Source organism: Magnolia sinica, chromosome 9, assembly GCF_029962835.1.
Source record: "Magnolia sinica isolate HGM2019 chromosome 9, MsV1, whole genome shotgun sequence".
In the NCBI taxonomy this organism is placed as follows: domain Eukaryota; kingdom Viridiplantae; phylum Streptophyta; class Magnoliopsida; order Magnoliales; family Magnoliaceae; genus Magnolia; species Magnolia sinica.
In genome coordinates, this window is record NC_080581.1 from 17,989,000 (window position 1) to 18,061,088 (window position 72,089).

The window sequence follows — 72,089 nt, forward strand, 5'->3', positions numbered from 1 at the left end:
TGTTAGCTATATAATAAACGAATACTTCACTAATCATACCCTTTTTTTTTCATTTAAAATATTTTTCACGTTTGCATGGTATCCATCACATAAAAATAGAATAACTGAACTTTGTAATTAAAATTGTAAACATTACATACATCAACTACTTGTCCTCTTAGCTGGTGACTTATTACAAATTGAAATAATCAAAGTTCTTTTAAATTACAAATCTAACGACTCTAAGTCAAGTACGAATGCTCCTCCACTTGATTGATCCTTCAGGCGCAATATAGTATTTTTCTAGTCCTGCATCACTTAATTGGTGTTTTAAAATGCTGAAAGTTTTTCACGTGAAAATGGTGGGTGGGAAATTTAGTGAAACTCCCCTCCCCCTCAAGATTACACATCCATCACCAAGGGCAAGTATAGTTTATAAACATAAACCAAAACAAAACACACATTATCAAATATGTGAATTTTATTTAGTACATGGATAAATGAATGTATATCAACGTGAGGATGCACATCCAATCGGTACATGTGAATCAACAGACACTAGGGGTAATCATTGGTATCACGATATAAAATAACAATTATGGCTCTAATTCCTCGCCCTTTACCACCACATCATACACATCTCCAGTTTCCTTAGATTCCTTCACGAAATCTCGAATCGTCAAAAGGGAGCTCCCTTAACTTTAGAAGCTTCGGGGTAGTTCTTTAGTGTTATAGAGGCAATGATCATCTTTCAACCATCCTTGACGAAGACATAAACATTGTCTCATCCTCGGTAGGTCGCATCACTGTTTGATTACCATGGTCAACCGAGTAACATATGACGTGCTTTCATGTGGATCACGTCACAAAGTACTTGATCTTATAATTCCTAGCAATTGAAAATGAGACAGTGCATTGTTCGGTTATCTTGGTCTTGTTCACCTTTTTTATCCAACCAATCGAGTATGGGGATTTTATCGTAGGTAGTTGTTGTGGGTGTCACATGTTGAGGCCTAGATGTACCGCTCCCCATGTCATGGTTTATGGTTGTAAGAGGTTGACGATGTCTTCCTATTGGTTCCTTTTCTTTAGCCAGCAATAAATCTTGCATGGGACCTATCATGGGGGCTGACTCGAAGGATAAGGCCGAGTAGGGAGTCTTGCGAGCTGCATTTTCGCCTTACCTGCCAACTGAACAGCTTCATCCATGGTCTCGACCGGGAACATATGAACTCAGTCTTGAATTGTTAATCATAAACCGCCTATGAACCATGCTACCTTCTGTGATTTCGTCTCTAATAAGTCATTCTGTGTTACCAACCGTTGGAATTCTTCAGTATAATTTATAAAAATTCAATTCCTCTGTCGGCAATTTTGGTATTGTTGGAATAATACTTGTTCGTAATCACTGGAGAGGAATCGTAATCGAAGAAGACGTCTCATCTGTGGCCATTATCTGGTGAGTGCCTTGTTCTGTTGGGCACATATAGTTGTAATTGCTCCCACTATGCAGAAGCACCGGATTTTAATTTGAATGCTACTAATTTCACCTTCTTATGTTCTAACACATCCATGTAATCAAAATATTATTATACTTCAGCTTACCAATGGAGGAAATCTTCTATATGCAATAAACTATTAAAACTAAGAAGTTCGGCCTTACCTTGATAGTTTCTTTTAGCACGATCTAGTCGATCGTCTTCAAGGACCTGTCGTCGGGCAATGCCACCACCGATGTCTTTGTCGCTGGAGCTCGACTCATCTAAGGTAACCCTATGATTCACCCTCGAAAGTGCTATACAAAAATCGAGGTTGTGTCGTACAACAACAACGGGTGACTAAGCATCGCCTTGGGCTAGGGATGGAATTAACATATCCACAATACGATCGAGGGTTTCCTGCAGCCCTTACATGGTCAATTGACTCTCCCAGTGAAAAGCTTCCATTATTCCCAATATATAACGAATCCCTAGATCACTGTCTACATGATTTTGGTTCATTCAATCGTTAGTTAAAATCAGTCTGAGGGGAGTCCTTGCTCTAATACAAATTGACGTAGGGAAGGATGTGATGAGGTCGATCACTGTCTTCCTCAGGGATAACTACGAATCCACAGAGCTCTCTGGACTCCTCGTAGAGATTCCTCGAATTCACGAGGGATGAAAATAGAAAATAATTTCTAATAAATTTGAAATAAATTGATTGATGATTAAACAACAAAATTACAATCCTTTAAATAGTGAACTCAAACCTAGGACGGAGTTTTAGACTCTAACTCTAACTCAAACTCCCAAAAAATGTGAGTTGTTATAACTGCTAAACTTACTATTTATAGACGGTTATGAATCCTACTAGACTTCATGTTTTTCAGCCGAAAATAGTAAGTGTCCAATTTGGCATAATCCCATTATCCTCCTAATTTTTCTAAGCCCTTTTCATGTTGGGCACGACTCCTAAAACTCAAAGGATCAATTGAATTAAAACTTACTATTAATAGTAAAACAAAATTAAATTGGACTTTTGACCATTGATCTGATGGAATCTCGCAAATCTGGTATGGGCAACTATGTGTATCAGGGTTGGTTGGCTAAAGCAGCTTCTCCTACCTCAAAATCATATATGATACGTCGAAAAACTCATTCCGGTTTGTGAGATATGACTGTTTTAATATTCTATTGGTCCTGATCACTTCTGCCTCCGGTTGGGCCTTCTTTAGTCCATCTTGGCCATGAAATTGTCCGTGACCTGCTCTACATCAACATGCTTTCTATTCTTCACAGTCGGTCAAACTGACAAAGTACTAATTTACCGGGAAAATGGGCTTTTAATGTTCTATGGTCCGGGGTATTGATGTAATGGATTCTGTTGGTTAATCCTTTTACTAAAGTATTCGATTTGGAGCGTTTTCACACAAGCTCTACCTAACTACACATTTGGGGTTACATGGAACGGGGATCCGATGATCCGGGTCCCACAAGTATTATCATATGGTTTGATTCATCAATATATAGAGTGATTGAGTTAAGAAATCTCTGGTTTAAGTTTTTTACTTATAATCTTTAAGTGTATGAGTTCAAAATATGTGTGCATGTGCGATCACATAATTTAAGTGAAAAGATTTCTAGGTAATAGCAAGGACAGCCAATACCCAAGTATTGGAGGGCCATGGTATTATAGCACTTCATGTTCATTTTATAAAATCATCATGGTGGGTCATGTAAAATTCAAGGGTGAATGTCTCTCTCCCAAATATTTTCTTTGGTGTAGCCCACATGAATCATGAGTCAACTTGACTTTTTAGATTTAGACATAAATTGAAATTAGCATGTAATTGCTAGAGTGTGTATTTTGCATACACATCATGGTGGGCCCTGCCAAAAATTCACTAGCGCATCCCTCTCCAATTGTACAGAGTTTATTTAGAATATATATATATATATATATATATATATATATATATATATATATATATATATATATATATATATATATATATATATGACATGTGGCTTTTGGTTTTGATAGGGGCCACCATGACAGTTACGTAAAATCCATTGCTTGGCTATTAAGTTCCATATTAGGCATAGAAGAAAAAAAAAAAAAAAGGCTGACCTACTATTCTAGTGGACTACGCCAAAGGAAACATTTGGGAGAGATACTTATATAATTTTTCGGTCCACCATGATACTTATATGAAATCCACTCCAACCACTAGATTATGCAAAAAACGAAAAGGCTCATAGCCCAAAAATCATTATTATATATAAATCACTTGGGCTACACTGATGGAAACTGTTTGGAAGGCAAGCATTATCGTGTACATTGTTTCCAATCATATAGTCAACTGAATTATAGATGGAACTGATTTTTGGCCTCGTTGCCTGACATGAGGTGACACACATAGTGGTCAGGGTTAATTTTATAAAAACTTCTTAGTGGGGCCCACCTGAGCCACTAACCCATTTCCTGGTCAAGGCATCTACGAGTGGCCGGGACTTGAATTGAGTAGGGGGAGCATACACCACCAACTATGGTACTATTTGCTATTGGAAAAGTTCTATCAGCCCACCATAATGTATGTGTTTTATCACACCATCCATCCATTTTTACAGATCATTTTAGCCCATGTGCACAATTTAGGCTATCATCTCAGGTGGACCACACCATAAGAAACAATGGTCATAAACTTCTTAGGGGTGGATCAAGTTGATAGTTGTATTTTTATCTTAATACATGTTTTTGTGAGCTTATCAATATGTTGGATGACAAATACACTTGACAATGGGCCCTAAGAAGTTTTTAATGATGGGTGATCAATCAACATTGTTCCTGCGGTATGTTCCACTTGAGATTTGGATTTGCCTCATTTTTTCACTCATGCTTAGAGCTAAGCAAGATCCGACCCAAACCGATAGATCCGACTCGCTCGAACCGATCGGATCGGATTCGACCCGAACCAAAAGCCAGGATCGGGTCGGATCAAGTAGACCCACTCAGATCTGATCGCACATCGAGTCAAGTTCGGGTCAGTAGCCAATCCGATCCGATCATATCCGGAATCCGATCGGGTAGTATAAATACTTTTTTTAAACTTTAACTTTTACCCCTCTTTTACCCGAACGGTGAACCTTAACCCATCCCTACTCGATCGGCGCCGTACTAGGTCCTTCTTTCTCTCCTCATTTATCTCCTTCTTTCTCTCCCGATTTCTCTCTCATTTTCTTCCTAGCACGAGAGTCTCCGGCTCGGCTTGACTCAGCCCAGTCCGAATTGACCGGATAGACTTAAATCGATCTAACTCGATTTCCCTGACTGAGTCGGACTCGGTTCGGGTTAGGCCAGCAAGGATTCAGATCGAAATGAGTCAGCCTTGTTGAACTCAATCCTGGATCGGATCGAGTTCGAATCAGGTTCTTGAAAAAATCGTATCGAGTCAAGTTGGACCCAATTCTGTCCGACTCGATTCAATACCCACCTCTACTCATGCCTTAATATGAGCTGGCAAAATAAATGGGACAACGTGGATGAAACAAAACTATCATGGTGGGCCACACATATTTTTTAGTAACATAGTATTGATGTTGGTGCTCTGATTGCTGCAACTTTGGATCCTGTGCGTGATGTGGGTAGGATCTAACTGTGGGGCAATCTTGATGTATGCCTTGTATATTTATCAGGTCTAGGAAATGGGCTAAAAAATGAAGCGGATTGAAATCTCAGGTTAACCACACCACAAGCAACGGTAATCATTTACTGTTAAAAACTTTTTGTAGGCTACAGAGATTTTAAATCAAGCTAATATTTATATTTTCCCTTCATCCAGGTCCCCGTGATATTATCAACAACCGGTTGAATAGGAAATAAACACTACCGTTGAAGCTAAGAAGTTTTCAATGGTGGGCGTTCAATGACCACTGTTTCTGTGGTGTGATTCACCTGAGATTTGTATCTGTTTCGTTTTGGTACAATGCAATAAAATAATATGGAAAAACAGATGGACTGTATACATACAACGTATACATTGAGGCAGGCAAAGGTCAAGGTCCCACCGACATCACCGGACTTTTCTTTAGAAAGGTGGGAGCACACCGAAATCGGATTGCCTACTGAGTAAACTCTGTTGGGCCACTGTTAATATATGTAGTCTATCCACTCCGTCCATCCATTTTCCATCTCATTTCAGTGGTCGATTCCAGAATCGAAGCATATCCAAAGATCAATTAAACCACACCAAAGGAAACAGTGGAAATAATGATTTCCACCCTTAAAAACTTTTTTAAGGCCCACATTGATATTTATTTGTCAACGAATCTGTTAATAACATCGCACAGACACTGATGAAATGAATTCACAAATATCAGCTTGATCCTAAACTTCCATAGCCCCCAAGAATTTTTCAATAATAGACATTCAGTTCCCACTGTTTCCTTTGGTGTGGTTCACTTAGCTTTTGATATGCTTCATTTTTTGAATCAAGCCCTAAAATTACATGTTAAAATAGATGGACGGAATGGATAAAATACATAAATCACAGTGAGCCCCACAGAGTTTACTCGGTTAGCAATCAGCTTCCCAGCACAACCACCTGGGACGCGGAGTAGATACTGACAGGACGAGCAGCGAGCCTCGCTACTGAAGTTACGTCATCAAGTTCTGTGGGACCCACCATGATGTAAGTGTTGTATCCACACCGTCCATCCATCTAGAGAGATCATTTTAGGGTATGAGAGAAAAAAGTGAGTCATATTCAAAGCTCGAGTGGACCCCGTCACCAAAAATAGTGGAGAGAATGACACCCACCATTGAAACCTTCCTAAGGTCCACTGGAATGTTTATCTAAGATCAAATGTGTTCATAAGTTAAGACAGACATGAAAGAAGGGAAAACACAAATTTCAGCTTGATCGAAAACTTTTGTGGCCCTTAGAAATTTTTAATGGTGGACGTAACTCTCTCCATTGATTTCTATGGTGGGGTCCACTTGAGCTTTGGATCTAAGTCATTCTTTGTCTCATCCCTAATTCGATATCTCAAAATGGATGGACGGTGTGGATACAACACATATATCATGGTGGGTCCCACAGAACTTAGTGACGTTACTTCGGTAGAGAGTCTTGCTACTCAACCTTTTAGTTTCAGTATCTAATCCGCGTCCCAACCACTTGTAACTATCTTGACTTCAAGTCTTGGTCTCAGCTAAAACGCGTCATTGAATAATGTCGTATAACGTTACATTCCTTGATAATCAAGCGGTATTTTGTAAATAATCTTTTATCCTAATAAATTACTGTAATGATGTCAGCATAGAAGACGTGGCTCAATTAAAATTAAGGACACAGTAAATCCCCGTGTACTGGAAACAGACGATCCGCACTCGAATTTTCTTTTATAAATTAATACAGCTCTTTCAAAACTCCAGTCAGACTGCTACAATCCTACAATCCTCTCTCTCTAATGGCGTTTCAAAACCTTCTCTTCTTCTTCTTCTTCTTCTTCTCTATATTCCTCCTTCAACTACAACCGTCCATCGGCAAACCAACCGTCAAAGCCGCCTACTGGTTTCCAGCCAGCGAATTGCCAATATCCGACATAAACTCCACTCTATTCACGCACCTCTTCTGCGCATTCGCCGCTCTCGATTCTCATTCCAAACAAGTCACGATCCCACCCTCCGATCAGCCTGCATTCGCCGCCTTCACCACAACCGTCCAAAAAAAGAATCCGTTTATCCAGACCCTCCTATCGATCGGAGGAGGAAACTCTAACTCGTCTATTTTTATTGCCATGGTGAGCCAGCCAAAAACACGGAAGAACTTCATCGACTCATCTATCAGGCATGCTCGAGCCAATGGCTTCTTTGGCCTCGACCTGGACTGGGATTGGGAGTACCCGAAAACTACCCAAGAGATGGCGAATTTGGGCATTTTCTTCAACGAGTGGCGAGCCGCGGTGGTGTCTGAGTCTCGGTCATCAGGTCGACCGCAGCTGCTTCTGACAGCTGCCGTCTATTTCTCTGCGACTCGTGACTCACTGAGTTACCCAATCCAGTCGATTCGGAGGAACTTGGACTGGGTTAATGTCATGGCATATGACTTCCTTGCACCCAACTGGTCGCGTGACTCGACGGGTGCACCAGCTGCACTCTACAATCCGTCGAGCCATATCAGTGTCAGTGATGGGATTAATGTCTGGATCGGGGCTGGACTTTCTGCTAGGAAGATTGTGGTAGGTTTGCCATTTTATGGATATGCATGGAAGCTGGTTGACCCAAACCAACATGGTGTGGGTGCACCTGCGAGCGGGCAGTCTACCGAACAAGGCGTTGCGAGTGGTGGATCGATAAGTTATAGGCAAATCAAGGAGTTCATTGGAAAGACTGGTGCTGCTTGGGAGTATGATCCGACGTTCGTAACGGAGTATTGTTATTCTGGGTCTACTTGGATGGGGTTTGATGGTGCAAGGACGGTTGCAGCTAAGGTTTCCTTTGCTAAGGATAAAGGGCTCTTGGGGTATTTTGGGTGGTCTGTGAGTGCGGACAATGACTGGGAGCTTTCACAAACAGGTAATTAAACTTATATTAAGGATAAGGGAAACATGTGTGTGAATGGGGTAAACCGGATGCGGATTGCATGGTGACCCCAATACCATGTAGCTCGGTGGTGTTGATAGTGGAGAGATTTGATCGGCTGTATTGGCTCTATTAGCCACTAGAGATGGAGGCTACTCAAAGCATGTTTGAAAGTTGTTTGGATGAATTACGATCTTCTGAATGCATCTTCATTAGGCTAGTCCAGTACCGATCAAATATCACCACATTGTGACTCAACCCACATCACTACAAAAGCGGATTGAATCGCGTACCACACGCCACCAACATGGCTGGTGTGTTGACATCAGTAAGTTTTGTGAGTCCCATAATGTGGTATGTGTTATATCCAAACCATCTATCTATTTGGCGAGCTAGTATTAAGGCTTGAGGTGAAAATTTGGATAGATCCAAAGATCAAGTGGACTACACTGCAAAAAGTAATGGGAAATTGAATGTCTATCATTGAAACCCTTTTGGTGGTCACAAAAGTTTTGGATCAATATGACATTTGTCTTTCCTTTTCATCTAGGTTTTTGTGACCTTATGAATAGATTGGATGGAAAATAAATGTTATAATGGGCCCTATGAAGGTTTTAACGGTGAGAATCATTGTCCCAACTGCTATTTGTGGTGTAGTCCACTTAAGCTTTGGCTATGACTCGATTTTGGGCTAATTTTATAAAATGATCTCGCCAAATGGATGAACGGTGTGGACATAATGAATACATCATTGTTGGGCCCATGTAACTTTGATCTCTTTTGAACTTACCGTACAACTCAAAAGGCCAAGAAACGTCATTGCTCGTCTTCGCACAACACTTACACCATGGAGGTCGGAAGTGTGTGGTCACCTACCATTAGTACATACAATGGCAATATACATTCAACAAAACAACTTTCAAACATGCTCCGTGTGAACTCTATTTGAAACCTACGTAACTTAATTAAATCCCACCACGTCCAAATACCCATGGGAAACCATTGAATAACGGTGCAATGAATCTTATCATTTAGTCAACAGGGCCCTTAAAACTTTCATTTTCTAACCCAATTCCCCTTCTCACCTAACTTTGGACATGGGATCACATGGCTCAGTGTTATGCAGAGTGGGTTCAGGCCATAATTCAAATTAAATAGTCTAACTTATGCATACAAGTTTATATGCACCATAAACAAAGACCCTTTTTTCCCTTCTTTTTTTTTTTCTTTTTTTTTTTTTCTTAATTATGTGATTTGCCATGAATTATATGATTTGTAAAGAACATAGTTCAAAAACTCTCGTAGACTTGACTTTGAACTTCCCCGCTTGCGTGGGTTTCGGGCCGAGTTGTCCTGTAAACTCGAGTATACCAGACTCGGACAAAACTTGGTTGACTACCCGTGACTCGTTAGGCACGACGATCGGACACTCATTGCCGAGTCCGGTAAATTTTGGGAAGATGGGAAGTCTTTCCGTACAGAAAGTTTGAAGACCTTATGATACTCAGATAGCGTGTGATGATTAATAAGCCTGTACTAAAAATTTGCACAGGTAGTGTTGATGTAAAAATCCGGTCGTGCAGATAAACTTCAAGATACATGTATAACCAACACAACACTGGAGACCTGGCTAGGACAAGGAATCCTCCGATGCCAAAGTCATGTAAACCAGATCTTAGTCGGGGGTATTTGGACGTTTGATTGCGTAGCTTTCATGGTAGATGGAGGCCCTATTTTACGTGGGAAAAGACATTTGCTTAATCACATGCTGGATTATAGGCACACGTGCAGCGGACGTTTCTCATTAGTTTCGCGAGATTATCGGTAAGGATAAGATCAAGTGGGCGAGGTCGGGAGATGTGGCAAGAGATCGAGGTTGACCTCCTGAGCTGCCCTCTAGAGCTGCTCTGAGGGAGAGCATTCCAAGTTGGGCTTGGTGTCCCGAGTCGGGCTCTTTAGTGGCTTATGGTCTGGTCTTCATTCAACCTTCGTAGTTCACGCCGTGGAATGCCATTAGCATTGGATCCTTACGTTCCGATCATATCACTGACCTACCAGCACCAGTCGTGCCTGATCAGTGAGATCGAGCTCCCTGGATGGAGCTTAGATGGCTTCAGGGATTACCATTCTCTCCATCTTATCGCATGGTGCAGGGCTTATCTGAGTGTAATAGCTCGGTGTTTGACAGGAGCGAAGATACTTCATCTTCTAATAGTCAAGCTCGAGGAATAGGTGGGTTTCCCAACAGTGGATTACTGTTTTTATGGCCGTTAAGGAACTCCTTGGTCATGCTCGGCACTAGCTGATCACACAACGATCATAGATGTCCGAGCTGGCCTCTTCTCCTTGGTCAATCGATTTTTACTTATAACATTAGCCTCCTTACTTCCGAGCTTGCGCAATAAGCTTAGAAAGTAAGTCAGTTTAACGAGGTCAGACTATCTTGCGTGTGGGGTGTCGAACCTGCTTGTCATTAATGCGAAATAAGGCGGTAAGCGCAGGCATCGAAGTGGATCCACGATGATGGTACGACGCGCTTGAGGTAAAGTGCACAGGCAGGGCACCCGCTCGACTCCCAACTTATGGGACCCGGACGCGTGGCATCTCCTGGGAAGTCGGGTCATCTGTCAGGTGGTGGAGCTCCATGTGGCCACGCGCAGCCACCAAGGAGCCTTTTTTGCTGCCGCATTAAATGCGGACCATTAGTACTTATAGTCGAATTCCCAATAAAAGGGGGAAGCCCTATCAGTATATGGCCATTTGCTCCCGTTGCCTCTCTGCTTCTTCCCGGACTTAGCGATTTTCGGTATGTCGGAAAGCCACTCTTCCGGCGAGCTCTTCCTTCTTTGATTTTCTTCCTCCCTCCCTTCTCTTTTATTTCTCTTGCCGTTTTCATTTTCTAGCCAAAAATGTCTGATTTGTTGGACAATTGGGATGAACCAGTGGCTTTCTGGGGTGATTCTGAGCCGGAGGACTGGGACTGGCCAAAAGAAGCTTTCATGCGATCCACCATCTCCAATCGTGATGATGAGCAATAGGGAGATTGCACCTGCTCTAAGGGTGAGAGCTGCAATTCAATCCTCTGCCAAGCAACCCATGGGTGTTGAAGCGGAGTTAGCTCCAGCAAGGGAAGAGGCAACTTAATCTTCCTTGGAGTTTGAGTAGATCGACCCATTTTGGTCGAGTCTGAGGGAAACCGACATAGTGTGGATCAGGGCGGAGTACCACAGGCTCGTCTGCACCAGAGGGTGGGTGTCCCACCATGGGATCTATGTTACATAATAATTTGGCGGCAATCGGACGGTTCGATAAACCGTGAAGACCCCACTTGCAATAGACGATCGTCGGTGGCCGATCAGGGTCGCGGCTATACGGATATGAGCAAGGAAATATCATTAACTCATACATCAAGTTTGATTGTGATCTAACGGTCGGAAAGCCACAACTTCGTGAAAAAGAAGAAGGTATATTTCACTCAAGTTTCAGGCTTCAGCCTAAGGTATTTACGCATTTCAAGCCCCAAGTTGTGCAATTCTGGGCACTTTCTTAGTTCGCTACTCGCGATCGACGTCTAGCCCAATAAGACGAACGTCTTTCTATAAACTCGGATTTAGTAGCCCACTAATGAGCGGTCTAGAGCTTGTTCGGATAATCGAAGCATTTTCGGAATGAATTGGGTAGAGAGATTTCTTGTGCGTAACGATTAGGGTCTGGATTAGCTAAGTCCATAGTGTGTCCTATTCAAAATTAGTGAAAATGGCAATTCGGTCATAATCACTCTAAACTATTGGTTCTTAGGCTAAAAGGATAATTGCGTCACTTTAGTTCGTTAATTAAGATCCGACCCCTAGTTATCTTGACTTTGGGTAGAACTTTATTTAGTTGCGTTGTATTGATTACTCAGTGATAAGTCGGCTAGATTTGGGCCTTATGTGAACAAATCACAGGATAAACTCGATGTTTAAGTAATTGGTTAGATTCGTTGGCTTTCTACAGTTGATTAATCAAATTTGTGTGGTTCTTTACTTCTATCACCCGCGTATAGGCTCACTTCAAGTATCAAATGTTAATAACTGACAACGTAGGCTAGTCATATAAAAAAAAAAAATCAAGAATTTTTTTTTTGGAAATCCAAATAACGAAAATTCAGGACGTTACAGCCAGAGTATCAAATTAATTTCTTTTGAAATAATTTTAGTTAGCATGTTAGTTTTACAATACTAAGTGGTGATAACTCATCCTCGTCAAACTCCCCTCCCTTGAGCACATGTAAATCTACATTCCTCTTCTCCTCCCAAATTCCCCTCCCTTGAGCACAACTATACAAGCCGGTCTTTTTCTTATTCTCCTTCTCTCTCTTCTTTTGTATGTCAATTCATGGGCCCATTGCATCATCCATGTGGCATCCACTCTGTTCATAAATTAAAGACGTGAACATGAAACTCAAGTGGTCCATGGTGAGCTTGATTTCTCGATCGCTGGGCCATATTTAATTTTCCTGGCCCCTCTTAGGAGAATATATTATTGAGGCATATTTTTCTGCTGACAGGATTCGAACACAAGACCTTCTGTTCTGATACCATGTCAAATAACTACTTTTTCTAAAATCTCGAGCTATCAGATGATGCGTAGCAATGCATATCAAGGGACTGTTTAGATAGTCATCCTTTTTTAAGTAATGGATGGGATGGTTAAGATTACTTGATTGTTTGGCTCTAAATTTGGCCGTTGGTACATGTGTATTATCACGGGCGTGCCAGAGCCTTTTATGTTTGATTCGAATCAAATGCCTTTGACCCCAAGCATTAAGATAGACAAAGAGACCATGAGCAATTGTTTATAACTAAGAACTAAAGTAGTTCGATCGTCTATTCAACCACTTATATGCACAATCACACTATTTCCAAAGATGAGGGTTCATTCTTTGAGTTTGTTTTGCTTTCCAGCTGAAAGAACTTTTTCTCACTATGATAGTAGAGATAATACGATTCGCACAATATGAGTGTAGAATAAATTCAATTGCATTAATTGAAATAAAAGTAAAAGCTTATATCCAACATCTATGGAGTAGATGGCAAGGTCCTAAATTTAAATCTTCCTTAGTCCAATAACTCAAGCATAGACGAAGAGAATTACACTACTGTAAAAGAAAGGAAAAGGTCTTCCTTGCAGTCCAGAGCTCGGCTTAGATGGAAAGGAATTACACTTCTCATAGTTTAAGTTGGTCCAGTATAGTAGTGTAGACAAATGAGATTACACTGCTCCTATGCTAAAGCAGGTCCAGCATAACAGCATAGATGGGTTGTCCTATATTAAGATAAGTTAAGAAAAAAGATATGCAACATTGCACTATAAATTTAATTTGATGTGTTGGGTTGGCAAGAGCCCATAGCTCTTCGATCTTTTTTCTAATTATAGAATTTTGGGACGATTTTATGGAGAGATCTTCATAGGTGCTTCCCTTGTTTGCTGATGTGGAGATAATCGTTTGGATCCAAAGATAGTCGTCGCCTATCGACAAGACCACTTGTGCTAGTTATTCGTCATGGGTTAGCCACTGGTTGCAACTTGCACGCACATTCTACCACTATTACATGGATAAAAATATCTCTTCTATTGCCACGTATTGGTAATAGTCATAATTTTCCCTGCACGAATGTGAATGATATGCCATGAAACTAGGCCAACTTATCATAGTCATTACTCTACTCCTCAAATATTTTCGATCATAGAGACTATGTGAGACACCATGGTGCGTCGATTGAACTCATCACTTGACATACGAGTGTGTTTCGGTCAATACCCAACTTTGATCATAAGGCCATCATGGTTGTTAGCTGGCTTTGTGACGTGAATAGGATGCGACACATGTGTCCTTGCTGTAGTGAAGAAATCTTCTATCTCTTGTTGAGATTTTGCTGCCACATGGCATCATCTAAATAATTGAATTTGACATAGTTAGATCAAGTTTAAACATTGAGAAAAGTGATCTTTAGAATCATAAACAATTCATAGTGGTCCTTAAAAATAGACCAATCAAATTGTTTCTTAGACCCATTTTTGTGTAAATGATATTGGCCTTCCATATCTAAGGCCATTGATCACATGGTTAATATATGTGATATTAGTCTGATGTCTTCAAAGTAGCACCTAGAATATGCATTAGCCCTAATGAACAGTCTAGATCAATGGACATGCTAAGTGGGAGCACTATAAATTATGGTGCTCTAATAGCACTAGAGCATTTCTCCTCACTCAAAATCATGCTATTTTGAAACATGAGGTGGACCACACAAGCATGAATAAACTTGCTCAACCTCAAAATGTCCAATGACCATTTTAAAGAGTTGGCAACTAGCTTGATTGTCACATTGGGTTTTGGGTGGGATTCGATATAGGATGGACCTAGCTTGGGCCTGTATAGATCAACCTGAGCCTATAAGCAAGCCCATTTGTTAGGTGAGTTAGGTCAAGGCCTAGGTTTTGAAGAATTTCTATTAAGGTCTGCCCAAGCTTCAAAACTTGCCGATTAATGATTAACAAGCAGATTTGGACCTGAAAATTAAGACCCAATTAACGTCCATTAACATGTGATCTGTGAATTCTTAGCCAATGGTGGTTGTGTGTCTGGCTTCACTTTCCGGGGGTCCGCTGTTCTTTAGGGTCAATCCTAACCTTTGTTTAATAGTGACATTTGATTCAATTATGTTAACATACTAATCATGTTGTCTTCATTGTTGCAGCTTCACAGACATGGAATTCATAAGATATCATCAATCAACGGTAGGAAATGTTTGACAGAATAAAGGAAGGGCCTGATGAAGGCTTCAGTGAAGAGGACAAAAAAGAATATGTATGACTAACTGTATTAAGTTCTAATAAATTGATTTGTATATGCTCTATATCCTGTGACCATGCCAATACACTTATTCTATTACAAATCTTATTGTACGAGTCAGGAGTACTAAGGCTCTTATTAAGTTTATACGTAGTTTGATTAAATAAATCCTGTGGAGCAATAATCACATGGGTATGAACATATTGCATTTGCTATGTGTTTTAGGGCTTGCCTATGATGTTTATGTGTAATCCAGACATGTGCATTTTATATACCTCCTCACGGTCACTGTATAGCCCTAGAATTATCTCCATCGAAAACTTAAGTTGGACACACCAAAGAGATCAAGGTAAAATGGTGCTTGTAAACGGTGTAAGTCACTGGACTATGGGTGTGAACTCCCGTGGTGGCGAGTTATTTGCGAATGGTAATTGACATCAATTCTATCGGCTACCTACTAATGATCTTGGAATCTATGGTCAGCTAGATACCGTTTGACCACATTAGGCTAGGTCTTCAACCTTGCATGTATGACCCCATTAATTTTTGGGTTTGACTTTGTTGGCACTTGGTTTGTTTTCTACCATGTGTAGCCAATCCAATTGATATAGCAACTCGATTCAAACTGAACAACATTGACCCCAAGTACCGAAATAAACAAATACATCTAATATGAACGTGTATGACTAGAATACGTACGAGAAGATTAGTCACCTACCTAAACACTCGAAGAATATTTGTAATGATCAGGTAGGGCTAGCTGTACAACAAGTCGAGTTGAGTCGAGGTGGGTCAAGCTCGGTTCGACTCATCCATGCTATACTCGAGCATGAGCTCGCCCTCGACCTCAACATTGAAGCTTGGCTTGTTTGCCAAAACTTTCGAGTCAAGTTCGAGTCGAGCTAGTGGTTCAAGTTAATTGAGTCGAGTTTACCTCGGTAGGGTAAGGGAAAGAAAAAGAGGGAATGGGGACGGGTAGGGTCAGGTAAGTTTTTTTAGTAAAAACTTTTAAGTTTTAACTTTTTTAAACTTATATATATATATATATATATATATAATATTATTAAAATATATTGCTCGAACTGAGTCGAGTCGAGTTGAAATGCACCATGTTTGAACTCGACTCGAACTTAACTCGAGCTTTAAAAAACAAGCTTGACTACACCCAGATCCATAGCTCAAGTGTTAGACTGAGTGAAAGATACCTCGTTTCAACACTGAGGTCTTGGTATCGATTCCCTAGTGGGGGTGGCTAACAGTGAAGTGTGAACTGACAATGGGTGTACTAACAAGCTAACAAAAAAAAAAAAAAAGGCTTGACTCGCCTCGAATTGGCGTTGCAAGTCGAGTCAATCCGAGCTAACTCGAGCCGAGTCGAGCAAGCTTTTCAAGCTAGCTCGACTAGAGTATAGCCCTATGATCAGGCGATTTGAAAAAGTAGGGTTCTTCCTTTAAAAATAAGTTGTGCATTGCCTTTCACAAGAAATGACTTTTTAGTATATCAATACAAACAAACAAAAGAAAACACTCAAAATCGGTCACTAGGAGCGATTGCAAGAATGCGTCTCTTAAAAAGAACTGTTGATATTAGATAAAGATCAAATCTAATGTATGAGCGTAGACCTATATTACAATTAAGGATTATTTTTATTAAATTATCACTACTCCTATGATAAAATGAGATAAATTAAATTGATAATTTTAATTTGGTTTGATTAGTGTGAGTCAACTTGTTCTATTAATTTCTTCTGCTATTTATACATATCTTCCGCAACAATTCATCGTACATTTCTCTTCTTTAACTCAATCCTTTATGACAATTGAAGCATCATTGTCTAGATCTTTCCATTAGTGTGTTTCCTTCTCATGGTTCCTCTTCGAATGCAGATTATTTATTTAGTTATTCGAAAATGTTTATTGTTTTTGTGAATGTGTGTCCCACCAGATGAATGGATGGATCAAGGACATTCAAGTGTGAAATAAGGATTTCACCAGTCTTTTACAGGATGGGCCCAGTTGGGCCCTGTTCAACCAATTTCTTCTAGGATTTGGGTTGTACCAGGCCCGGTTTCGAGTCTTTATCATAAACGCACTTTCATTTAATGTACTTATGGATTGTAACTTTTCCTAATACACAAGATTCGGTTTTTTACAAGCATCGAGCATGTTCCGTGAAGGGATATGGGGAGGGTATAAGGTGAGATCCCGGACTCACCCAAGATGGTGCGGCCATTACTGCGGGGCCCACCTTGATATATGTATTATGTATACACACTGTTCATCCGTTTTTTCCAGATAATTATAGATTATTATATAAAAAATGAAGCAGATTCGTTTATCAGGTGGACCATAAAATAGGAAACAATGTCGATTGAACATTAATGAGCCACAAAAGTTTTGGATCAAGCTGATATTTGTGTTTTCCATTCATCCAAGTCTATATGACCTTATCAACAGATTGGATGACAAATAAACACTAACTTACACATTAAGTTGCACCCTAAGGAGTTTTTAATGGTAGAGCCTTCTATCACCACTGTGTTTTATTGTATGGTTTTTCTTTTAATTGGTTCGGCTTCTTTTTTGAGATAATGCCTTAAAATGATATGAAAAAACGGATGGACGGGGTGGATATAGAATACATATATCAAGATGGGCCCACGGTAAGGGTCGCACCGTCTCGGGTGAGGCAGGCACGTGACTGCCTATTACGTATTTAGAGCTTGTAAGTGAGTCAACGTCAACATTCAAAAGTGCTTAATGTCAATAGGCCAGATCTCTAAATGGTGAGATCTTTATCTCGTCGCCCATCCATAGTTGAACTTACTAAATGGATGGTCCAGATTCACCTAACTTGTAATCACGTGTATGAGTTGCACCTAACCAAGACTTATTCAGGAGGCGACGAACCTGAAACCTCTTATTTCAGATTAAACCGAACCCGCTGCACGGTCCTGTCAGGGCTCTATGGGACCCATCATGATGCGTGTGGTTTATCCATGACGTCTATCCATTTTTACGTATCATTTTAGAACATGAATCCAAAAAAGAGGTAGATCCAATCTTTAAGTGGACCACACCACAGGAAGCAGTGGTCATAATGATGCCTACCGTTTAAACCTTCCTAGGACCCTCCGTGAGGTTTATTTGCCATCTAACCTGTTCGTAAGGTCACATACATCCCGATGAAGGGAAAACACAAATATCAGTTCGATCAAAATGTCTACGGCTGTTAAGAAGTTTAATGGTGACCGTTCAATACCTAATGTATGGTCCACTGATACTCGGAGCTGTCTCATTTTTGGGTTAATAACTTAAAATGATCTAGTGAAATGGATGGACGGCACGGATAAAACACATACATCACAGTGATCCCTACAGAGCCTCTGCAAGGACCGAGTCTGTCTCTACAGGGTAGGACGGAATGAGCGTCCAATTAATAAAGATAAGATAGATGTCTACGTAGGCTTGCTGACCAACATGTGCTCGAATACATGACGTATTGCAATAGGGTACGTCAGGACTTTAGCTTTTGAACTGGGCCATCTTCTAATAATCCAAACCGTCAATACTAAAAATATCACTTTCTACAGTGCAACGACAACAAACGAAAGCTTTTAATGAGATTATTTCAATTAGGGAAAAATAGATGAGATAGGTCAATTTATGAAATACACCAACTTTACAAATTAGCACGGCCCAATGGAATTTGAGCTTGGAGCTTCTACTACCAAATACAGGTCAACTTTTGAGAACGTTGATGTAGTTGTAAGGACACTCAAAGAGAATGTAAGGGTAAGTCCAATCAAATGGCCAACTGCCGACCTAACCTATAGGTTGGCGAGATATGAGACGATCATAGCTCAGCCATAACTCCATCATAGAACGAATCTGCGTACCTATGTGGAATGGTCAAGACTCCCTCTACAGAGTAGTCTCCGACATATACTTCTTACGGCATAATTTTCCTTCTCCTATAAATAGAAATTCAACTTATGACCATTTTCCTTAAGATCCTAACCTACAAAAGACCCCTTTCATCTACACATGCCTTGAAGGGTTAGCTAAAGAGGGTCTACTGGAAAATTGCATTAACAATAGCCTGCCTATAATCTATGGCTTGAAATATTCAATTTGAAATTTCTTCTGGGCATACTACATCCAAGATAAGCCCTACCAAATAAACGGTTTGTACCATTGAATAGATCCAAAATCTAATGGCTAGAGTCTGTTCGTATCGTGGTGTTACGCGTCGAGTTGTATTTAAGCAAACGGTGCAAACCTCCCGTTGACGGGACTAGCTTGGCGTGGCGATTGAAGTCATAGATGAGGCCAAGCAAAGCGTTGAAAGGAGGGAGCGGATAAGCTAACACGTAAGTGGGTGCTGCCCCGGAAATATACTCTATACGCTTTTATCGTATTGAGTAAACTCTTTTGGGCCCACTGTGAGCGTATACGGTTTATCCACACCGTCCATCAATTTTTTCTACTAATTTTATGGGTTGATTCCAGAATTTAAGTATATCCAACGTTCAAGTGGACCATACCACAAGAAACAACGTAGAATAATGATTTCCACAGTTGAAACCTTCCTAGGGCCCACAGTGATGTTTATTTGTCATCCAACCTGTTCATAATATCACAAAGACATGGATGAAGATAAAGCACAAACATCAGATCGATCCAAAACTTCTGTGGCCTCCAAGAACTTTTCAATGGTATAGGTTCAATCACACTGTTTCCAGTGGTGTGGTTCACTTAAGATTTGGATATACTTAATTTTTGGATCCAAGCCCTAAAATTAGCTTTTACAATGGATAAATGGAGTGAATAAAATAAATAAATAACGGTGGACCACAGAGCCTGTACTCAGTACGCTAAGGGTAATGAGTTACTCAGTACGCAATCAGCTTCTGCTGCCCTGACCGTGGGGCCCACCTTAATGATTTTTTGTCAAGGATATCTACAATATCAAACCCAACTTATGAACGGCTCGGATATCCTACTCCTATGTATACCATACATCAAAATAATTCACATTCATGCTTCCTTCTACTCCTATAAATACAACTCCAAAAACTCCAACAAACCAACAACTGCTACAATCCTCTCTATATCTCTAATGGCGTTTCGAAACCTTCTCTTCTTCTCCTTCTTCTCTATATTCCTCCTTCAACTACAACCCTCCATCAGCCAAACAACAGTCAAAGCCGCCTACTGGTTTCCGGCCAGCGAATTCCCGGTATCTGACATAAACTCTGCTCTATTCACCCACCTCCTCTGTGCATTCGCCGCTCTCGATCCTCAATCCAACCAACTCATCATCCCAACCTCCAGCCAGGCCACATTCGCTTCTTTCACCACAACCGTCCAACAAAAGAACCCGTCCGTCCAGACGCTATTATCGATAGGAGGCGGAAGGTCCGACCCATCTGCTTTCGCCTCCATGGCGAGCCAGCCAACATCACGTAAGAGCTTCATCGACTCATCCATCAGGCTCGCTCGAGCCAACGGCTTCCGCGGCCTCGACCTCGACTGGGAATACCCACAAACCGCTCAACAGATGTTGAACTTAGGCACCCTCTTCGATGAGTGGCGAGCTGCGGTGGTGTCCGAGTCGCAGTCGTCGGGTCGGCCGCAGCTGCTTCTGACTGCAGCCGTCCATTTCTCTGCGAATCGTGACTCACTGAGTTACCCGGTCCAGTCGATCGGAAGAAACTTGGATTGGGTCAATGTCATGGCGTATGACTTCAAAGGACCTGGCTGGTCGGGAGACTCGACCGGTGCACCAGCTGCACTCTACAACCCGTCGAGTCGATTCAGTGGTAGCGCTGGGATCGATGTCTGGATCGGGGCTGGGCTTTCAGCTAAGAAGATGGTGCTAGGTCTGCCGTTTTATGGATATGCATGGAAGCTAGTGGACCCGAACCAAAATGGTTTGGGTGCGCCTGCGAGCGGGCGAGCTACTGAACAAGGTGTTGCAAGCCATGGATCGATAAGTTACTGGCAGATCAAGGCGTTTGTTGGTAGGAGCGGTGCTACTTGGGTGTATGATCCGACGGTTGTAACGGACTATTGCTATGCGGGGTCCACTTGGATGGGATTCGATGGTGTAAGATCGGTTGCTGCTAAGGTTTCGTATGCTCAGAGTAAGGGGCTGTTGGGCTATTTTGCATGGTCCGTTAGTGGAGACAGCAACTGGGAGCTTTCACAACAAGGTAATTTAACTAAGCATAAAAAAAACCATGGTGGTGTCAGTGCATGTGTAAAATAAAATAATAATAAATAAATAAATATAATAATAATAAACACTAAGCATAAAGATAAGGAAAAAGATGTGCGCATATGGTTTGCACCTCTACGTGGTGAACCTAATGGTAGGTAGCTTAGTGCTGCTAGGATAATAGGACTTGATTGGGTCATATGCTGCTTTTAAAGATAACTCAGATGAGTACAATCAGAAATTGAATACTACTCATGCCTAAATAAGCCATCATGGGATTGGTTTTTATTTAACTGGTGGGCCACTGTCAAAATGGGCTATAGAAGGCATGTTTGAAAGTTTTCTAAACCAACTCCAAAGCTGCACTGGTTGTGAAAGATGGGCTCATAAAAAGCATGTTTAAAAGTTGCTGGGTTCAGTTACTCCATGTGAGCACATGATTGAAAGTACGTTGGTAGAGACATTCTACCAGCACATCGCTCACATAAGCTGGCCTGGCTGCATTGGGAGTCAACGGACAAGGTAATACTCAATTTGAGTTCCTCTGCCTAACAACTTTCAAACATGTTTTTATGGTCTTATCTTTAACAATCCCATATGGCCCATTTAAATTCATGCATGTCCCAGGATCACCAAGCTATGTGATGTTGGGAAGCGAATTCCTTCGGTTTAGGCAGGCCCTATGTGAGGCCCACCATAATATATGGGTTTTATCTACATCGTTCACCTAATTTTCCAGATCATCTCATCACACGAGGCAAAAATAAAAAATTGAGGCAGATAAAAAGCTCAAGTTTACCACAACACTGGTGAAATGATGCCCGGCCGTTGAAACCTTCCTAAGACCACCATGATGTGATTTGCCATCCAACCTGTTGATAAGGTCATATGCAGCTGGATGAAAGTAAAAAAACCAAAAATATCAGCTTGATCTGAAACTTCTATAGCTTCCAAGATGTTTTTAATGGCGGCTGCTTAATCCTCAATGTGGGCCCACTTGATTCTTGTATCTGCCTCATTTTTGGATTCATGCCTCAAAAATGATCCAAAAAATTGGATGGACGGCATGGATAAAACACATAAATCACGGTGGGCCTCATAGAGCCCAGCTCAGACCAATTCCCTCTAGGCCGGGGGACACCGTGCAATCTGCTTCGGTGTGCACCGAGATTCATTGTACATTTTTAAATAAACGTTCAACAATGGTTGGCCGGAATACTGACATTTATTCAAGAGTGCATTTTCAAACGCAATTTCCATTCATACGCAACTTCCGTTTAGACATGGGAAAAACTTTAATACTCTGACCGAGTGATGGATAATACTACGCAGTCACTCATAAATCACTATTTTTATTGGCCAAAACATAATTGATATTAAACCGTCTAATTTATGTACACAAGTCCAACAAATCGATCTGAACTGTCCATTTAAGTTTAGAACTCATTTCATGGGATCTGATGATCCATTCTATTCGTGATTGACCTTTTTGTATAGCCATCATTTTTCCAAGCCATTGAAGGAACGGTTAAGATTACCTGATAAAAGTGATACTTTATAATCATAAATAATTCATAATGGTCCCTAAAAAATAGGTGGGTCAAGTTGTTGCTAAGACCCATTTTTGTGTACATGATATTGACTGTCCATATTTATGGACATTGATAAAATGGTTAATATTTCTGATATTAGTTTGATATCTTCACATTAGCCCCTAAAATATGAATTGGACCTAATGAACGGTCTAGATCAATTGATTAGACTTTCTACATGCATACGAGCAATGGAGCATTTCTCCTAACTAAAAATCATGCTATTTTGAAACTAGAGGTGGACCACACAAATATAAATAAACTTGGGTCAAGCTTAGAATGTCCAACGGCCAACTAGCAACTAGCTTGATTGTCAAGTTGGGTTTTGTTTAGGGTTCGATATGGGTCGGGCCTGGGCCTGTATAGATTAAGCTGAGCCTTTGTTAGGTGGGTCGGGTCAGGTCAGGGTCTGGGGTTTTACAGAATTTCCACACCCAAGCTTCGAACTTGCCTATTAATGATTAACAAGCAGATTTGGGCCTGAAAGTTAAGAGCTAATTAATGATAATTAACATGTGATCCATGAATTTCTAGCCAACGATCGCCGTCCGATTTCATTTTTGGGTGAACATAGGGCTAATCCTAACCTTTGATTCATTTATGTTAATGTACTAAACATGTTGTCTTCGTTGTTGCAGCTTCACAGACGTGGAATTGATTAGACATCGTCAATCTACGGTAGGAGAAATATGACAGAATAAGGGAAAGGGCCTGATGAAGCCTTCAATTAAAAGAGAAAAAAGAAGTTTAAGGAGCATATGTATTATATTAAGTTCTAATAAATTGAAATGTATATGATCAATACAAATACACTCCTTTTATAAAATCTTGTAATAATTCAGTACTTATGCTCTTATTATTAAGGTTATATGAAGTTTGATTAAATAATAGGTCTGAACATATTGCATTTGTGATGTTCGTGTAATGCAGAGACCTTGCATTTTGTGCACTTCCTCATAAGAACTGTACAACCCAAGAATTATATTCATAAAAAACTCAAGTAAGACACCTTAAGATCTTTCTATGGTGGGCCTTATTGATCAACGGTCTGGATTTTCCTAAAGATTAGATAAGCAATCGGGTAAACCAGTGGGCCCCACTGCGTTGTGATATATCATGAGATTTGTGTAAGGGGTGGAATGCTATAACTGTGATTCGCACACAGTATTTTAGAACAACTAGGATGACCAGTGTGTAGCCTTGGGAAGAAGAGTTTTAATGGGTTACAAACTCTTCTTCCCTCTAACCTATATTAATAGGGTTGGGTCCCCAATCCTACACCACACTAGAAAGGTAATCCCATTATATCTTCTCCAAGGAGGTCCTAAGGAAAGGAAGATCAGCATCCAAATTCTATTATCCGGTATTCAATTTCACAGCAATGACGACACAACAAGGTACACCTTACAGTTCTTCAGATCTCCATTTCCGATGCACAACAAGATCCGTTCACTCCCGCATATTAAAAAATCCTTACAGTTTGTATCAGAGCCACTGTCCATCAGGTATGGATGATCAATAAGGCAATTAGGGATTCTTATTCCTAATTTAGAAATCAAGAATTTTAATTCCCAAAATTAGAGATTTTCGAATCCCTAAATCCAGTCATTAGGGATTTGAATCCCAAATCTAGATATTAAGAATTTTGATCCCGAATCCGAGAACTAGGGATTTTGGAATCTATTCAACAAGGCAATGCTCAGTACAGAGCCATCAGCACCATATTCCGATAGATTCCATCATCCAGTTCTTACATAGATGAAAAAAGAGTGGAAAAGGGCGATCCTATCTTGAACTCACTCATCATCAGGAAGGAACTTGCAGCTTCAAACCATATTCGAAATTGTAACCCTATCGCCCGTGGTCATCCGATCACCACAACCATAAATGGGTAGCAGCGGCCTCATGTCATCTTCTTCCCAGTTCCGACAACCCGTGTACATCCACTTAATGTTGCAACTTTCTCCCACTCCATTAAAATCGATGTGGTTAAAGGTCGTTGATTCCCACTCTTACGCGATCCGTTTCCGACACCGGCGGTGCTTCCATATGACTGGAATCATCGGCTGCAGCAACCGATTTCAATGGGTCGTCATCACGTCTTCCTGAAGGTAGGCGGTGGTGACCGGATAACACGTCGGTGGATGGTCTTAGAAGAGATGGGGAAGGGCGGCAGCCTTTTGTTAGGATAGGGTTTCCTCTTTTCTAGGTGACTGTTTGAATAAGGCCTTTGGGGGCTATTTATTTTGGGTCGTGCTTGGCCTGCGCCCCCTCTACTCGGGGGCTATTTGTTTTGGGTCCTGTGAGCCATGTGTTCAAGGACTGTTCCAGCACTATTGGGGCAGCACCCCTCATTCATTCCATAAGGTTGTTGGATGCACTTTCTTATCAGGCAATGGACTCTGTCTACAAATTTTATGTATAGGCCTTTAGCCACAACCGTTTCTCTGTGATTTAAGTGACCCAGTGGGCCATCCTTGCAAGGGCCACAAGTAGTTTTTTGATATTGCTGCGATAATTATGAACGGAACAATGCCCAATCGTATTAGGTATCCAGTGGGCCTATTGGCCATTTCATTCTGCTTGTGGTCAAGATCAGAGTGCCATGTGTACAGGGCTTAAGTTGTGCCTATCCTTTGGGAATAATTTGGTTCACATTCATTTGATAATTTATCGGCTCACTCCAGTTAATTTTAAGCGCAAATAAGGTCTGATGGTTGACTAGATGAAGCTCATATTGTAGGCCCATACCATTTTATTTAAGTTTAATTCAAGGGCATGTTGAATGCTCGTTTAGCGTGTATTCCCTTTGGGACCAATTTTTTGAGATCCATTTCTTCAATCTGAGTTGTCTGTTTAATTTTTTAAAAGAGTGTATAATCTGGCTCATTCACTTGATGGACAATGAAGAATATGGCCCTTTCATCATTTGGAGATTAAGAATAGGATCTGATATGTCCATAGTATGGACTCTAATGTAAGGATCTAACCATCCATCAAAATAGTTCTATTCCAATTGTCTATCCTGTGAATGTTAAGGGCCAACTGTGCGTCGCTCATTGTCACTGATCAGATCATTCAAAGTATTGATTCGGCTTAATTGTGTGCCCATCATCCATCTTTAGAAGTTGATATAGACCGCTGGAGTGAGGATGGTGAAACCTACCCGTTTGTTTCTCTTTAAGACTCCTCATTTTTCCAACGATCAATATCAACCGCCTTGTGGGCCAAATCAGACTTATTTAAATAGTTAATCCATTGAGGACAAGATTAAAATTGCAATCCCAAGTCAAAATTTTGTGAGATTGAATCCGGTTGTGTTAGCCACCACAGTGACCTCAATCAGTAAAAATTTTCACGAATCTGGGCTTGTGATATTGAGAATTAAGTTAAAGGATTGCATTCAGTTACGTTCACATTTTATGCGAATGGAGACGAAAACACAAACGATCACCTTTTGGTAAGAGCATGAACAAGGTAGAATAAAGGGTGCTTATAATGTAAAGCTGAAAGACTCATCATACCCGCAGGTGTTGAGTGTGTCAGATTTACATAATTGGCATCACTTAGCTTCATGTTCAGGAAAGTCACTTGCATATTATCACTACCTCCCACAGGAGGAGTGATGATGATGTAACCGATTCTCGCCAGGATCAAATGTTTGGGCACATCTTCATCCTGGATAGTTTAGTTGAAAGCCCCAATCAATTGAATTGATAAGATTGCCTGATATTTGGTTTTATTCATGAATTTTCTATATAAACAATCTGCTAATATGAGTATATTCTACAACCAATTAAAATTTTAACTCAAATGCATTAAGTTCCTATCCTAACCAGGTTTGATTATGTTCAAAGGATAGAGGCCATAGAGACAATCCGGGGATGATTACATTTGGAGATTACTCCAGAAAATTCTGAACCTTCAAAATCTTTTTAAAATAGTCAGAATGTTAATCTTGTAACCTCAGGACATATACCTGTACATAATGGAAACGGAAAAAGGAAATATGGTTCTAACGAGGGATTCTCAGGACCTCATGGTCCTCTAGGTTCTCCAGTTGAAAACCAACCTAGGAATGTATCGAGCTGCAAGCAAGCTAAAGGTAACAATTGTTTCCTTTGCAAGAGGTCGGGCCATTAAAAGAAAGACTGCATAAAGTATAAGCAATGACTCATAAATAGGGGTAATAATTCTATTTTAGTCTGTTTTGAATCCAATCTAACTGATATGTCGGTGAATTCTTGGTGGATAGATTCAGGAACTACTATTCACATATGTACTTCTATGTAGGACTTACTACAGACCAGGCCACCAATTGATGTAGAGAGCTCAGTATACGTAGACAATAGTGTTAAAGTCAATGTAGAGGCAATTAGAGTCTATAGGCTTACGTTAGAGTCTGGTTATTTATTAGATTTGGTAGATACATTTTATGTGCCTTTTATAAAGCGTAATCTAATTTCTATTTCTCGTTTGGATAAATTGGGATATTCATTTTAATTTGAGAGTAAAGGATTCAGTATTTACCTTAATTTGATTAAAGTTGGCACCAGCTCTATGGTGAACAACCTATACCAGTTGGACTTGATTGCCTCATACGTCTATATTGTTAATGTCATGTATGAAAATAAAACATGATCTTAACGTAAATTAGACTATGAGAATTCCTCCATGTTATGGCACAGGCGATTATGTCATATATCTTGTGAGAGATTAGATAGGCTTGTGCAAAAAGGAATTCTTCATTTTCTAGACATATCTGACTATAAAGTGTGCATTGATTGCATAAAATGATAACAGACCAGAAACAGAAAGAAATATGCAACAAAGAGTGTAGGACTCTTAAAGGTGATACATAGGGACATTTGTGGGTCATTCACTACGGCATCCTAGAGTGGATACAAATATTTTATTACCTTCATAGATGACTATTCTCATTTTGAGCACCTCTATCTTATCAGATACCCTGGATGCTTTTAAAATCTATAAGGTTGAAGTTGAAAATCAACTCAATAAAAGGATTAAAGTTGTCAGATTTGACCGTAGTGGTGAATACTATGGTAATATGACAAATTAGGTCACAATCCAGAGCCATTCGCTAGATACCTACAAGATTGTGGCATTGTCGCCTAGTATAGTATGCCTAGTACTCCAGAGCATAATGATATAGCTGAGAAGCGTAATCGCACCCTTATAGATATGGTACGAAGTATGGTTAGCATTTCGACATTGTCAGAATCTCTGTGGGGTGATGTGATCAAAATCACAGTTCATATCCTTAAAAGGGTCCCTAGTAAAGCAGTAAGTAAAATTCCCTTTGAGCTGTGAAATGAAAGAAAACTAAGTCTCTGATATCTACATGTTTGGGGATGTCCTGCGGGGGTTAAAATTTATAACCCGTATAAAAGGAAGCTTGATCTTAGAACCATCAGCTATTTCTTTATTGGATATCCAGAAAGGTCAAAAGGCTATCAATTCAATTGTCATTCCCACTCTATGAAGATCGTTGAGACTGAGAATGCTATATTTAGTGCTATCAATTCAATTGTCATTCCCACTCTATGAAGATCGTTGAGACTGAGAATGCTATATTTAGTGAGGACACTGAAAACAATGGGAGCACGAACATTAGAAACTTTGTATTTAAGGAAGAAAGGACTATGACTCCGGTCATAGTCACTCAAGATCACGTGGATATAAATGTTGTAGTCGACTCTGCAATTGCCACGTTGAATCCCTTGTACAACCCATTGATGAGGAAAACCAAAATCACACCCAACAAGCTAAACCATTGAGAATATCTGAAAGATAGAGTATAAATCTAGACGATTACATCGTATACTTAAAGGAGCACGAGTTTGACATAGGGATGGAAAAGATCTTGAATCTTTTACACAAATCAAACAAAGTGCTGACCCTTCTCGTTAGTTTAATGCCATAAAAGATAAGTTGAAATCCATGAGGGATAATAAAGTATGGGATCTTGTTGAGTTATCCTCTATAATAAAACCGATTGGTTGTAAATCGATATTTAAAACCAAGCGGGACTCCAAGGGTAATGTCAAAAAATATAAAGCCAGACTTGTTGCTAAGGGTTTTAACCAGCATAAGGATATTGACTTTAAGAAGACTTTCGATCACCAGTATCTAAGAAAGACTTATTCAAGATCATAATGACTCTTATATCTCATATGGATTTAGAGTTACATCAGATGGATGTAAAGACAATATTTCTTAATGGGGATCTGAATGAGAATGTACATATGTTATAACCCGAAGGTTTTGTAACCCATGGCTTATAACTTTTGGTTTATAAACTAAAGAAATCCATTTATGGGTTAAAACAAGCATCACAACAATGGTACCTTGAGTTTCATAAAGTAATTTCCTCATATGGTATTGTAGAAAACACTACAGATGAATGTATCTACATTAAAATCAGTTGGAGTAAGTTCATTATGATGATTTTATATATTGATGACATTTTATTAACTAGCAGTGACATCGGGATATTGAGCGACACAGAAAAATTCTTATCTCAAATATTTGAAATGGAGGACCTTAGTGACGCCTCTTATGTCATTGGTATTGAGATTTGTCATGACAGATCTCGTGAACTGCTCAACTTATCATCAAGGGCCTACATTATAAGGATACTCGAAAGGTATGGCATGTAAAATTGTGCTCTTGGACAGTCACCCATTGTAAAGGGTGATAAATTTGGCCAATTCCAATATCCCAAGAATGATTTGGAAAAGAATCGAATGAAAGAACTTCTGTACACATCAGTAGTAGAGAGCATAATGTATGCTCAAGTCTGTAAGCGACCAAACATTGCATTTGTTGTTGGAATGTTGAGCAGATTACCTGTCCAATCCAGGAATGCAACATTGGATAGCTGCAAAGAAAGCGTTGTGGTATCTACAGAGAACAAAGGATTTCGGACTCACATACAGAAGATCTGATCCTCTAGAGTTGATTGGATACTCAGACGCAGATTTTGTAGGCTGCATTGACACTAAAAAGTCCACTTCAGGCTATATATTCATGATGATTGGAGGAGCTGTGTCTTGAAAAAGCGTGAAACAGTCTACCACAGCCTCATCCACCATGGAAGCTGAATTCATTGCCTGTCATGAGGCATCTAATCAGATATTATGGTTACAGTGTTTCTTTTCAGGTTTGCGGGTACTAGAGCATATCCCGATACCATTAAGAATATTTTGCAATAATTCAGCCGCGATTTCCTTTTCTAGTAATAACAAATATTCATCAAGATCGAAGCATATTGACATCAAATATCTTGTTGTAAAGGAAGAAAAAGTTCAGAATCATTAAGTCTTTATAGAGTTCATCGACATTAAGCAGATGACTGCAAATCTACTCACTAAAGGACTCCCTATCACGCCATTTCAGAAGCATGTAACATTCATGGGAGTCATTGATCCTTATAGATGTTTTCAGTTAGTGAAAGTTTGAGCGTGTTTTATCCTTCAGAAATTGAAAAGATCTCATTTAATAAAGTTTTTTGATGAATCTGATATAAAGTCAATTTCTACTTCTCTCTAAGTATGTGCAATCTATTCTGAGTAAGTAGAACTACAGTTATGTCTCATCGGAGACATTTCAAAGCTTCAGGACCTCTTAAGGATAAACACACATCATCACACTATGTGTGTAATCCTTATACTACACTTCTTAGTTCTTAATCTCTGTCATTAAAACTGATAGTATTGTGACCACTCTTAGCCACACTTCGCTTAGATTAAATGTTGTGATGACTACCACGATCTGATACTAGTAGCCTTGATGGACCAGATTGTAATATCATTATTCGTATTATTTAACAATCGCATTGGTTAACCATTTGGATGTTTTCTCAAAATTAAAACAGATTTTCAAAAATATTTTCTACAGATTAATCATTGACATTGATTAATGTGGCCCAAGTGGGAGAAACATTAGAACTGGAATTGGAGGTGGCTCATACGAGTCCTGAAAATAGGATGCACTACATACAATACAGATGGACCCAGCAAGTCAGCTTGACAAGTAGATGGGGTGCAGGCCAAGCATGACCCAAAACAAATAGCCCTTAAAAGGCCTTCTTATTCAAATAGTCACCTGAAAAAGAGGAAACCCTATCCTAACAAAAGGTTGCCGCCCTTCCCCATCTCTTCTAAGACCATCCACCAACGTGTTATCTAGTCACCACCACCTACCTTCATAAAGACGTGATGATGACCCATTGAAATCGGTTGCTGCAGCCGATGATTCTAGTCATATGGAAGCCGGTGGTCGGAAACGGATCGCGAAAGAGAAAATCTCATGATATAACAAAATGCAGTGGGGCCCACTGCTTTACCCAATTGCTTATCCAACCTTTAGGACAATCTAGACCATTGATCAATAAGGCCCACCATATAAAGATCTTACAGACACATCATATAGTGCAATGAACAATCATGCTTAAAACTTACATATTAATTCTATATTCACTTCTTCATGAATACTTAAATTATGGAATGGCTTAAGCCTGATTGGGTGGACCCCACATTCCATCTAGGATAGTTTCTAGTGTTGGCATCCCCCTCCTCAATGGGACCCGGATTGCCTGTCAAAGGCTTTTTACAAGGAGTTCCTGTGCTGGGAAGCTAGGTGGGGGCCACCGTGTGTTTTTTTTATAAATCCACCCTGTCCATTCATTTTGCCCGATCATTTTAAGATATGTAGGGAAATAATACTATGAGGTCGACCTCATGGGAGCTTCCCATGAGGTCAACCTATGCAGGCCCCATCGCGATGTGTGTCGAACATCAACATCGTGCATTTGATGGGTCCCCTTTTAGATTATGGGATATCTAAAAAATCAGCCATATACAGAACTCAGGTGGGCCATACATCTAAAACCATGTAAAGACATGCTTAAAACATATAAAAGCACTTGGTGGGGCCCACCTAAGTTTTGGATGCTGGTGAAACTTGGTTTGACCCCCCATCCAAGTGGGACACACACAATGGATGGGCTGGATTTGTGAACCACATCTCAATGGGCTCAATAAATGATTATGAATGTTTTAATGGGAGGGTAATCCCTCTCAATTGTTGTATGTAGTGTGGCCCTTCCAAGTAATGGATTGACTTTATTTTTAAGCTCGTGGCCCACCATGGAATGGTGCATCTGATTGATGGTGTTGATGTTCGACATACATCATGGTGGGGCCCACATAGCTTGACCTCATGGAAAGCTCCCATGAGTAGAGGTGTACACGAGTCGAGCTGGCATAGATCGACTCGGCTCGGCCACTCTCTAACCCTAGCTCGAACTCAGCTCAGCTCAGTCCTTGAGCCAAACTAGCCAGCTCGGCTCGATTCAGTTAACAGCTCGGGCTAGTTCGAGCCAAGATTAAGCCTCTGCAGCATTTTCTTAAACACATGCAGTGCACCTTTAATTTCTCACAAAATGTAAAGCAGCAGCATCAGTTTACAAGTATTTCATCAAATACTCAATAGGCAACATAAAAATCAAGATACAAGGGTATTTATTTCATATCCATACCTTTCTCGCCACCAATTGACACTTCGTTGAGTCATTTCATCAGACACTTTCTGAGCAACATCAATATCAAAATAACTGAGTCACTGAACTGGTTCGATTCGAGTTGGGGTTTGATCCGAGTCGAGTCGAGCTCAAACTCAACTCGAAATTTTTTCGAGCTCGAACTCAGTTTCAAATCGAGTCAAATCGAGCTTTTTCGGGTCAAGTAAAGCAAGCTAACTGAGCTAACTCGGTTCGTGTATAGCTCTACCCATGAGGTCAACCTCATAGTACCATTTCCCAAATATGTGTGTGTGTGTGTGTGTAATGTATTTATATATATTTATAATATTATAAACACTTAAACCCCTTAATAATTTTAAAGTATATTATAATATATATATATATATATATATATATATATATATAAATTATAAATTATACAATCTAAATCAAATGGATAGATGGTTGAATTCATGCATGAATGGATGGTTGGATGGATGGATGTGAGGTAGGGATGGTTGGTTGGATGGATAAAATGGTTGGGTGGATGGAAGGATGGATGGATGTATCGTGTATGGGATGATTAGGTGGTTAAATGCATGGTTGGATGGTTGGATGAATGTATCTATTAATTTGTTAAATTATTTTTAATTTGTTAGATTGTTAATTTATTAGATTGTTATATTATTATATTATTTTTAACTTATTAATTTATTAAATTGTTAAGTTGTTTTTTATCTGTTACTGTTAGATTGTGACATTATTTTTAATTGGTTAGATTGTTTTAGGTTAGATAATTAGTTACTCATTTGAGGATTTTTATGTTGTCAAACATAAACATGGTGTGTTCTTGGAGGCATAGAAAAATATTAATCGGCAAAGTTATTATCATTGAAGTATATTCACCGTTTTCATGCTTTGTGGCTCACTTGAGCTTTTCAAATGTACATCATTCTTGACCCAAGCCATAAACTAATATGAAGAAAATGATGGATGACTTGGATTTCACTCAACAGCACGATGGGATCCATCATTACAACCATCTCCAGTGAGTTTGACATGAGGAGTCAAACATGTGAGTGGCATGATGGTTATCATTATCCCTTAAATCTTAACAGGACCCGATTATCCCTTAAATCTTAGTAGGGCCCCACTTTCGTGATGTTTGTCACAAATTGAACTGTCCATAATTTTCTCCATCTCATTTGATGGTGTGGGCTCAAAATCGAGGCTTATTCACTGCTTAAGTGCAATCAACAATAGGAAAAGGTCTGATAGCGGTCATTGTTTGTTCGCTTGTGGACTACTTGAGTGGTGAATCTGCCTAATCTTTTGGTCAACCTGGTAAAATAATTTGACAAACTTGTGAATGGGATAGATTTCTCTCAAAACCAACAGTGGGCCCGACAATCACAGAAACCATCTCCAATGAAATCTTACCCAAAGCCACAAATGTCATTATCATGCGGCCATTTAATGTTGGTGGTGCCACTTTCGTGATGTTTGTGACAAATTTGGCCTGTCCACCGGTTCATCTCATTTCAGGGTGTCGTCTAAAAATTGAGGCTGAACCAAAGCGATGGAGGATCCCACAGCTAGAAAAAGATGGACGGTGGCATTTAACAAACCACTATATTTGCTTGTGGCCCACTTGAGCATTGTATCTCCCTCATCTTTCAACCCACTAACTAAAATGACTTGATCAAAGTTCTTAATGTTGAGGGTCAAATATTGCATATCAGACCTAGTTGTTACCTGGATTTACAAACATAGTACTGTTTATCGACCTGATTTAATCATGTTTGTGATGCAGGGCGTATTCACGAGCCTGGACTGAAAAAATGATGCTATATGTATGGATTGACGCTCTGAATTCACCAAGGCATAGGACGGGACTCCAGAAGACCAAGCTTGAAGAATTTACAAGCCAGAAATTAGAGAAAGTCCAGCCAACAGGCCTAGAAGACGTATAGAATGCAAGATCACAGGGTTCCCACCATTAGATCAGTTTGAAACTCCATACGTACCCTGAGGACCATAAATGAACCGTACACATCAATTTTCAGCTCCTGGATCACTATGAAAGTGGCCCAACGGACAGATCAGCCACCAAAACAGTGATATGGGGCCCACCTGTTATCTGCATATGCTTCAAAATTAGTCTTGGCGGTTTAAATGAGATGGGACAACAGAGGGACGGATCGGATTTTACATATACATCAACATGGGACCCACTTTACATGCAAGGAGTGCACGGGCAACTGTGCACGCACTGAACACCGAACCAACAAGAGCGGTCAAACAGCGTCTCGCTGCTCACAACAGAGAGAGCTCTGTTTCAAGGAACGAGCTGCTGCGTTTTTGTAGTGGGCCACCATCAGAGGTCTTCAGGATGATCTGGACCGTTCAGTAGACTCCAACACCCAGAGAATGCGGACCTAGGAGAGATAGTTTGAAGAGAGTAGTATGATTGATTTTTTACTGTGTAAACACAATTCTGACGGTTTACTGAAAACTCTGTGGGTCACACCGAATCCAATGCAAAAACACCCACGGTCGAACGGTTTTTTGACATGACTCCATTGGACGGAGTGGATCCCTTCTCTAGAGATGATCAGGGGCCGGCTAAGCATCCCAGCGTAATTCCTTACGCACGTACGTGCGTAACAAGATGACCGATCACCGTGGGCCATACGATCTTCGTGATCGTGATTGGACGGACAATCCGGACTGTCCATTGTATCCAGACAATGATTCTAACCAAAATTACTACCTTTCTTGCAATCATGCATATAATAAAGATCGCTAGTGCGGGAGCTTCGCCGGACGTTGATTCACGCAGCAGCCCACTGAAAGGTCAGATCCCCTTCAAAATCAGAATTTTGTGCTTAATCAATCCCATAGAGCCAATGGCCGGCTCTGATGAGGTGTGATGTTGCTAAAGTGGACCCCACCGAGCTCAACCACGTAAACGGGTCTTCCGTTTCCAGCGGCTCTGTTCGCGGAAACCGGAAGCTGTCCGTGTTTTGCGGGCGGCTGTGGGCCACCATGATGAGCCATCTCTCCGATCCACACCGTCCAGGAGAGAGAGAAGTGGGTCACGACCCCATCTATGAAGACAGAACGACTTCCGATGATCAGCCATCCCGAATAGCTTTCCAAACGCAAGATAGTTTGCGTTTTTGTTACGTGCGTAAGGAGCCACTGACTCCAATCTTTTGTTTCGCACACCAGTCGACCGCTTGTTCCAGCCTATAAAAGACGTGAGGGAGAGAGTGATAGGGGGCATCCGATCCTGGATCTTGAGCAGCCGTGGAGGGGGCTGGGTAAGGCTTTTCGCGAGAGACAGTTGAGCTTGAGGATTGGTTGCTGCTGCACGTCAGGGAGAGTGAAAGAGAAACGGAGGGGAGTTGAGGAGGCAGTGAGGACTTGAGCCTGGTTTTCTTCTTTCTCCTTTATATCTCTTTTATTTCTTAAGGTTAGCCTAATCATGGTCGGCTAAACCTCTTAGCTAGGGCTAAGAGGTGAAGCTTGTATTGAGATGGGAGACTTTATTTAATTATTATGAATTAAACTTGATTGTGGTTTGATTATTCAAGGAATATTTTTCTTAGTTTTTAATGGTCTGTTGTGACTGAAATTACAATGGGTTTGCAATGGCTTTGAGTATTTCTTTTCCCTTCTTATGTTTATGAAGTCAGGAATCCCTGTTGTTCATCATTGTCCCATGGGCATGGTAGGATGACAGTACCCTTCTTGATCTTCATACATTGTTGATTGGTTGGTAATTAGTTTAACCCTATTGTTTGCTTTGTCTCCTGGGCATGGTAAGATGATGGAGTCCATTCTAATTCATAAACCTTTCATCTCTTGAAAGCTAGATCAAGTAAGTTTGAATTCCATAATCCTTGATGCAGGCATAAGATCTCTCTGATTTCTACAAGTGGATCCTCTGAATCCCTAGTTTTCTTCCTCAGAATTCCTTAAAGTTTTAGATAATTATTCCACAATTATTTCTTAAATTCTCTTTGGTTTAGATCACATCTTAGTCTAGTTCTAGCTCTACTTGGTTTCAGATAACGTACAGGTATCAGTCCCTGTGGATTCGACCTCGGTCTTACCGAGTTTATTACTACATCACAACCCTGCACTTGGGGTGTGAACAAGTTTTTGGCGCCATTACCGGGGACTGACGGTTACGATTCTCTGAAATTAATTAGTTTTAGGATTAGTTTAAGATTAGGATTTTACTAACCTTAGTTTTTTTATTTATTTTTATTTAAGTTCAAAACTAACTTGTTTCCTGTTTTATAGGATCTTGACATAAGTTTCTCAATTGGTAATTCCTTCCTAATCTCTCTACTTTTTCTATTTTTAGAATTAGGGTTTGAATTTTAGAAATTTTCTAATTGTAGTATCCTCCCATCTGTAGGAAATAGTTTATTCTTAGAAACTAGGTTATTTCTTTCCCTTTTTAGAAATTAACTTTCTACTTTTATTTTTGGTAACTTTCTAATTTTAGAATCTAATTTGTTTCCTAATTTATTTTTAGAATTTTTTAGAAACTAACTTTCCTATTGTGTAGGCCTTTAAGATAGAAATTTCTAATTCGGTAAGTTCTTTCTCTCTACTTTCTATTTTTCATATCTCTTTTTAATTTATTTTTTTTAGGATTTTTTTCTTTTTAGAAACTAGTTTACTTCTCTCCTCCTTTTTAAGGATTTTCTAATTCTATACATTCTCTTTAGAACTAACTTGTTTGTTTTCTTTTGTAGGTCATTAACTTAGGGGCTTCAATTTGGTAATTTCTTTCCAACTCTCTCTCTCCTTCTTTCTAGATTTTCTTTTCTTTCTTAGGATTAGGCTTTGAATTTGATTGAGGGCTGCGAGTGTTTCATGCCCAAGTGGGCCCGTGACAACACACGACGTCTCTTGACTGAAGGAGGATTGGTTGAGGGGTTGACTATCCATCGCAGGACTAGACACCGCTCAAAATCTCCTGAGTTAACTGAAGTTATGGCTGAAGACCAACCTCCTCTACTTCCACCCAGGGTGGAGGATACCCAAGATGAGAATGAGGTGCAACAGGCACCCCCGCCTCGTACTTTACGAGATTATCTACAACAGGCGGGAGTGAGTATGCCCTCATGCATGATTTTTCCTGAAAACACAGGACAAATGGATATCAAGCCGGGAGTTATCCAACTCCTTCCCAAATTCCATGGACTTGAATCAGAGAGTTCATATTTACATTTGAAAGAGTTCGATGAGATTATAGCTACATTATGTTTTCCTAATGTATCTGAGGATACAATTAGGCTGAAACTCTTTCCTTTTTCCTTAAAAGAGAAAGCTAAGACGTGGTTACATTCATTGCGTCCTAGATCCATTGGCACATGGAACGACATGCAGAGGGAATTCATAAAAAATTTCTTCCCACATCATAAAACGATTACCCTCAGAAAAGCAATAATAAACTTTGCCCAAAAGGAAGATGAAACATTCTTCCAATGTTGAGAAAGGTTCAAAGATTTGCTTAGTTCATGCTCACAACACGGATTTGAAACGTGGCACATTACAAATTTTTTCTACGATGGACTGACATCTTCCATGCGCCAAATGGTCGAGACAATGTGTAATGGAGAGTTCATTAATAAAGATGTTGACGAGGTATGGGATTACCTCGATAGTCTCGCTGAAAAAACACAATCATGGGACTATTACCCAATGACGAACACCACGTCTAGGCCGACTCAATTAAAGGAGAAAGGTGGATTATATCTCTTGAAAGAAGAGGATGATCTCAAGTATAAAGTGACTACGCTCATAAGGAAAGTTGAGGCCATGGAAGGAAAGAAGGATAAGGTCAATGAAATTGTTTGCGGTATCTGTGATTGCAACATTCACACAACTGAAAACTGTCTTACAATACCTGCCTTTCGAGGAGTGTTGAATGAACAAGCCAATGCCGTAAATAACTATCAAAGACCTTTTACTGGACCTAACTCCAATACATACAATCCTGGCTGGAAAAATCATCCATAACTCCAATACATACAATCAAGAGTACCTGCGAAAGTGGTGTAGGTAGGATTTCATTTTTTTGTTATTTTTGTTGGTTTCTCTCTTGTGCTGACCCGCTCTTACGTAGATAGTTATGGAAAGCCTCTTGATTCTTTCAGGTATTATCTTCCCATCACTTCTCATTTACTTATTTTGTCCCATGTGCATTGCATGCTTATTTCTTTTACATTGAGGACAATGTAGATTTTAGGTTGGGGGTGAGAGATTAGGTTTCCTAATCAGTGTTTTCTTGGTCTTAGCAAAAGTTGTGAAAATTTTTAATTTTTCAGGACTTCTGATGAAGTCGAAGTGATTTTGACGGCCATCTAAGGGCACTTAGAATTTCAAGATGCGTGATGTTGGTACTTTATGACTCTTGGATTCAGTTATCTATTAAATTTTACAGCTAAGTTTGAATTGTTAATCCACTATTAGAATTTGTAAACATTGGTTGAGTCATGCATTCGCAGGACACATCTCGCTTGCATATTAAGGTTTCAGTTCGATATTAAAGTATTAACCTGGTAATCACTAAACATGAAAGGAACCAACTTGAGAAATTGAATGGATTGGGCGAACAGTCTTTACCATAGGTTTGCTCCCTATAGGTGAGGATTCGATTCCCCATGAATGATATGTGAAAAAGTTGGGTGTACAGTCTTTACCTTAGGTTTGCTCCCTGTAGGTGAGGATTTGATCCCTCTTCTTGGCGTTACTTCAAAAAAAAAAAAAATTCAAAAATTAAAAGAATAAACAGATAAGGTGTAAGCCAAGTTGGGTTATCGTGATTTCTCTTATTTGTTACCAATGATATTCTTAAATATCAAGGTGAATCTTAATGTTGACAAGTCGAGATTGGACTATACATCCATGGAATTCAATATTTAGAATTATTCTAATTGATGGACTAATATTTTGAACTTGATTATGAAGTTTACCGTGAGCTTGATTTCAGGAAAAAGTAATGCCAACATTCATGAATCTTAGAATTCGAGTATCTGAACTATTTTTCATAAATCTCTTGAGTTTGTAGAAATTATCCTGTAATTCTCAATTTATTTTTCGCATACTTTGCTCGGGACTAGCAAAATGCTGGTTGGGGGTTGTGTTGAGGGTCAAATATTGCATATCAGACCCAGTTGTTACCTGGATTTACAAACATAGTACTGTTTATCGACCTGATTTAATCATGTTTGTGATGCAGGGCGTATTCACGAGCCTGGACTGAAAAAATGATGCTATATGTATGGATTGACACTCTGAATTCACCAAGGCATAGGACGGGACTCCAGAAGACCAAGCTTGAAGAATTTACAAGCCAGAAATCAGAGAAAGTCCAGCCAACAGGCCTAGAAGACGTATAGAATGCAAGATCACAGGGTTCCCACCATTAGATCAGTTTGAAACTCCATACGTACCCTGAGGACCATAAATGAACCGTACACATCAATTTTCAGCTCCTGGATCATTGTGAAAGTGGCCCAACGGACAGATCAACCACCAAAACAGTGATATGGGGCCCACCTGTTATCTGGATATGCTTCAAAATTAGTCTTGGCGGTTTAAATGAGATGGGACAACAGAGGGACGGATTGGATTTTACATATACATCAACATGGGACCCACTTTACATGCAAGGAGTGCACGGGCAACTGTGCACGCACTGAACACCGAACCAACAAGAGCCTGTTTGACCGCGTCTCGCTGCTCACAACAGAGAGAGCTCTGTTTCAAGGAACGAGCTGCTGCATTTTTGTAGTGGGCCACCATCAGAGGTCTTCAGGATGATCTGGACCGTTCAGTAGACTCCAACAGCCCAGAGAATGCGGACCTAGGAGAGATAGTTTGAAGAGAGCAGTATGATTGATTTTTTACTGTGTAAACACAATTCTGACGGTTTACTGAAAACTCGGTGGGTCACACCGAATCCAATGCAAAAACACCCATGGTCGAACGATTTTTCGACATGAGTCCATTGGACGGAGTGGATCCCTTCTCTAGAGATGATCAGGGGCCGGCCGAGCATCCCAGCGTAATTCCTTACGCACGTATGTGCGTAACAAGATGACCGATCACCGTGGGCCATACGATCTTCGTGATCGTGATTGGACGGACAATCCGGACTGTCCATTGTATCCAGACAATGATTCTAACCAAAATTACTACCTTTCTTGCAATCATGCATATAATAAAGATCGCTAGTGCGGGAGCTTTCGCCGGACGTTGATTCACGCAGCGGCCCACTGAAAGGTCAGATCCCCTTCAAAATTGAAATTTTGTGCTTAATCAATCCCATAGAGCCAATGGCCGGCTCTGATGAGGTGTGATGTTGCTAAAGTGGACCCCACCGAGCTCAACCACGTACACGGGTCTTCCGTTTCCAGCGGCTCTGTTCGCGGAAACCGAAAGCTGTCCGCGTTTTGCGGGCGGCTGTGGGCCACCACGATGAGCCATCTCTCCGATCCACACCGTCCAGGAGAGAGAGAAGTGGGTCACGACCCCATCTATGAAGACAGAACGACTTCCGATGATCAGCCATCCCGAATAGCTTTCCAAACGCAAGATAGTTTGCATTTTTGTTGCGTGCGTAAGGAGCCACTGACTCCAATCTTTTGTTTCGCACACCAGTCGACCGCTTGTTCCAGCCTATAAAAGACGTGAGGGAGAGAGTGATAGGGGGGAGGACTTGAGCTTGATTGGAGGATCGGTTTGTTTTTCCTGGAAGGAAGGCTTTTCGTGAGAGACAGTTGAGCTTGAGGATCGGCTGCTGCTGCACGTCAGGGAGAGTGAAAGAGAAACGGAGGGGAGTTGAGGAGGCAGCGAGGACTTGAGCCTGGTTTTCTTCTTTCTCCTTTATATCTCTTTTATTTCTTAAGGTTAGCCTAATCATGGTCGGCTAAACCTCTTAGCTAGGGCTAAGAGGTGAAGCTTGTATTGAGATGGGAGACTTTATTTAATTATTATGAATTAAACTTGATTGTGGTTTGATTATTCAAGGAATATTTTTCTTAGTTTTTAATGGTCTGTTGTGACTGAAATTACAATGGGTTTGCAATGGCTTTGAGTATTTCTTTTCCCTTTTTATGTTTATGAAGTCAGGAATCCCTGTTGTTCATCATTGTCTCATGGGCATGGTAGGATGACAGTACCCTTCTTGATCTTCATACATTGTTGATTGGTTGGTAATTAGTTTAACCCTATTGTTTGCTTTGTCTCCTGGGCATGGTAAGATGATGGAGTCCATTCTAATTCATAAACCTTTCATCTCTTGAAAGCCAGATCAAGTAAGTTTGAATTCCATAATCCTTGATGCAGGCATAAGATCTCCCTGATTTCTACAAGTGGATCCTCTGAATCCCTAGTTTTTCTTCCTCAGAATTCCTTAAAGTTTTAGATAATTATTCCACAATTATTTCTTAAATTCTCTTTGGTTTAGATCACATCTTAGTCTAGTTCTAGCTCTACTTGGTTTCAGATAACGTACAGGTATCAGTCCCTGTGGATTCGACCTCGGTCTTACCGAGTTTATTACTACATCACAACCCTGCACTTGGGGTGTGAACACTTAACTAGGTGGATTTGTGTCCAACATTATGATAGCCCCACGTATTTGAACAATAGTCGCTCAGGGGTTTTCTAGTAACTTGAATATTATATCTACCTTCAGTTTATGTGCCCCACTTAACTCAAGCTCGCGAAACTGATGGACGGATGAATTTTGTCTCAAAGATGAGGGTGCGCTGCAATAAATCAACCGGTGTTGTAGTAATAAATTAATTATAAAGAGAGAAAACTTGTCATTTTTATACTTAATATCAATGCTCTCTTAGGGCGTGTTTGATTTTCAAGAGCTTGGGTAAATACCCAAGAAATGGGTAATTATTACCATTTCATCCGTTTAAAAATCCAGGGAAACTTCTGCATTGGGAACTGGTCCAAATAGCTATTTAAAATTTTTGAACCTCAAGGTAATGCATATAATATATCAATTCCGTCCATATGTTTTACCACAATATTTTGAGGCATGAGCCAAAAAATAAGGATGATCCAACATTCAGGTGGCCCACACCAAAAGAAAAAGTGGCCTCACAAAGTTTTTACCGGTAAGTATTCGATTCCTATTTTCGTATGGTGTGGTCCACTTGAGTTTTGGATATACCTCATTTTTTTGCTCATACAATAAATTCAAAAGGCATAATGGATGAACGGTGTGGATAAGCGAAATGCATCACAGTGGGACCCATATATATTTTGTAATGTTTTCGATTTTTGTTTCAAAAAGTGAGCAGTCAAATCAGGTGCCTTGTAAATACACAGGGAAATAATTATTACTCTTTTATCCGGTATTTACCAGTGCACTGGAAAATCAAACAGGCCCTTAATAAAAAGCTATCCAATCAGTAGATTCTTCCCATGTAAAGTATTGTTAAGTCCATAATTCTTTTCAGATTCCTTTGAGTGATTGGGCTTCTTAGCCCTTGTCGATATACTCTTGCCAATTGTTTTTCCACTTCTAAGAGTAGTAATAGATTTAGCTTGGTCCAAATGCTGATTCGAAGAGCTTGGGTCACTTATCTCGCATTGTGGTTTCAAGTTAGGTAGAGGGTGGGCTGGAAAATCACTTTTTCCCTAACTATATGTGACTCTAATCTTTGAATTGACTTATTAAGGTCTTGGAATGCTTATAAAGTATTCTGCTTAAATAGCTCTTGGTTTTCCATATGTTTTTGAAATAGATCTTCTTAGACTCCTTTCTAATTTAGCAATAGGTTGAAACTTGAAGAAAAAGTTTGTTAAGGATTTTTGTCTGTATTAGTCATTTGTCCATTCTTCTAACTAAAGTTTGGGCGGTTCCGCCAACTAGAATTATACGTGTTTGAGATGGGTGTGCTAAACAGCCTTTAATAATTGTTCATGGCATTAGATTGCTCATATAACAATTCTTGAAATGCCGAAATTGTAAGACACTCCTGCGTCAAGAGTATGTTACTAGCACAAATACCACAAACAATCTCAACAGTCTTGTCGGGTTTGACCATTTCTACTTTCTTCAGTTCCATGGCCTTAATTTTTCTTATAAGATTAGCCACCCTAGCATTCACATCGTCCTCTTCCTTTAATATGTACATTCCTTCATTCTCTCTAAACTAAGTTCTTCTGGCATTAGTGGGCTTAGACAAATTATCCCATGACTGCACATTTTCAACAAGCATATCAAAATAATCCAATGTGTCATTAGCGTTCTTGTTCATAAATTTTCTATTGCACTTCATCTCTATAAATTGGTGCATGGACGAAGTCAATCCATCATAGAAAAAGCTTATGACCCGTCAAATTTCATAGCCATAATGTGGGCAAGAGTTTAAAAGATCATTGAATCTTTTCCATCATTGGAAGATGGTCTCTTCCTCTTTTTTAGAAAAATTCACGATTGCTCTCCTTAGGGTATTGGTTTTATGAACCGGAAAGAACTTTTTAAGGAACTCCTAGGTCATCTCTGCCCATGTCCCTATCGATCTCGATCTTAAGGAGTGAAGCCATGACTTGTCTTTCTCCTTTAAAGAGAAAGGGACTAATTTCAATCTTAAGGTGTCATCAAACATGTTTTGAAAGTATAGGGTTGTTATGATCGCATCAAATTCCTTGAGATATAGATATGGATTTTCAAAATCAAGTCCATGAAACTTCGGGAGTAGTTGGATCACTCCCAACTTGAAATCCATATTTCTTATATTACATGGAAACACCATGTAGGAAGGTGTACCCGTCCTCGTTAGTTGTAAGTAATCACACAACATTCTAGGTAGAGGACCATTATGTACATCATTCTCGTCTTGTTGCTCTTCGGTCGGATAATGAGGTTGATTTGCAGCCATACTTTATGTTAACTCAAAGGATCTCAAGGTGTGTCTAATCCAGCGATGGATATGCAACCATTCGACTAATTCTCCCTCACTTAAAAAACTTAGAGTGTTGTTATGTACCCACTTGGGCATGAAACACTCTCAATCCCTAAGTCTAAACTAAAACCTAGAAAAGAAAATTTTTAAATAGAAATAAATAAATAACACTAAAAAATTTAAATACTACAGTAGAAAGAGTTAGAAGGATATTACCAAATTGATGATCTTATGTTAGTTTTAACAACACAGAAGAACAAGGTTAGTATCTAATAAATTAGAAAATCTTAATCTAGAAACATTAAAAAAAAAAAAAAAAAAAAAAAAAAGAGTCATAATCCTAATATATTTTATAAAAGTGCAACTAAAGTCCCTAGCAACGGTGCCAAAAATTTGTTATGACAACCCCAAGAGCAGGGCTGCGATGTAGTAATAACTTAGTGAAACCAAGGTCGTAGCCATAGGGACTTGCTTTTGTGCAATTTTTAGAATACTTTAGAATTATAACTATAATATAAACTAACTATAAAAATCTGGATTAAAGAGTAATTGTGAAAGAAACTATCAGGAATATAATATTAGAGTGTCAAGGATCCACTTATAGCTTCATTAATATTAATTTACTTGATTCAATTAGATCACATAACTGGAATCAAAGTCCTATCCTATCAAGTCGGATAATGGAGCAGTTAAACCATTATTCGTATATTTCAAAACAGATTTGAACTTCATTGAATTGGTTCTCTCATAAAGCATCAACATATTAATAACAGAGAATTCAAAGCATCTATCATGCCCTAAGTCAATGATAGATCAATAGATTTTACAGATCAAACAATTATAAAACATGTAAGAGAATATTCATAACTTTCCTAAGCATCCAAAGTGCCCGGAGTCAACAATGGATCAAAGTGAATTGAAAATACTTTTTCATTCAAACAAAAAATCAATGAATTATTCAACATGAAAACCAAACAACTTGAATCAAAGTAAACTAAACATTACAAAGCATTACAGGCTTCACCTCTTAGATCTAGCTAAGTGATTAGTCAACCATATACATGGTTGAACTAAAACTCAAATAGAAAAATATAAAAACTAACTAGAACAGAAGGATTAAAAAAGGACTCATTGAAGCACCACAACTCCTTATTATACTCCTTCCACCTTAATTCATATTTAGAAACTCCTATAATATCCCTTTATATAGGCCTGATTCTCAATGACTTCAAAAACAACTTGATTTTCCTCAGCTATTACAGTTTCGATGACACCTTCAATGGGATTAAACACTTATCAAAGCGTCCAGATGAAATAAGGAAACTATCTAGCAATGAACATTTAAATTTGTGGAATTTCTTGATATCATCGAACTTCCTTCGATGGGATCGAACTTGGCTTTGATGGCATTGAAGAATGCTCAAATATTTCCAGCAAGAAAATTAAATTTTTCATGATTTTTGTGATTGGATCGAAGTGGCTTCGATGGCATCGATGCTTCTTTCGATGGCATTAAATGTGTCATCGATGTCATCGAATGGTCGATTTCTGCATTTTAACTCCTTTGTTTTTTTTTCCTTCACTTAGTTTCCTTGGATCTTGGATTCTTGAATTCTTCAATCTTAACCTCCATATATCCAATTCTTTAATTGGTAATTCTTTGAGCATTAAATCCATACTTTAAGCATCGTTTTCTCCTTAGCTTTCAAAATCACCTTGTAAGATAAAACATATATAATTAGATCAATTAAGCACATCCATGTTCGTAAAACTAATGCATAACAAGGGAGACATATATAATATTTCACACTCAATGGTGGGTCCCACAGCCAAAAAAAGTTGGACGGTGGCCTTTAACAACCCACTATGTTTGCTCATGGCCCACTTGAGCGTTGGATCTTCCTCATCTTTCAGCCCACTGACTAAAATGACTTGACCAAAGTTCTTAACTAGGTGGATTTGTTTCCAACATTATGGTAGCCCCATGTATTTGAATGGTAGTCATTGGAGGGTTTTTTAGTAACTCAAGTATTATATCTGCCTTTACTTTGTGTGGACCCACTAAATCAACCCATGATGTAGTCATAAATCAATTATGAAGCGGGCAAACTTGTCATTTTCACACTTAATACCAATGCCCTCTTAATCAAAAGCTATCTAAGTAGTAGAAGGTTTGTATAGAGCTAGGCATTGGACCGAGTCGGATCGGATTGGGTCCAACTCGACTCGGTCCAAAATCTACATGGCCTTACCCAAACTCGATCCGATCCGGGACCGAGTCTGGGTCATCTGACTAGAACCGATCCGAACCACCGCTGGCCTGATCCGATCCGAGTCTGACTCGATCAAGAAAACTGAGTCGGATCAAATTCGGTAAGGTTCGGATTCATTTTCGATGAAAATCATTATGCTCGTTGTTATTTTCGGTATGGTCCATTTGAGCTTTAGATATGATTCAATGTTTTTTTTCAAATGCTCTAAAATTATCATGAAAATGGATAAAAGGTATGGATATAATAAATACATCATTGTGGGGCCCATGTAATCTTGATCTCATTTAAGCCGTTTGTACAACTCGGAGCTCGAGGCGCGTCTCCGATCGTCTTTGCACGACACATTACTGTGTTGACGTACTGTGCACGAAACTACATTACGTGTGGGGGTAGATTAGATACTAACAAGGTTAGTACCAAATTGCTAATGTCACCAAGCTCTGTGGACCCCACCATGATGCGTGTGTTATATCCATACCGTCCAACCATTTGTAGAGATGGTTTTATGGCATGAGAAAAAAATGAGGTAGATCTAAAGTTCAAGTGGACCCACCACAGAAAATCGTGGGATCAGTCACACCCATCGTTGAAACATTTATAGGGCCCACCATGATGTATTTTTTTAGATCCAACCTATTCATAAGTTAACATGGAGATGAATGAAGTGAAAACAAAATATAAGCTTGATCGGAAACTTCTATGGCACCTAAGAAGTTTTGAACGGTGGATGTCACTATCCCCACTGTTTTCTGTGGTGGGGTCCACTTGAACTTTAGATCTATCTCAGTATTTTTCTCATGTCATAAAACGATCTCTCCAAATGGATGGATGGTATGGATACAACACATGCATCTTGGTGGGGTCCACAAAACTTGGTGACGTCACTACTGAGTTTGTCAATATCTAATCTGTACGACACATACCTACAAGCTAAGGCTATAGGCTATAGCGTCAGTGGCGATGAGGGAAATAATAGAAAGCAGAAAAGAAACTAAAGAGATGCCTACTATTTATAGCTCAGATTAGACCCATGTTAGTTTTACATCATTAAGAAAACAGTGGTGATTATACAGAGCTTAGCCAAGTGAACACGCTTGTGCAACAAAGCTCATCCCATATGTGCTAGCATGGCATGAAACTCCAAGATCCAGTCCATTCATTAGAAAGGTACTGCTATATTGACGCCCTAGCCTAAGAATCAGCTTTATCCAATCATCAGGTGGGCCACGGGTTGCAAAACAAAGATTTGGCTATGAAAATTAACCCCCTAGCTTGTTTCCAATATTGGGCCCTCAAGTTGAGTACTCTAGATTTATTTTTTTGTGAAAACATGTATAAGGTTGGACCAACCTGATGCACAGATTGGATCTTGGTGTCATGCTGGCACACGTGTGGCATCTAGCACATGCCTGTACACCTAGTAAAACTAGACTATCCAACTATACACATGACACCGTTGTGAGGTAATCCAGACCATCCAAATGAAACTGCCGTGGATGGAGCATAATTGAATATTTAAGATGAAGGTAATGTCAACCATCAATTTAATAGATGTTAATTGGATGGTTAGGATAGCTTGATCGGTGTGACTTCATAGATATGATGGGACCCACAATTTGGACGATGGGGATAGCTGTGCATCAGTGCCACATGATATGAGATGAGTCACCATCACTTTTTAAATAGTGTAAAACTAGCATCGAAGTATTTCAAAACTAGTAGAAGCATGTGAATTGTCTTTCACTGGTGTCCTGACTCTGATGGAATGGGATGGGACTGGGAGGACTCAATGCTCGTCTTCGCACGACACGTACTTATAGGCCACAATAGCTATATTATATAGCCAGTGTGTGGTATACCAGCCAATTCGTACTAAGTAAACTCTGTTGGGGCCCACTATGAATGTAGGTGGTTTATCCACGCCATCCATTCATTTTTCTAGATCATTTTAGTGGTTGAACCCAAAATTGATGTATATCCAAAGCTTAAGTGGACCATATCACAGGAAAAAGTAGAAGCACTGATAAGAATTACTTCGGATCAAGTCGGATTGGATCAGGTTAATTTTTGGATCGAATCGGTCCGGATTGACCACGACCCGATCTCGATACGAAAAACTGTCGGATCTGAATGACCCTACTTGATCTGCACCGATCCAAGCCGTCGGTTCGATTCGGATTGGGTTAGACATGCCCAACTCTAGGTTTGTACGAGAAAATAACTAACAGTTTTGGAGAAATAGATTAAAAGTGACAGTTTTTCAATATAGACCACAGACCAGCGCACATACAGCCTATGGAAAAAATCCCATTCAACGATAGACGATAAGACAGATGTCATTATAAACTACATTTGCGGACCGAGATTTGCTCGAATAAATCGGACGTATTGCATTACAGTGCATCGGCACTTTTACCTTTAAACATGGGCCATGTTCTGATGATCCAAACCGTTTATACAACAAATCTCACTTTCTACAGTGGAACGACAACAAATAAAAGCTTTTCAATGGGATTATTTCAATCCTCCATCCAAGGTAAGCCCTACTTAATAAACGGTTTGTATCATTGAATAGAGTCCAAATCTAATGGATAAGAGTATCGGCGTATCTTGCAGTGTAACATGTGGAGATGTATTCGATCAATCTTGCAGTTGACCGGACTAGGATGGCGTGGTGAACCAACACAAGCTACGTAGGTGGGTATTGGTGGGAGGCGATTGGTTTTTCAAGATGAGAACAAGCAAACCATTGAAAGGGGGAGCTACCATTGCCTGTCCCGACCTCGGCACAGGCAGGGGATTTGAAGGGCCACTGTGATGTATGGTTTTATCCACACCGTACATTCATTTTTTTCATGTCTTTGGGTATAATCTAACAAAAGAAGCAGATCTAAGGCTCGAATGGATCACAAAGATCAAGTGGATAAACCTAAAATTGAAGCATGTCCAAAGACCAAGTGGATCATACCACAATAAATAGTGGGGATAATGATTTCCACTGTTGAAACCTTGGTAAGCCCTACAATTATGTTTATTTGTCATCCAACCTCTTCATAAGATCATACAAAACGTGGATGAACGGGAAACACAAATATAAGCTTGATCTAAAACTTATGTAGCTCTTGGGAAATTTTCAATGGTAAAGTTTTAATTCAACTGTTTCTAGTGGTGTGGTCCATTTTAACATTATATATACTTTATTTTTGGGATCAACCCCTAAAATTATATGAGAAAATGGATAGGAGCGGATAAAATATACATAAATCATGGTAGGCCTCACAAAATTTACTAGCGTAGTGTGAGTTACACACTAAGCAATACGCTTGCCTGGTAATGCCTTGATATCTCCAGAATGAATGGTCGTTGTGGATACAGCACGCATACGTCTACAGAACTTGATGACGTCACTGTACCTAATCTGCGTCCCGGCTGACGGAAGCGGATTGGCTGGTGTAACTCATGTCAGCTATATGGCTCTTGTATTTACGTTTGTAGGCTCTGTGAGTCTAATCAAGAGGTATGTGTTATATCTAAACCGTACATCCATTTAGCGAGCTCTTCTTAATTCTTGAAGAGAAAAATAAGATAGCTTTAACTATTAAGTAGACCACACTACAAAAAGTAGTGGGGGGATTGAACGTCTATCATTGAAACCCTTTTTGGGGTAACAAAAGTACAAAAGTTTTGGATCAGATGGAAAATAAACATCATGTTAGGCCTTGCAAATTGTTTAAACGTGAAAATAATTATCTCCACTCCTATTTGTGGTGTGGCCAAGATAATCTTTGGATATGTATTTTTTTTTTTTTTTTTTGAATAATGCTCTAAAATGATCTCTAAATATATATAAACAGTATAAATATAAAAAGTAAACAGTTATATAGCTGGTGTATAGTTTACTTGTACAATGCTAGTCTTGACCGTTGTTTGGCTATATAGATGCTCACGTGTACGATGCAACCTACCCCGCACGCCACAACAGGTGATGGCAACATGAGTACGGATCATCTGTTTGCGTCAAGCAGCAAAATTGTGGTTGTTGCGATTTAATTGTACTGTGTGATTGTGTTATTGGACCGGTGACTGAGATGAGATGGACCAATCACTATTCAAACCAGGAAAAAAAAGTAGTAAAGTCGTGCTTTTGGCAAACAGAGGATCCGGACTCAACATGTGCACACATGGGGGAGAATGAGAAACAAGCCGTCCATCAGATTCGTCCAGTCATCACATGGGCCACAATCTTAAAAACAAATGGACACCTTAAATAATGTTGGCCCAGCTTTTACTAGCTGTTCATTACTTTCATAAACTGTATCAAACCCAACTTATGAACGGCTCGGATATCCTACTCCTATGTATACCATACATCAAAATAATTCACATTCATGCTTCCTTCTACTCCTATAAATACAACTCCTTCAAAACTCCAACAAACCAACAACTGCTACAATCCTCTCTATATCTCTAATGGCGTTTCGAAACCTTCTCTTCTTCTCCTTCTTCTCTATATTCCTCCTTCAACTACAACCCTCCATCAGCCAAACAACAGTCAAAGCTGCCTACTGGTTTCCAGCCAGCGAATTCCCGGTATCTGATATAAACTCCGCTCTATTCACCCACCTTTTCTGTGCATTCGCCGCTCTCGATCCTCAATCCAACCAACTCATCATTCCAAACTCCAGCCAGGCCGCATTCGCTGCTTTCACCACAACCGTCCAACAAAAGAACCCGTCCGTCCAGACGCTACTATCGATAGGAGGCGGAAGGTCCGACCCATCTGCTTTCGCCTCCATGGCGAGTCAGCCAACATCACGTAAGAGCTTCATCGACTCATCAATCAGGCTCGCTCGAGCCAACGGCTTCTACGGCCTCGACCTCGACTGGGAATATCCGCAAACTCCTCAACAGATGCTGGACTTAGGCACCCTCTTCAATGAGTGGCGAGCTGCAGTTGTGTCCGAGTCGCAGTCATCCGGCCAGACGCAGCTTCTACTGACTGCAGCCGTCCATTTCTCTGCGAACCGTGACTCACTGACTTACCCAGTCCAGTCGATCGGAACGAACTTGGACTGGGTCAATGTCATGGCATATGACTTCAAAGGACCCGATTGGTCAGGAGACTCGACCGGTGCACCCGCCGCACTCTACGATCCATCTAGCCGATTCAGCGGCAGTGCTGGAATCGATGTCTGGATCGGGGCTGGACTTTCAACTAACAAGATGGTGTTAGGCTTGCCGTTTTATGGATATGCATGGAAGCTGGTGGACCCGAACCAAAATGGTTTGGGTGCGCCGGCGAACGGGTCAGCCACCGAACAAGATGTCGGAGGTGATGGATCGATAAGTTACTGGCAGATCAAGGCGTTCATTGAAAGGACTGGAGCTACTTGGGTGTATGATTCAACGGTTGTAACGGACTATTGCTATGCGGGTTCCACTTGGATTGGATTCGATGGTGTAAGATCGGTTGCTGCTAAGGTTTCGTATGCCAAGAGTAAGGGGCTTTTGGGCTATTTTGCATGGTCCGTTGGTGGAGACAGTAACTGGGAACTTTCACAAACAGGTGACTAATTTCGGCTTTTTTTCTGACTCAGTGAGTCGTCTTGACTCGTTGGAGTGAACCAAGGTGGTCGATCGTAGTGAGCCGTAAATTTCCTGACTGAGTTCGACTCAACTCGGACGAGTTGGAACTGAGTAAATCTCGACTTTGGAATACAAGGAAAAGGATGTGTGCACGGAAACGGATTGGCTACGCCTGCCACCAGCCCGGTGGCTGATGGTCGGTGCTATGTGGGCCCCACCATGATGTATGTGTTTCATCCATTCGGTTCATCCATTTTTACAGATCATTTTAGGGCTTTATCCAAAAAATGAGATGGATATAAATCTCAGGTGGACCACACTACAGGAAAACAATAGTTATTCGATATCCACCATTAAAATCCTCCTAAGGCCCACTGTACTGTTTATTCGACATCCAATCTGTTGATTAGGTTATACAGACCCAGATGAAGGGAAAAAACGAAGATCAGCTGATCCAAAACTTTTATGACCTCCATAAAGTTTTTAATGATCGATGTTCATTCAACACCGTTTCCTGTAATGTGGTCCACTTAATATTGGTATATACCTAATTTTTAATCTCATATCATAAAATGATCTAGAAAAATAGATGGACAGCATGGATGAAACACATACATCATAGTGGGGCCCATAGAGCACCGACCACCAGCCATTAGATGGTGGTAGCGGGAGTAGCCAATCCGTTCCCTGTGTGCACTAACAAGGGTAGTTGGGATTTTTGAGATAAATTTTAAATAGGAGAATTAAAAATTGGATTTTGAAAATGTATCTGGATTCCCAGTAGCTTCCTTTTGAGCTGTGGGAGATTTTGCGACTCTCACCGGGCGTGTCGAAGACAATTTCCAAAATGTGATGTATTTGACTTACATTCACACCGTCCATTCCTAACTGTTGGGCCTACTTTGATGTCCGTGACTTACATCCACACCGTCCATCCATTTTGAAAGATCATTTTAGGATGTGATCCCAAAAATGAAGCAGATCCATATCTTAGGTGGGCTATACCACAGGAAACAGTAGTGATTGAATCCTCACCATTAAAAACTTCGTGGAGATATCAGAATGTTTATTTTCCATCCAACCTGTTTATACGGTCACAAAGTCATGGATGTAAATACCATGCAAATATCAGCTTGATTCAAAACTTTTGTGGCCCACAAGAAATTTTTAATGGTTGATTACTTATGTTTCCTGTATTATGGACACCTTAGATTTGGATCCACTTCACTTATGAGATAATTACCTAAAATGAGTTTTCAAAACGGATGGACGGCGAGGATATAAGACATATATATCACAGTGACCCCACGGTCAGGGATCCCACCCACCTCGGTGGATCCGGGGATCCATCGAAGCCGCGCCCATGTTTGGAATTGGAAGTAATACCTACGCCGCGCCCCATGTTTAGTCCATAGACGAACGGCATAGATCTCTTACGGGGAGTAGGAATGGGTTGGATGCTCTCATCGCCAATCGTAGCGTTACGCTATTGGTCAATCTGGACCGTTAAATGAACATGCAACCTGATGAAGGGCTCAAAAATAAAGCACCACTTGGTAATTTCTAACCGTTTGATCTTTCTGGACTGTTGCTCTCGAGCCTAACCTAACTTTGATCATTCAAAACTCGTTGATGCGTTGTGATCCTCATCCATGATCTGGTCCACTAATTGAACCGTCTGGATCCATCAGCGCACATGTATGCAAAACACAGACCAATCACCGGCTCACCACAAATAAATCTTGTCCCAAAAATTGAGTGGTCCACTTTTGAGGTGGACGACACTTATATGAAAATAATGGACTGTTGTTATTAATTAGAGGGGAAAAATAAAAAATAAAAAAATCGATTTCATTCAAGTAACACATGTGGCCCACCTTATGCATATAACAGCCAGACATTTGGGGATGTCCAAAAACGGCCTCTCCTAATGAATGGGACGGATCTGACACACGTATGCCATAATGGCAAATGGGCCATAAAGAGCACTAGCTCAATCCTTATTATTCTTTCTTGATCTACGTTGCAGCTTCAGGAACGTGGGATGGACTAAATCTTTCGGCGAAGACGACGAGCGCCCGGGAAATGCAGGCAGTGATTTAACGAAGGAGAGATCTTGTTCTGATATTATAATTAATAAAAGTGTTCTTTTAATTGTGTCATCCTGAAAAGTTGTAATTAGTCATTGAATAATGTGTTGTAATATAAATCTTGACTTTCTTTGAATTTTTGTCACCACATTTTGGGTGCATCCCAAATTGCGATTGAAGTTCTTGATTGGGGTAGATTGGATTGCAATTGAAATTAGAATAAGATTTATTTCTAATCTCATGCATCCATCAAGGTTTTAAGATTCAACGGAGTTCACCCATGTTTGTTAAATTCATCGCGACCAAACAACTAGGGCTGTGAAAGTCGGGCGGTTCAACCTGATTGACCTGTGACTGACCCATGTCAAATTCATATCAAATTTAAGTCAAATGTAAGCCAAATGTAAGCCAAATCCATATCAAATTCAAGCCCAAACTTAAGCCTAACTCTAAGCCCAAACACCATGAAACCTAATCCAACCCAAAAATCAAAAGCCCAATGAACTGCCCAAGGTCCACTGGAGCTTGTAATTCAATGTGGGAGCTAGACACGAGGCGAGCAACACATAGTGGTTGCTTGCCACTAGCCACAACACATAGTGGTTGCTTGCCACTAGCCATGTGGATCATTTCGCAACTCATGGTGTACTCTGCTGAAGGATAGTGAAATCTACCCCCACTTCGAAGGTTGTGCCTAGATTTTAGAATGACCAAAATGCCCTTGACCTCTTCTCTTTTTACCACCTATACTACATCCATTAACAAATAAAGGATGCCACGTGGCACTTGACAATGTTTGGAATAGGAGAAATTTCAATTATTTTTTTTGCATTATACTTCACTCTAAATCGGATTTAAATAAAGAATATACATGTATATACAAGAAAATTTAATTAGAACCAGCTCTAATTAAAATATTTCTATACATGTCTAATTACGGCTAATGCTATACATGCTAATGTATATGAATAATTACAGCTAATGATATACATGGTTAATGTACAACTAATGACATCTAATATAACCCCCCACAAAACTGATGTGGGAGAACGAATCAACATTAATCTACTACTGAGAAATTTATGTCTGGATGATGTCATGGATTTTGTAAATAAATCAATAAGTTATATTTCTGATGTCACATGAGAGAAAGAAATGATTCCAGCCGTGTATTTTTCTCGTACAAAGTGGTAGTCAATTTCAATGTGTTTAGTATGCTCGTGAAATATCGGATTGGAAGCCAACTGAATAGCACTCAAGTTGTCAACATATAATGGAGTTGGCGAAGACAAATGAATCCCAAGATCTATTAACAATCTTCTAAACCAAGTAATTTCACTACAAGCTTCTGCCATTGCATGGTATTCGGCTTCTGTACTAGATCGAGATATTGTGGTTTGTTTCTTACATTTCCAGCTAACCAATAATTGTCCCAAGAAAACACAATAGCCAGTAGTAGATCGTCGTAAAGTGGGATGCTATGCCCAGTCAGCATCAGAATAAACAGATAATTGTAGATCATTTGAGGATGGAAAGAGAAGCGCCTTATCGAGGGTACCTTGAAGATATCGAATAATGTGATGAACTGCCATCATATGCAATGTACAAGGTGTTGCAACAAACTGCCTAATAACGTGAACTCCGTTTGTGATATTAGGATGAGTCATAGTGAGATAGACCAAGATTTCCACCAATTGTTTATAGGTTATAACATCTGAGAGAGGATCTCCATCATCTTTCCCATACTTAATATTTAATTCTAGAGGAGTTTCATAGGACATGAAATCTGTAAAATTTGCGTGCTTCATTAAATCATAAGTGTAATTTTGTTGACTAAGGAGATATCTTCGAGATGCATGATATATTTCAAGTCCCAAAAAATATGTTAATGGTCTCAGATCCTTCATACAAAATGAGCTGTGGAGTAATGATTTGAGATTAGCAATACATTGCACGTTACCGTCAGTTATGAGAATATCATCGACATATATCAATAAAGCAACAAGACTTGAACTAGTCTTTAGAATAAACATTGATGAGTCATATTGACTTTGGGAATATCCAGCCTAGGTTAACAGTTGATATGTTTGTGCATCTATCATTTGCATGCGCAACACGTGTTGAATATCCCGTTAAATATCATTCTCATAACCGCTGGTTATGAGAATATCATCGACATATACCAATAAAGCAACAAGACTTGAACTAGTCTTTAGAATAAACATTGATGAGTCATTGACTTTTGAAATATCCAACCTAGGTTAACACTTGATATGTTTGTGCATCTATCATTTGCATGCGCAACACGTGTTGAATTCCTGAGAGGCCTCTCTTGATGGTGTATATGGTAGAATCATTATCAGAAGCCCACTATACTAGTGGAAGCCTACTCATGGAGTAGATGTGGGCCTCGCCAATGCCTACTAAATGGTAGAAGCTTGCCAATGGGCAGATGCAGGTTGACGGGTTTCCAACTCAAGCAAGTAGACGGATTCCCACTTGATGCATTCATACATTGCATAATATTTACATTTTCTTTCTAAACTTATATTGTATATGCTCATCGTTATTCTATTCTAATTTGACGTGAAGAACCATGTCAAGACTTCTCACTAGCCTGGCCAGCTAATGTTGTGGATTGACAACAATATAGAAATGAATGAAATAGGAAATCTGAATCAAGTGTTGAAAAATGAAGATCGATTGCCGGATGAATTGCGGGACCAGTTGCCATATTAAGCGAAAGATGAACATACTACGCTGAATTAATGAATTTTATACACACACACACACACACACACACTTACTGTTTAGGAATTTGATTTTTTTATTGTACCTACTATATATATGATTCATCATTGTTTATAAATATAATCATGTTTGATTATTATTTTTGTTGAAGTAAGTTTCAAATGAGTAGACTTAGATAATTCATGTTCAGACGATGTGGTTTTGAATATACAATGATGAAAATTATAGGAATGTAACACAAATGTAGATGAATGGATGTTAAATTTGGATGTAAACTTAAAATTCATTAAGTTGTGCCTCTAGATAACTGTATGAAGACGGAATTAAATACAATCAGTGTACGAGTCATAAGCCAAAACTCGGGTTTGAAGGTGCACACTCTGTATCCGAATTTTGGGGGCACAATATTACAAGCTCGGATCTCTACCTCCTTCACCCTCCCAAGTTGGAACATGTACCAAGCCGTAATGCTTAGATTTATTTATTTTTATATATATATATATATATATATATATATATATATATATATATATATATATATATATATATATATACACACACACTTTTAGGAAGAATTCCAAACAAAATTTAGTTCCTTTTCTTCTGCAATTTTTTCCCAGATCGTAGCCCAACCTCTCCGCCTTCCATCTGTGCCAGATCAGGATTGCTCAAGAGCGACTTGCAGCTCAACGGGATTATAGAAGGTTAGTCACTCTGCAACTCCTTCATCAGTGTGGCCTTACTCCAGTAGGTAAATCCTCTTACCTAAGTTTGCTCTTGGTTGATGATCTTGTAGATAAGTTATCACATGTATTGACCTTTCTTCATTACTTTTACAGAGATGTCGGATTGTCCTCAGTCCCGGAAGAAAAAGCTTTCGTCCAAGGCCGAGCTGAAGAGGCTAAAGCGTGCAGGGAAGAGGGTAACCCCCTTGGTTTTGTCTCTTGCCATTCCCCTCAGAATCGTTGCCCCTACCCTCGATCCACCAACAAGCAAGGCACCTGCTAGTACTACTGCTCCCATAAGAAATCCGCTTGGGATTGGAGGTGTTGCTGTTGCGGCTCCTGATGCGACCTCCCCGAGGGATGAAGGGGCTCGAGCCGAGGAGGCCTAAGATACTAGAGGTGCCTCTGAGCACCAAGGCTTGACCCCTGAAGGGGCCATTATGGAGGGCCTTCATCTTCCTCTTCCTCTTCCTCGATCTTGAGGCATCTAGCCATGCTCCTGAGTTGGGGCGGGGCTAAGTATCTGAGGAGGAAGTAAACTCATTGTCGTCTCTTCGTCTAGAGCAGTTATTCTCTGCGATGACAAACTCATCCATCAAGGTACATCAGTAGCCCAAAGAATGTCGATTCTTTCTCTCTTTTTTAGCGACCTTGGTCCTCTCTTTCTATTGTAGGGGGCCCTCAGGATCCTCACCCTTCTCCAAATTTCCCTTGTCCTGATGGCTCAAGTTAAGGAGGTTGACTGCATGTTAAACTCTGTCTCGACCGACCTCGAGGAGAAGGCATAGGAGCTGGTGTCGGCCATGAAAACCCTTGAGGTGATTAAAAAATACTTGGAGATGATATGCAGATGTACACTTTCTATAAACATATTTATTTTTCTTATTTCTACCTGTATGTAGGCCCTCAAGCTTTGGTGGAAAAATATTTCTTTTCTAAACCATCTTAAGTACACTAACCTAGCATATAGATGATATGCAGATACACTTTGTATATGCATATTCATTTTCTTTGTTTTTACCTGTATGTATGCTCTCAAGTTTTGGGAGAAAATATTTCTTTTCTAAACCATCGTAAGTACACTAACCTAGCATATAGATGATATGTAGATAAACTTTGTATAAACATATTCATTTTTTTTATTTTTACCAGTATATAGGCCTGATGGGGATTTTCTCCTCATTGCTCGATCGGTCGAGTGCCCTGCTCGACCGGTCGAGGGTGGTGCTCGACTCAAAGTCCAGCGACCAATTGAGTTTATTCTTTCGCGCTGCTCGACCAGTCGAGGAGTCTACTCGATCGGTCGAGGCTCCACTTGACCAGTCGAGGTTACGTAGATTCATGTCCGAATTTTATGCAAACTGCGTAAATTTGATGCTGTTTTCGCCATGGTGCGGAAGGAAGTTACCTAAACTATAAATAGGGGTTCCTAGGGCTTTTCTAGGTAATGCAAGAAAGTTTTCTAAAGCTTTATAAGGGTTTGGTAAAGGGTTTAGGGCTATCAAAGGTGTGAGAGAGAGAGAGAAAGAGAGAAGAAGCTTGTGGAAGGGAGGTTCTGCTCGTAGATGTGATCTACTGTGCACTCGACATCTCGACACTTATACGTCCTCGTAATTGGTTAGATCTCTCCATTTTTCTTTATTCTCTTATTGTTTATCCACTCCTGCGTGAGTGGAGAAGGTTTGATCGAAGCAGTGTGTACTTGTGATCGGTTGTAACGTTCTACTTCATAATGGATTGTTGATCTGGACGAGGTCCTGTGGTTTTTATCTCTTTGAGGGTTTTTCATGTAAAAATCTCTTGTGTCGTGTAGTTTATGCTTTGATTTATTTTATTTCTTTATTATCCCATAATTCTGGTGTTTTGGGAGGCTAGATCCTAAGGTTTTGTGCAACGACCCCAAACAAAGTGGTATCAAAGCGTTCAGGTTGGTTGAATGGGGTGGGATCGGTTTTGAATTATGGAAGGCAGCTCATCAAGTATGACCAATCTCAATGGTTCTAACTGAACCATATGAAAGGCTAGGATGGAGGACTTACTTTATTGCAAAGACTTATATTCTCCGATTCAAGGCATATCAGCAAAGTCAAAGGATATAACAAATGATGATTGGAAGAAATTGGACCGAAAGGCGGTGGAGTTTATTAGACAATGGTTAGACGATTCTGTATTCCACTATGTGCCTACGGAGAACTCAGCCGCTAGCCTATGGCTAAAACTGTTAGGGCTATATGAGAGGAAGACAGCCGGCAATAAGATTTTCCTGATACGACGACTTGTGAATCTCAAATTGAAAGATGGTGGTTCTGTGGCTAAGCATATGAATGAAGTCAGTAATATATTGAACCAGCTCTCCGCTATGAAGATGGTCCTGGACAATGAATTACAGGCTCTGCTATTGCTTAGCTCATTGCCTGATAGTTGGGAGACATTGGTGGTGTCTCTAAGTAACTCCGCGCCAGACAAAGAGGTATCTATGGAATAAGTAACTAGCCGTCTCTTCAATGAGGAGATAAGAAAGAAGTTTCAGGGGTCTACTCAGCAAGAGGCCCTTATGACACAAGAACGAGGGAGAGGAAAGAACAGAATGGGCGGGAAAGTCCGAGATAAATCAAGAGGCAAGTCGAGCACTAGGAAGGATGTTGAAAACTGAAATTGTGGCAAGAAGTGCCACTATAAGCATGAATGTCGTAAGAATAAGAACGACAAGAAAAGAAAAGGAAAAGACAAGGAAGATGAATCGGATTCCACTGTGGTCGCTTTAGATGGCGAAGTTGTAGTTATTCTTTCAGTAGATCATGATGTTTGTCTCACGGCTACGAGTCAGGATACCGAATGGGTGATAGACTCAGGAGCCTCGTTTCATGCGACTCTACGCAGGGACTTCTTCATAAGCTACAAGTCAGGTGACTTTGGGACTGTGAAGATGGGAAATTTTGGCGTATTGAAGGTCATAGGGGTCGGTGATATTTATGTAAAGACCAATGTGGGCTACACATTGGTTCTTAGGGATGTGAGGCATATCCCAGACTTTCGCCTCAATTTGATGTCGACGGGAAGGTCGGATGATGATGGCTATAAAAGTCGATTTGTTAGTGGGCGCTGAAAGCTTATCAAGGGTTCATTGATCGCGGCCAGAGGAAAGTGTTGCATCCTTTACAAGACAAGTGTCAATATGTACAAGGGTGGGTTGAACGTAGCGGAAGATTTAGCTATTGACATGTGGCACAGGCGTCTAGGCCATATGAGTGAAAAATGGCTTTAGGTACGAGCGAGGAAGTGGCTCCTTCCAGACATGACAGGTATACCTTTCAGAACCTGTATTGATTATTTGTCAGGGAAACACCATAGAGTTTCATTTGTTAAATCTGTTTCTCATGTTAATAAATTGTATGCATTAGATTTGGTTTATTCTGATGTTTGTGGTCCTATGAGGAAAAAAACCTTGGGTGGGGCATTGTATTTTGTCACTTTTATAGATGATACATTTAGGAGGGTTTGAGTTTATACTTTGAAATTCAAGGATGAGGTCTTTGGTGTGTTTAAATTGTTTCATGCTATGGTCGGGAGAGAGACAACTGGTAGATCATTGAAGTGCATCCGCACTGACAATGGTGGTGAATATATTGGTGACTTTCATAAGTATTGTAAGTCTCTGGGTATATGGCATAAAGAGACGATTCTCAAGACCCCCCAACATAATGGTGTGGCTGAGCGAATGAATCGCACCATTGTTAAGAGAATCAGATGCATGTTATCCCATACGAAGTTGCCCAAGACGTTTTGGAGAGAAGCAATGCATACGGCAGTATATTTGATAAACAGGTCTCCTTAGCCCCATTGAATGGAGAAGTACCTGAGAAGGTATGGACTGAACAGAATCCATCGTATACTCATCTCAGGGTGTTTGGATGCAGGGCATCCGTTCACGTACCAAAAGATGAGAAGTCCAAGCTTGATATGAAAGTCAGGTAGTGTGTGTTCTTGGGGTACGGTGATGAAAAGTTCGATTACAGATTGTGGGTTCTGACCGAGAAGAAGCTCGTCAGGAGCAGAGATGTGATTTTCTTTGAAGACCAGTATATAGAAGACATTGGTAAGCCAGAGAAGAACCAGCCTAGTTCAAGTGAGCTAGAGGACATGGATCTGGTTATTCCTCCTATGGTGCCTGATAACGGGGGAGTATAGCAAGGTGCAGAGGACGAGGGAGTTCTTATAGAAGATGGACCGGGGGAGCAACCTCCACTTAATCCACCTGTTGATCCACAGGTGAGGAAGTCATTTAGGGACAGACAGTCGTTCAAGAGGTACTCGCCGCTTGAGTATATTATGCTCACTGATGGGGGAGAGCTAGAAGATTATTTTGAGGCCCTAGCCGACGAGCATAAGGGGGAGTGGTTGAAAGCTATGCAAGAGAATATGAAATCCTTGCATAAGAACCACACTTATGATATGAGGAAACTGCTTAAGGGCAAGAAACCTCTGAGCAACAAGTGGGTGTTCAAAAAAAAGATTGAGCAGAAGAATTCACAGACGAGGTTAAGGGCCAGACTTATGGTGAAAGGGTTCGGTCAGAAGAAAGGTATAGACTTCGAGGAGATATTCTCACCAGTGGTGAAGATGACATATGGATCTGTAGATAGAGCAGTTAGATGTTAAAGCTGTCTTTCTCTATGGTGACTTGGAAGAAGAGATCTACATGCTCCAACCAAAGGGGTTCGAAGTCAAAGGCAAAGAGCATATGGTGTGTAGGCTGAGAAAGAGCTTGTATTGGCTGAAACGAGCTCCGAGGCAATGGTAGAAGAAGTTCGACTCATTCATGTTAAAGCATGGGTATGACAGAACGGAGTTGGACCACTGTGTTCACGCGCTAGTTCTCAGATGGTGATTTCTTAGTTCTGCTATTATACGTTGATGACATGCTCATCATGGGAAAAGACATCAAGAAGATTGACAGGCTGAAACAGGAGTTGGGCAAGTCGTTCGTGATGAAAGACTTGGGCCCAGCTAAGCAGATCCTAGGAATGGAGATAACCCGTGACAGAAGCAGCAGGAAGCTTTGGTTGTCATAGGAGCGGTATATTGAGAAAGTTCTATAGTGGTTCAATATGAATGCAGCGAAGCCGATCAGTACTCCACTAATGGTCACTTCAGATTGAGCGACAAACAGTGTCCCAAAACAAAGGCATAGGTGGATGAGATGCAGAAGATACCCTACGCATTAGCAGTACGAAGTTTGATGTATGTTATGGTGTGTACACGCCCAGACATAGCATATGCGGTTGATGTTGTCAGCCGGTATCTTGCTAATCTTGACAAAGAGCATTGAGTAGCAGTGAAGTGGATACTGTAGTATCTAAGAAGCTCATCCAAGTTGAGCCTATGCTATGGTGACGGAAAACCTATGTTAGAGGGCTACACAGATGCAGATATGACAGATGACATAGACTCCAAGAAGTCTACATCGAGGTTCATGTTCACATTTGCAGGGGGAGCGGTCTCTTAGCAGAGCAAGCTACAGAAGGTCGTAGCATTGTCGACGATGGAGGCCGAGTACATTGCAGTCACAGAGGCATGTAAAGAGATGCTTTGGATGAAGTGGTTCTTACAGGAACTTAGCCTGAAGCAGGAACAGTATGTGGTCTATTGCGATAGTCAAAGTGCTATACACTTGAGCAAGAATCCAAGTCAGCACTCCAAGTCGAAGTACATAAAAATTCGGTATCACTGGATCAGGGATACTTTGGAACAGAAGGTGTTACAGTTTAAGAAGGTCTACACGGATGATAATGAGTCAGACATGATAACCAAGACTTTGCTCAAGGACAAGTTTAAGATTTGTAGAAACCGGGTTAGCTTAAAGAATGTGAATTCCTCTTGAGTCGAAAATGAGAAGATTTAATGGGAATTTTCTCCTTATCGCTCGATCTATCGAGGGTGCTGCTCGACCAGTCGAGTGGTGCTCGACTCAAAGTCCAGCAATCAATTGAGTTTATTCTTCCGGGCTTCTCGACCAATCGAGGAGTCTGCTCGACCAGTCGAGGCTCCACTTGACCAGTCGAGGACTCCGCTCGACCAGTTGAGGTTACGTGGATTCATGTCCGGATTTTGTGTGGACTGCGTAAATTTGAGGCAGTTTTTACCATGGTGCTGAAGGGAGTTGCCTAAACTATAAATAGGAGTTCCTATGGCTTTTTTAGGCAATGCAAGAAAGTTTCATAAAGCTTTACAAGGGTTTAGTAAAGGGTTTAGGGCTATCAAAGGTGTGTGTGTGTGTGTGTGTGTGTGTGTGAGAGAGAGAGAGAGGAAGCTTGTGAAAGGGAGGTTCTGCTCGTAGAGGTGATCTACTGTGCACTCAATATCTCAGCGCTTCTACGTCCTCGTAATTGGTTAGATCTCTCCGTTTTTCTTTATTCTCTTATTGTTTATCTATTCCTGCGTGAGTGGAGAAGGTTTGATCGAAGCGGTGTGTGCTTGTGATCGGTTGTAATGTTCTACTTCATAGTGGATTGTTGATCTGGACGAGGTCCCGTAGTTTTTACCTTTTTAATGGTTTTCCACGTAAAAATCTCATGTTGTGTGATTTATGCTTTGATTTATTTCATTTCTTTATTATCCCATAATTCTAGTGTTTTGAGAGGCTAGATCCTAAGGTTTTGTGTAACGGCCCTCAACAAGGCCCTCAATCTTTGATAGAAAAACATTTCTTTTCTAAACCATCCCAAGTACACTAACCTGGCATACATATGATATGTAGATGCACTTTTTATAAACATATTCATTTTCTTTGTTTTTACCTATATGTAAGCTCTCAAGCTTTACTATAAAAATATTTCTTTTCTAAACCAATCTAAGTACACTAACCCGGCATATAGAGATGAAGCTTTACTTTACGATCGAAACTGCAATGCCCTGGGTGGCTATGGTCATAATGCTCATCTGTTAGTCTTTCTATAGCTAATAATACAATTGGGTTGTATTTTATATTACATATTGTTTGAAAACCTTTCATGTCCAACCTCCATTATTCTTAAGAATCATATTCAACTTCATTTTATTAATTTTATTGGCATTCTTCCTTAAGCTCTACAGTTGGTTGCTCTTTCATTCTAGATTTTGGTTTATTGGTAGGAAGTATCTTATGGCATACTACTTGTTATGAGTCTACTTTTTGTGTAGGAAACTCAATAAGCCCTTTGTAATAATACCAAAGCTGGTGATGGGTGATGTGTTCAGCTAACGAATTATATGTCATTCGTTTAGAGTTTCTGCTGAGTCTAGGCTTCTAAGTGGGCTTGAAATTACCTACAGATCTAACAAGTGGACTCTTCTAAAATCAGTTTCTTTAACAATGTATGGGTCCCACATGAGGCCCACCAAAATACCATTTATCTATAGAGTTGTTCTGGACTCGAGGTTGGGCTAGGCTTTGTATAAATGATCTGGGCTAGGCTCTGGGCTGGACCATTTTAGTCCATCATGGCTCGGCCGCGTTAGGGCTTAAGTTAAGAAATGCAGCTGGGCTTGGATAGAGCTTAGCCCGGTCCTAACCCGGCCCATTAGGAAGTTTATAATGGTGGGCATTCAATCACCATTCACCACTGTTTTCCTGTGGTGTGTTTACTGGAGATTTGGATCTGTCTAATTTTGGGCCGTCCCTAAAATAATGATCCAAAATGGATGGACGGCGTGGATAAAACATATACATCATTGTGGGGTCCACAGAGCACGTGTCAGTATGCAATCCACGTCCCTTGTAGGCGCAGTACGCATCATGCGCATTTAAACTGCGACCTCTGCCCTCCACCAAGACTCTCCATGGATCTGCCGAGCTCGTGGGACACGCTGCTGTAAACAGGTAAAATTCCATATCTGCCCTTTACTGATGATCGAATTGTCCGAATGGACGGTCAAGATCTCTTTTTGATTGGTCTGTCTTTCAAACCTAGGACGCATGTATTGCCTCCATTTTTCTCAATTGTCAAGAATCTCATAGTAATCTTCTAAATCGCGTTTGGCTGCGCAATCCAATTGAATTGTAATTGTTAGTCTAATTGGGTTTTCCTTGCATTACTATTCATGTTGAGGGTTTTGAGCTCCAATTCGAGGGATGCTTCTTTATCAGGAAATTTCCATCGTTTCATCTGGATTAAACTGATCTGGACCGTCCACTATGTCCAGCCTACACTTTTCGTGGGCCAACCATGGAAAAGAAAAAAAAAAAAAATTCAAAATCTGCAGTTTGGGTTATGGATGATAAAGAAAAGCCTAATTATCAAGCTGAACCATCCACTCAGTAGGAATTGTCGTTTTGATGAGACGATTGTAACCATCCAATTCATGCCTTTGGAAGCATTGTTGTGAGAAAAGAGGCCGATGACTGAATGATTGGGTTCATTCAACCAATGTGAATTTTTTACTCTGAGCCGTAGAGAGTAAGTTGGGCCTAATGTACGGTTTGGATCGAAGATCTGATTGTACACTTGTGAAAAATCACTAGGTTGAACTTACAATGCGCGTCCAATGCACCTCAGCAATCCTATGAAATATATACCATTATGTAAATTAAAGTCCACAAATGAATTAGGTTTTCAAATGGTGAACATGTGTAAATACTGCTAAAATACCAAAAAGAGAAGATAAAATATGATTTCCTTTTTCCTAATAGAGTGCAACAAAATTTATTTTTATTTATTATTATTTTTTTTTAAAGGAGTTCCTTGTTACATAGCTTGCATTTTACTATAGCTAGAGGAATACGTCCGAAATGTACTACAATGAGTCCACCTAAAACTTATCCATTGTATGCATGATGCTTTTTTATGGTTGATTTGGTGGGCCACCATGGTGATAGGTCATATCCTAAGCATCAATAGGACTAGACCATAACTACAAGGAAACCCATTTCCCTTACAAATATAAGTGCTTTTCACTTCGTATTTGCCACATTTGTTTGGTACTTCTAGCTAAATACTATTAAAAGTTGTTGGAAAGTGAAATGTTTCATGCATGCATTTCTCTAGTTGCTTCATGAAATTGCTATCTTTACAGCTATGCGTGAAGTGCGGAAGCTTGGCAGAGATAAGGAATGAACGCTATGTCCTAGAGGGGGGTGATTAGGACCTATTAAAAATTTTAGCCTTTTGAAAATCCAATTGCCTAACGTAAACTAATTAGCAATTAAACTAAGACAATATAACTCTAAGGCTTCTAAGCCAATAGAGGGTCCTATCATATAGACTATAACTGATATGCAATTAAGGCAACTAGTCTATATCATGATAGTGAACATGTTTGTGTGGGGTGTGCTAACTATCAACATCTAGCATTCATTTGATCATGCATACATATACTTAAGCATTCAATCACATAAGCATAATTAAAAAATTGCTTAAAAGACAAACCAAATATAAGCATGTATAGTGGTTTGGCTACTTGCCTACTCTATTCTTGACGGACGCACTCAACCCATGAATGTACTGGATTTTACTATTGGAGGTTTTAAATCAGGTTTTCCTCTAACCTTTACAGCCCGAAGGTTTTAAATCAGGTTCACCTCTAACCTTTACAGCTCTACACAAGGAATCTAAGAACAAAAACTCGAGGATTTAGGCCCTACACAAGAGCCAAGGTCCTACATAAGAACCTAGGATTTAGGCCCTACGCAAAGGCCAAGGTCCTACACAAGAACCTATGATTAGGCCCTACACAAAGGTTAAGGTCCTACACAAGAATCTAGTCGAGTTTGGGTTTGCAAACTCTTACACTCAAACCTACACAATGAAAGAGTGTACATAGACTTTACAATTAACAACTTTACTTGTCGGATTGAGCTCTGTTGACGTGCCTTTTTGGGTAGCTTGATCGTCGCTCTCACGTGCTTCAATCAGCTTCCATTGCTCCCCCGATCATGTTATCGTTGCTTCTCTAAGGCTTTAGATCTACGATCAAACATCCTGCATGTAGTGTTCCCATGCGGTGACCAAGGTGATGGGAGGTTTGGTTGAATTTTGTATAATCAATGGGAAATTAAGATGCCTAGGGAATTCACCTGGATGGACACTCTAGAGTTTAATAGACACTTTAGATTTACCAATAAACATGATGTCTATACTCTAGAGAAGGCTTAGGATCATGATCTTCTTGAAGAGAAGCTTGAAATGCTCATTAGAGTGAAGATTCATTAAGAAGAGAGCATGATTTTCATTAGGATAGAGTTTAGGATGTTTGGTTGAGCCTAGGATGCACTAGGGTCTCTAAAATGCCAAAATTCATCATCTCTACAAAGATCCGAATGATAGTTTTATAAAAGAAAAACTCCAACGGATCTTTAACGGCTAGTTTTCGATTGCACCGAGAGGTTCTTCGGTTGCACTGAAATATCTTTGGTCGCATCGAATTATAGTTCGGTCGGACTGAATTTTAACTGAAAGCTGCTGGGCAGTTATGGTCACTTTTGGTTGGACTGAGCTTGACCTTCGGTTGGACCGAATTACTCTGTTTTTTGTTGCTATCCTGTTTTGGTCAGCTTCGGTCAGACCAAAGCCAACCTTCAATCGCACCGAGTCCAGTTGAAGGCCTGTTTGGCTGGAGCTGAATTAGCTTGTTTTCAAGTCCGAGTTCACTGCCTCATTTTGGCTAGTTTCAATGGGACCGAAGGTTGCTGAATTTTTGTAGTTTTTTCAGTAACTTGAAACCTCTTGAGCCAATATAATAGTACAAGTTTAGACTCTTATATTTTGGTCAGCTTCGGTCGCATTGAGTCCAGCCGAAGGCCGGTTCAGCTAGAGCCGAATTAGCTTGTTTTCAAGTCTGAGTTCACTGTCTCATTTTGGCTAGTTTCGGTGGGACCGAAGGTTGCTGAATTTTTGTAGTTGTTTCAACAACTTGAAACCTCTTGAGCCAATATAATAGTACAATTTTAGACTCTTATGGTTTATGAGATGATCAATAAAGGTATTACTAATTGGGTCCCTAAGATCATCTAAAGGTAGGTTGTTTTTGGTCTATGGTTAGGGTCACCAAGGCACTACTTCTACCTATTCAATGCTCCTTGATGTTTCAGCTTTGCTTGTGTCTTTAGTCTTCACTTTCCAAGGGCTCATCCGACTATGTGACACATGGACTCACGTGATTGACAAATAGGGTGCATAAATTAGTGCACTTACACTTCCCACATTCGTTTCATTGTCCGGTAACTATGAATTGGACTATGGTAACCCACCTGATCAGAGTCTTGAGAAAGTCATGCAATCCGGTTATTGAATCAATGAGATCTTGATACCTGAATCGCAAAATGGATGAAGACTCACCCACAAGAGTATTGGAATAGAGAGGGAGAAGTAACTACATTGAAATTGAAAACTTCTTTGCTGACAAATACTTGAATAAACCTTGCAAAACTCAGGAAATTGGTATGCCGTACTTCCTAGACCAATCCCCTTTTATGGACATTAAACACCTTAAAATCAATCTAATCCATCTAAGATAAGCTACAACTCTACCTACAAATATTTGACCACATTGTAATGGCCTAAAAATAGTAAAACTTAATCTAACAGATAATCCCCAAAGTCTATAGAGAAACAACAATCATATATTCAAAATCAGCAACCCTATCTTTCAAACATAGAAAATGTAGTCTTTGAAACTTGGCCCCAAAACTAGTAGAGAACAACCCAAAATTCAGCACATGTTGGCCCCCCATTACTTCCTAGACCATTCCTCTTCTTTGCAAGGCTGGTCCATGTAATGGTTTCTTAACCTCGAAGTCAAAGGTCTGAGGAGTTGGTGCCAACATCTTCAAAAATCATTCCATCGGGCTGGAGACCACTTGACCCTGGCAAGTTAGATTCTTCGTATGAGTAATATAGGTTCAGATCCAATCTTTTACGATGATCCATATGCATTCGTAATAGGCTTTTTCTTCAATTTCACCAGCTACTGCTTGTATGGGCCTTGTCGTGTGTCAATGGTGGTCAAACGTGACACATTTTCAACTTCCTCCTTTTTGTTAGGGAGCTGTTTGTCCATCTTAACAACCTTAGTTTGCTCGTTAGTTTGGTGATGGTGAGCACTATTATACTTCCTCTATACCCATTTTTACCCAAAAGATCAGAAGTGATTCATTTGGACCATCCCTCACGAACCCCCTTTGATTGTAGGGCTAGATGTAAAACAGCCCATACTTGGGATATTTTGGCTATTTTGGGAAACTTTTAGACTCAATCTTTTTCGTGGTAGTTATTTCCCCTTTGGATTTGAAACTGAAATGTCCATCTTTGGGATATGATTTAGATCTAAACTAGTTAAGTCTAGATTTGAAAGATCTCTTTAGATCTCTATCTTTGAAATTGAAATGTCAATCATTGGGATATGATTTAGATCTAAATTAGTTAAAGTCTTTATTTGAAAGATTTCTTTAGATCTTTATCTTTTGTCTTTAGTCCTATCTAAGGCCACATATATGGAAAAAAAAATGATCAAAATTGGGATTGCAATCAAAATTTAACATATTTGAATTGTGTGGGTTGTGCAAAAATCCATTCTCCTCCTATTTTCTTCTTTCGCATTCACATCATACATCAAATTGGCTTTATAGTCAATTTATCCATGTGCTGCTAATGAAGCCAATGGTGAGCAATGAGAGGAATGTTGTGGAGGAAATAGAAAGGACTTAGGAATCTTATGATTAAACAGAGGGAATCCATCATGACATTTTCAGTCAGTTTGGCAATTTGACAACGTCAAGGAGTGCCTTGTGCTCAATAAAGTGGCCACTTCTGGAGTTGGATGTTAGTCGTTCTGATGGTTTTCTGTTTGATCATTCTCTTGATAGAAGAGATGATCGATTGGAGAATCATGATGACATTTATGTTGTAAAACTTGAGATGTTCTTGTTTTAAAAAGAATCTAGGAATTTCAAAGAACAGATCTAAGATACCGTGAAAATGATGTGCTAAAATCAAGTAAGATGCATGTGAAGAGTCTGTGGAGGGATTGATAGATGAATCTATTAATGGAGCAGTGGATGTATTAGTTGATGGAAGAAACAACAGGGCAACAATTAAATTCATGGAGGAATAGATGATCAGCCCAATGGCTGAACGGACACATTCTAAGGCTTATGTCTAAGTTGAAATGGGCACATTGGCCCTATCCTAATGACAATCAGAGCTCATAAATTGAAAGACCACATTGATAAGGACAATACCACGCTGATAAGGAGCTGATAGACTCACCATCCCATTTCTGCAAAAGTGGGAGCCACAAACAGAACAAGGAAAACATGAAATGAAAGAAGAGGTGGCGTGATCTACAACACCATCCAATGCAAGCAGTGCCGGTCCAAGACTTAGGCCATTGACTGCCTCCAAAGCCAAGGAAGACGCTTTATAAAGTCTGATCTATCCACCACATTGCTATCAGCTATCAAGTCAAGAATTATTTCTTTCAAAGCTAGGAAGAATTGATGCATCAAGGCCATCCATCCCCATCAGACCGATCCCCTTTTATTGTGGGGCTAGATGTAAAATAGTGTATGCCCAGGATTTTTTTGTAATTTTCGGAAGATCTTTTTAGATTTAAAATATTTTTAGTTAGATGTCCCATTTAAATGTGAATTTTAAAGTCAATCTTCAAGGCAAGGTTCTCTCTCTCTCTCTCTCTCTCTCTCTCTCTCTCTCTCTCTCTCTCAGTAAAATCTAGATTTGAAAGATCTCTTTAGGTCCTATATAAAGATCTATAAGGCCATATGTATGAATGAGTAAAAAAGTGTGTGCTTCGGGGGAATTTTTTTCTCTTGCTGAGGGTGAAAGATTAACATATTTGAAGGTTGTGAAAAAATCCATTCTTCTCCTCTTAATTCACATCCTACGTTAGACATCACTTAGAAACTTGGCATCCCTATCTAACGTGATTGATTTGGGAACAGCATGTAACCTAATCACTTCTTTGAAGAATTGATCAATGACTTTAGGCACATCAAATGTCCTTCGACAGGGAATAAAATGTAACATAATAAAAAAAGCAGTCGACTACCACAAATATAAAATCCCCTCTTGTTATCTTTGGCAATCTATGGACGAAGTCCATGCTGATATCAGTCTAGGGAGCACTTGACATAGGCAATGGCGTGTAAGGACCATTATTCTGTGATTACCTGTTTGATACGTGTCAATTTCAGCAAAATTCATATATCACTCAACATCTTGTTTAAGCCTAAGCCATTTGTATCTTTCCTCCACCAAAGCAATGGCTTTTGCAAGCCCAAACAATCTCCCAAGGCCTCTAGCATAAAGTTCCTTAATCGTACTTCCCATAAATGCCCATTGTGAATGCGTAAACTCGTTCAATAGAAGAGGACCCATCTGGCATGATGAACTGAGATGTAGAATTGAAAGCGCGTTCATTGCACATCACCCAAATCAGCCCTATGTAAGAGTCCCCCTGATATTGA

General features: G+C 40.0%; 2 protein-coding genes and 1 non-coding gene across 5 annotated transcripts; 2 read left to right on the forward strand and 1 right to left on the reverse strand.

Annotated features, from left to right (window-relative positions):
- Window positions 1-6,903: 6,903 nt before the first annotated feature.
- LOC131256158 (class V chitinase-like) lies at window positions 6,904-14,896 on the forward strand. Its single transcript, XM_058257203.1, has 2 exons — window positions 6,904-8,040; window positions 14,790-14,896. The coding sequence occupies exons 1-2, from the start codon at window positions 6,933-6,935 to the stop codon at window positions 14,810-14,812; spliced, it is 1,131 nt and encodes a 376-aa protein (XP_058113186.1). The 5' UTR covers window positions 6,904-6,932; the 3' UTR covers window positions 14,813-14,896.
- A 5,069-nt stretch (window positions 14,897-19,965) lies between these two features.
- On the forward strand, window positions 19,966-54,209 carry LOC131257000 (class V chitinase-like). 3 transcript variants are annotated; one of them, XM_058258144.1, is made up of 2 exons: window positions 19,966-21,102; window positions 54,095-54,209. In XM_058258144.1, the coding sequence occupies exons 1-2, from the start codon at window positions 20,007-20,009 to the stop codon at window positions 54,166-54,168; spliced, it is 1,170 nt and encodes a 389-aa protein (XP_058114127.1). In that variant the 5' UTR covers window positions 19,966-20,006; the 3' UTR covers window positions 54,169-54,209. The 3 variants fall into 3 exon arrangements, with proteins under 3 accessions (XP_058114127.1, XP_058114129.1, XP_058114126.1); XM_058258146.1 differs by lacking the exon at window positions 54,095-54,209 and adding an exon at window positions 23,338-23,611; XM_058258143.1 differs by lacking the exon at window positions 19,966-21,102 and adding an exon at window positions 50,866-52,045 and having other exon boundaries at window positions 54,095-54,204.
- Window positions 37,698-37,804, reverse strand: LOC131257153 (small nucleolar RNA R71). Its single transcript, XR_009177168.1, has one exon. It is a non-coding gene; the product is annotated as a small nucleolar RNA R71 (small nucleolar RNA).
- Window positions 54,210-72,089: the final 17,880 nt, after the last annotated feature.

Coding starts and splice junctions, on each gene's coding strand:
- LOC131256158 (XM_058257203.1), top strand. CDS start 6,933: ATGGCGTTTCAAAACCTTCTCTTCTTCTTCTTCTTCTTCTTCTCTATA. Junction 8,041..14,789: donor CTGGGAGCTTTCACAAACAG/GTAATTAAACTT, acceptor TCATTGTTGCAG/CTTCACAGACATGGAATTCA.
- LOC131257000 (XM_058258144.1), top strand. CDS start 20,007: ATGGCGTTTCGAAACCTTCTCTTCTTCTCCTTCTTCTCTATATTCCTC. Junction 21,103..54,094: donor CTGGGAGCTTTCACAACAAG/GTAATTTAACTA, acceptor TCTACGTTGCAG/CTTCAGGAACGTGGGATGGA.